The sequence below is a fragment of the Coffea arabica genome, chromosome 10e (assembly GCF_036785885.1).
Source record: "Coffea arabica cultivar ET-39 chromosome 10e, Coffea Arabica ET-39 HiFi, whole genome shotgun sequence".
Taxonomy (NCBI): Eukaryota; Viridiplantae; Streptophyta; class Magnoliopsida; order Gentianales; family Rubiaceae; genus Coffea; species Coffea arabica.
The window spans coordinates 1,711,686-1,772,328 of NC_092328.1; the positions used below are offsets into that span (position 1 = coordinate 1,711,686).

Sequence of the window (60,643 nt, forward strand, 5' to 3'; positions counted from 1 at the left end):
TTAGGGACCATATACTTTAAATGGATAATTAACAATACTTGTCTGTTTAAAGATTCACACTTAATTTTCACTACTTTTTGCCCTCTATCATTGAATTTTAAAAGAAAGGAAAACTTTTGTGGAAAAGAAGACAAACAACTTCATTGTGTCTAATAATATAAATAACTATATGATCATATGATCTCTGGAACTTCTATTATTTTCCTCTAAACAACCTCTTGTAGAGGAAATATGCATTCTAATTATAATTTTGTAATTCAACAAATAGTTTAAAGTTGTTAAGGATTTCATTGCATATGATACGGGTATGCAGTTGAGCATATAAACTGATAAAGATGTAAAGGTAGGACGCATAAATAATTGTCAGACAACGGAAAATGCATCTCTGGGGGGTTGCCCTCTCTGTACCATATCCAAAGTAACAGATTCTGTTTTACCCCTCCCTTCTCCTCCCTGTATATATAATATCATCTTCCCACGTTCTACCACCCTCTTTGACCCTTTTCAGTACAATATCAAAATATAACATTCGGCCCAGACTCACTGAGAGAATCGTTTTACTAGTGAGAAAAAAGAGAGAAAGACGAAAGAATAGAAGATAGAATGAGTGATCCCGTGCTCCAAAGGTACTGGTTAAGGATATCTTGGGCTGCCCATTTCATTTTCTGCGTGGCCTTGTACATCCATTGGTTCAGCAATCGGGCTGGATTCTTCGAAGGTTGCTTGGGATGAAAGCCACTTCTTGCCATGGTCATTTTTCTCGTGCCCCTCACGGCTCTGCAATACGTCATATATTTTCTTCTTGCCGAATTTCTTGAAGTTTTGCATCCGCATGCAGGGTTAATTAAGGCTCTAGCCAAATGGTTAATCCAAGAGACATATGACAGGAAAAGAGAATTTTAATTGATTTTTACACTTTTTATATTCTTCACCCCCATCCTTTGCTTTTATTCTGACAATCTTTACTATATTAGCAATAATACTAATTCACAAAGGCATGATTTTGCGAGCTCCGTTGAACCCACAAGCTTCTTACTAAGGCAAATAATACGATCACCAACCGATTAAACAAGTGACATATAACAGTTTTATAATTTTATTTGTAATTTGTACTAGAATCATATGTGACATAACACTACAGTTTTGGACATTACACTTTAATAATAATAATAATAATATCTCTTTCCACTTTACAGTAACATGTTATTTACCCAAATGTTGCATTTTCTTTTATTGAAAATTTTTTTTCGGGTTTTAGTAGGCTTCCAGAAACATAAAAGGGGACTTATAGGCCCTGTTTGGTGTTTGCGTTGCTTTTGATAAAAAAAAAAAAACACCTTTTGATGCTAAAAGCACTTTTGAGGTGTTTAGTGAATATTATTTCATAAAATTAGAAGTTGAACATTTATTGTTAAGTAACTACTAATACCTTCGAACTTCACACTCTGATCCTAAATTTGTCCTAAACTAAATAACTAATACCTTCTTCCGGGGGAGGATATGGGAACGAGATCATATAATTGGCTCCTAGGCGGCAGTAGGTACTAGGTAGGGATAAAAGAATGAGATTTTACAACGTGGCGACGCTTTATTCCTTTCCTATTTACATTATTTGCCAAGCATTTGATCAATGGACTTAAAACGGCTCCATTTGGATCCATCAAATTTTCAAAAATTAGTTTTTCAAAATACTATAAAAATTTTCAAAAAATATTCTAAATAGTATTCTAAAAAATTGTCTAAATTTTTTCAATATTTTAAAATATATTCTAAAAACTCTACTACTCTTAAATATCCCAAAATATATTCTAAAAATATCTCAAAATATACTCTAAAAACTCTGTTACAATAAAATATTTCAAAAATACCCCGAAACAATTAATCCAAACGGAAATTTTGTTATCAGTATAGTATGTACAAGATTGGTAGAATCAAAAACGCTGTGTATGTATACCGCATTACATGGACGATAAAAGGACCAAGAAAATTGAGCTCACTTTTACGCTGGAATATTGGTAATTATCAGGTAATGGACACTGTCTATCAGCACAATTGTGCCTTAGATTTTGCGTGTGATTCTCTCTTTGGCTACCCTTTTTGCAGTGGTAACTCGTACTACTACTAATTCTTTAGCTAAATCCTCAGGGATGAAGACATGGATCAAACCAATGAATGCACATTTCGAAGTGGTTACTAAAACTTGTTTGCAAGAAATTTTTGGATGTTCCCTTGATTGACTAAAGCTTATACACACAAGGATCATTACTTCTTCCTCTTCCTGAGGGAAACAAGGCTGACTGCTGTAGATGTCTCGACCTACAAAAATGCGACTAAAGCTTAAACCCGTCTGGAGTATTTGACACTATACCGTATTTGATCTTGAAGCAACATGCTCAATTGGTGTTTTAGTGATCACACATTAGCCATGTTTAACCACGCTACTGAAAGTGAAAATTACTTATCTACTTAGAATAATATTTTGAAATGATTTTAGTATTTTCGTAACTATCGTTCAATATTGTTGTGTATGTTTATGTTATGTTTTTCTGTATATGTGCTGAAGGTCTATTAAAATCCACTAGTAGTACCTACCTACGAGATAAATGCCGTAAAAACTTGTTGTTTGGATTGTTGTTTTTAGCAATTTTTGTAGAAAAATGTACTGTAACGACTTTATGTATATAAGATAAGAAGGTGATTATAAAATGTGTTCATGAAAAAGATAAATTTTTTTTACGAGTTTGATATATATAAGATAACAAAGTGATTGAAAAATACTTTCACAAAAAAAGGTAATTTTTTTTTTTAATGGGAAACGACAATCCAAACCACTTTAACTGCCATTAAGAAACGAGGCCAGGCTCATAGCCTTTTCAAGTGCAGCCCAATCCACTGTTTGAATTCAAGATCCGCCCATGGCCTTGTTATGGACGATTGATGCATAAAACATTTTTTTTTAAAATATAAGTAGGAGGTCTTGATTTTGTGACCCCACTTGCACTTTGTCGCTGTGCCACTCAATCCATTCTTCACATTCAAAATCATACAAAGGTATCAAACAACAAATCTGAAAAGTTATAGATTTGAGTAACAAATAAAAAGCTAAGATAAAATAATTGTAGTTTCAAGAACATCTACTAATTAATTGTTTCAAATCCAGATATTAAGATGAAATCTGTTGAATAGACTAAAGAAATTTCAATTCTAATAAACAAACTTGAAAAACTCAAATCAATAATAGAAAAATGAAAAAAATGATCTAAAACTCCTACTAGAAAAAACTTAGATCTAATAATAGAAAAAAAAGTTACCTAAAACTCGCACTGAGAATCTTAGGAGAGAAGAACACTTTGACTATAAAAGTTTAGGAGGAGAGAAAACTTTCACTAAGCAATTCACTAGGAAACCTAATATAGTAGTGACTTTAGAGAGAGGTTCGTCGCATGAGGAAAAGATACGAAAATCTGATTTCGCATAGAAAAGTTGGAAGATATTTTGATTAAAATTTTTTTTAAAGAGAGAAGGAGGAGAGTTTTTTTTTTTTTTTTAATACGAGTTATTAATCACGGGATCTTGAACTCTTCTAAAATTTGTATAGTTATTGAGGCAATATTGAGCCACAAATAAATAGAGTAGGTGCATCTTTAATTGTTTGAATTTTGTTTAATAAGCCAACCGGAAAATATACCTCGGCTTTTGTCGAGCAAGAGCTGAGGAGTACCAGCTACCAGGTACATCCTTTAAAAAGTTTGACCCAAGTCATACACAGTCTGTTATTACAAAAAACATCTCCAAACGCGAAGATAGGGCAAGAAATGAGCCCAATAACAAAAAGGCCAAAAAAAAAAAAAAAAGAATGGGAAAACTCGAATTCCAAAACATAAGAGCTCAGCGCGGGGAGAGTCAACACAGAAAATTCACTTCCCTGACGAGTTTGATGAAACACAAGCCAGAGCCTAGTAAACTTACACCTGTAGCACAATAAGCAGCTCAGAATCAAACGGAAAGGAACCAAGTAAGAAGAAGAGATGGAAGACGACGGTAACGGCAGCAACAGCACCGTCGTGGACACCGCCAAGGCGGAGAGATCGGTGTGGCTGATGAAGTGTCCACTAGTCGTTTCCAAGTCCTGGCAAGCTCAAGCTGCCGCCTCTTCTTCCTCTTCCGTCTCCGATTCACCTCCGGCCTCTAAAGTCGTCGTCTCTCTCGATCCTCTTCGTCCCGACGACTCACTGCAGGTACTCAAGAGTCATTTCTCACGTACTTAATCGTTTTGATATAATTGAAATGTGCCTGTGCGTGTGTATACTCTTATTCTCTTTGGTAATTGAATTAGATTTTTGCAGTTTTCTTCTGATTTGAGCTGTAGATTTGTTTAGTGAATTAAGTTTTTTAAGTGATTTATTTGATTTTTTTTCTTTGCCTCGTAAGATTTTGCTATACCATCCTTTTTTATTTTTATTTTTTTTTTATTTTTAAGTTCAGTAGTTATTGTGTGCTAAATAAAGCCTGAATGGACTATAATTCAGGTTTACGAAGTGAGAAAGCAATTGACCCCTGTCCTGGTACTTGGGAAGAGGTCAGAAGTCTGGATGGCTTTTGATGTAGTAGCACTTTGTCTTCTTTTCGGATAATGCGGAGTGCTTTTGTGATGTATGCCTATGCATGAAGCATGATCATTGTGTTCACTCTTGTGCATTCAAATAATTGATTTTGACTGAATGGCTGCAGGTGATTAGAAGCATATTATTCAAGTTAAGTTTAGTTGTTGTTGAATTCGTGCTGACATGTGGTTGCAAAAATGTTCACATGCTCAAAATTATGTAGTTTGCTACATATGTATATCCATAAATTTGCATCGAGTTTATTTGTTTTTGCAAGTAATTCGTTTCTGCAGAGATTAACTAATTAGAACATGTATATATTAGGATTGGGACCCATTGTATGTTTAATTTTGCATCTGATGCACTGCAGCATATTTTTATCGGTTAGTTACTCCTTTTTTCCTCTGTTTTGGAAATAGGTATCTGCATGTTCCATATGTTTGATGGGATATGTGGAGTTCCATTAACCTTTTTTCTTTTCCTTGTCTTTTTCTACGTATAGGAAGCACCTTGGGTTATGCCTTTATCGCAATGAATTTCAGAATGTGGATAATCTGTTATGTGTTTTATTTGGATAGTTTTCCTTGCAAATCACTATTCTACCATTCTAAACAGCTTTTTAAATTACAATCAGTTTACTATGGAGATGGCTGGAACTGGAAGTGATGCCGGAAACATGCCGAAAAGCTACTCGCTTAATATGTTCAAAGACTTTGTTCCTATGTGTATTTTCTCTGAGACAAATCAAGGTAATCTTTATTAGGCTCCTCAAGTTCAAATTTAATTTACAAGATTCTTTTTGATGCATTGTTGTTCTGGAAGCTATTCTCTTCAAACAATGGGTATAGAACAGGGATATAGCTTTTGCTCCTTAAATTTTTTAGTATGTCCTGCTTTTGTTCAGCTGAGTTGAGATTGGGTCTGATCTGTGAGGCTTTCTCTGTGCTCTGACTCTAGTTTTTGATGTTGCATGCCTGGACAGTTTTGGAGCAAAACTTTGCTGGGAAGAATCTTTTCTTTTGTTATTTATTGTTTAGCACTGATTTTGCAGGAAGAGTTGCTGCAGAAGGGAAAGTCGAACATAAATTTGACCTGAAACCACACAATGAAAACATGGAAGAGTACAGAAAAATGTGTCGTGAGAGGACAAATAAATCGATGGTCAAAAATAGACAAATTCAAGTATGGCGTGATTTATATCACTTGCAAAATATCTTACTTGGCTTTTGTATAATTGGAATGATTTTCATTTTTTTTCTTTTCTATCCCAATTTGGGCTCGTATATTTGTAGGTGATCGACAATGATCGTGGTGTGCACATGAGGCCTATGCCTGGAATGGTAGGCTTGATTGCATCCAATTCTAAGGTACTCAATCATGTCCTCTAGTTATGGGTTAATTTTTTGTGGCTAATGCATTCTGCTTTTTAATCTTGCTGATCTTGAACTTCCTGTAGTTGTAACGAAATTTTTGCAACTTATTTATTCTGTTTTGTGATCTTGTTGGACTTCTGAACAACAAAAAGTGGGAGCTGCTGTAAGAAAGTTTGGAATGTTAGTGATATGGACTCTAAGTTGGTTCTAATTCTTAAAAACATCAGAACAATGTTTGAAAATATTGTACTTAGATTAAAATTGGCCGATTGGCCTTCTGGATCCCATTGGTAGCTATCTTCCTTGAGACCAGTTAATTATGCTCTGCTGGGAAGGAGGCCAAATTCTGGGAGAATTTTTGCCCAACGTTGCAGTTCGTCATCTGATTTGTACAAGTATCGTATATTTAGCTAAGAAATTCATTAACATCATGATGATGCTGTTCTGTACATTGTTGGTTTATTTCTAAATGCATATTTATTGCTTCCCCGCCTATTGCGCATTATTTATTCAGGAGTGGTTATTATCAAGGCAAAGAAGGGTAATACAGTACATTCCAGGAAAGTTCCAATGGTTATAAACATGGAATATTCTTACTCGAATCATGCATCTTTATGGCAGGATAAGAAGAAAGCAGCTCCAGTTAAGGGATCAGATGTCAAGAGAACTAGACGGGATCGTGGAGAACTAGAAGATATCATGTTTAAACTTTTTGAAAGACAACCTAATTGGGCCTTGAAGCAGCTTGTGCAAGAGACTGATCAACCTGCGGTATACTATTATTCTTTTTTATTCTCCCTTCCCTTTCTTTTTTCCCTTAAGGAGACAAATGGTGTTCTTTTTAAAATTGATGCATATTTTGGAGTTGAGATTGGAGAAGAGGGAACCATCAATGGATCCTTGTTCATAAATAATGCTTCCTGTTTGAAGGGAGAGCGTCATTATAGATCAGGGGTTTTTCTTTTTGGCTGCTTTGCCTGAATGTTCACTAGTTTATAGAGCAATTTGAAACAGAGTGTTGACCCATCATTTAGGCCCTGGGTCACATAGCATAGCCATAATGCATGCTCCTGCTCCTTAGCTACCCTTGTAAGACAACCAGGGAACAGAAAAAGAGAAATCACTGCATGCTTGATTTTTTTTCCCTCTCTGGTAATGATTGAGTCTGGAATAACTTTGAATTTCCGTGAACTAATATTCTTGTACTTGCTGCTTTGCCCCATTTTTGCAGCAATTTCTGAAGGAGATACTGAATGAGCTCTGCGTCTACAATAAAAGGGGTACAAACCAAGGAACATATGAGCTGAAGCCAGAGTATAAAAAGTCTGTTGAGGATACAGGTGCTGAGTAAATGTTTTATCTCTGACTGTATATTAGATTTGAAAAAGACAACGAATTGCCTGACATGAGGGGAGACATTTGGAGAAAATACTTCCTTTTTACTAAGCTAAAATGACGCCCTGGTAGCTGTTGTTGTCCATGTTATGGATGCGTAGAATCCGATGTATAAGAGGCGTATAGTCATATAGATAAACTTTTTTTTTTCTTGTTTTGGATCTTTATATATATATCCTAAGCAGAGATTTTCTCAATTTACCCCCTTATAAAGTTGAAATTTGAGACGCTAAATCTTGTTTGGTGAATGTGATCCTGTCTGCCTTATTTGTTTCTTTAGGATGTCACTTTGAAAGCAAAAGGTTAGGAAAGCCAAAAACTAGCTTTAGATCTGAGTACGATCTGCGAATGTTATTATCATGTCCTTTGGGAGATTTAGTTGGAGGACATTTCATTACTTGTAAGCTTATGGTTCCTACTTCTCATCCGCTGCTTGTTTGGAATTTCCCTATTTGTTGGTCTCCATGAAATAGCTGTTGTCTATTTCAAATTTACTTTCAGTTTGGTGACTACTTGTGACTTCATGCTTTAACAAGCTTGTGAGTTGACAAAGTAATCACTTAAAATACTCTTTGTATGTAAAAAGTTTAACCTTAACATGTTGAATGTTTAAAGGAGATCTTCTTTTGGAAATGAAGAGAGAGAGAGATGGTTTGGATTTGCTGGGCGGTTCTTTTTGATTGCGATATTATAGTTATCAAATATATTTTGGTCACCGACCTAGATAAGATGGGTCGACTAGACGATCGGTGCAACCAATAAGTCAATTGTTGGATTTAAAGAAATGACATTTGATAATGAAGAAGTACATCAAAGTAAGTAGTTTTTCGTTCAGATTTTGTTATCCAATTAAGATCTACATCTGTTAAGTGTAATACTTAGAGACTACACCAAGGCAAACGAAAATCTCTCTGTATTTAGGGAATTTGTTATGGCATTGTTCAAGATTTCTAAAAGCAAAAGAAGCAAAGAAGTGTACTTTTCCACTGAAGAAATCCCAGTTGGATTTTGGTCGTTTTGCAAGGTTCAAGCAAAATTTGGACAGTCAACTTGATCTGCTTGGTCTTTTGCTTAAATGATCTATTGAGTGGGTAAACTCCAAGGACCTGGTTGTGTCTTGTTCAACTTCGTTCCAAATCAAACTATGGTCCTTGAAAAGTGAGTAAATGGGGTGATGGAGGTTTCTTTTCAGTCATTATAGGCTCATAAAAGTATGAAACAGTACTGTCAGGAATGGATCAAGGGTGCTGATCCAAAACCTATGCCTTTGCAGAATCAGCTCAATCAAACTTCTGCCAGAAAGATGCAGGAGAATATAGGCCTTTGCAGAAGAGGTGCTGTGTCCAAAAACTAAATTTTTGCAGAAATTACGGAGACTGAAAGAGGATATTAGCTTTTGGTATGCAATATTCACATGGCCCCACTCTAAGAATCCCAGAAGAGAAAACTTGTTTGGCGACTGGATTAAGATAACTATCTAATTACTGCAGTAGGAGTTTTACTGTAATTCTTTATTTCTCATTTGATAACCAGAGTTTTGTTGAGTTGAGGATTATCTCTTGTTAGATACTGGAATTTAGCCAATTCATATGGGCTTCATCCTACATGATTCCTGACAATTCAATGTTCTTTGTGCTGTACCCTATGTTGGAATGCGTGTATGAAGTGACTTTGAGAGCAATATCTGAAATGTCATGAGTTGTTTATTGTTTTAAGCTTTTATAAAGAAATCCAAAATTAATTTTATGTAAAGCCGAAGCAAGGGATGATATGTTCTGACTAACTAAGAAAATTTTCCCTTCCCTGTGCCTGCAAATGGCGTAAGTCTTTCCCCTGCTTGGTTTTTAACATGTGGAGCTTGTGTTTCTTCCTACTGTCTTGGTAATTATAGTTAATTGATTACTTACTAACTCTGGTGTTGTTTGGCAAAGTGTAACTTCTAGATCGCTGTTAGTCTTTTATTTTCTTGTCTTGCTGAACTCAAAGTTGGTCATTTGCTTGAGTTTTTCTTCTATCTCCTGGGCTGAAGGTAGAGTCTTATTTGCTCCACCATCCAAGCTCCATTTATGGATGGGTTGGGGAGGGGTGATAGAGAATTGGGTTTGTTCCCTTAGCTAGGGCCACTGAGTGGGGTGTTTCTGTATTCTGGTAAGCAATTTATAAACATTTGAGTTTTCAAACCGAAGAAAACCTAATTTTGTCTTGGGAAAGCTCGGAGGGTTTCTAACAACAACGTAAATAGCATGAGATGAAAGTGGAACCCGTTGTTACCACTTATTCATTACTAGTGCTCAATATGAAAGACCTGGGCGCCATTTTGACTGCTGTTGGGAAGAGTTTAATATTATAAGATTGGGTTGTTTGGTCAGATTAAGGATTGAAATGTCACCTCTTTGTTAAATCATCTGATCATTTATTTTTTGGCAGTTATTCTTGTTCCGATAAAATGCTACATTGTTGGGGTAAGAAAAAGTTGTGTATCTCATGAACATAAATATCAGATGTGTGAATTATGCATGCATCACATCCTGGTTGTATCTGCTTTCTTGTTCTCTGCTGTTAAGAATCATTTTAGAATGTCTAATTCAGTGGATATATTGCTGGTTTCTCTTATCAACTGAACGTTCTAGCAAGGATATAAATAAATGAATCTGTTGTACCTTAACGTTACATTCTAGACAGATATAACTAAATGCATCCCTCGTACCTTAACTTTCATGACGCATGGAAATTGGCATTTCCGGGGAAAGGATTAGTTTTACTAGTTGATTTCAACATATCACTACACAAGAACCATGTGGCAGTGGGATTTGTCACTTATTTGTGTTAGGAACACTTTTGAGGATGAAGAATTTGGGTAATAGCTTGAAAGAAGTCAGACCTAGTTGGGATCTCTGTCAAAAATTTAAATAATTGAGTTATACACTGAAAAATGGTTCTTTGGTGTTTGAACTGACACGTAGGATTGCTATTCCAAAAGTAATCATGGCATAGCTGTTCTTTTCTCAAATTGCAGCAGTAGGTGCATTTCCACGTTAGTGCGGCATTTGTGTCTATAAAAGAGTTTGATTTTTGCAGATTGGTCTTATCTTGTTTAATGGGAATCTGCACACAATGTTGGGGCAAAAATCATTTTGCTATGGCAGTACATTAGCTTTATGTAGTTGTTGTTGCTGCATTGAGTAGGAAAGGAAAGTAACTGGTAAAATTATTATATCAACTGGGTAGCTGAGGCTAAACATGCAGGAAACAGTAGAACAAGGTCCTTGATAGTGCGTTCTAAACCTTGTGAAGTGGTTATGCAACAGCATATACTTAGAAGGAAAAAATTTTCTCTAGACATAAACAAGCCTTTCCTGGTGTTTTGGGGTTTGGAAATTTTCCTGAGAGATGAATAGAAGTGTCATCAAGATTCTCTGGGTTTTGAAGATTATGTCCTGCGTTTCTTCAAGTAGAAAGTTGAAGAAGCATGGCTGATGTCTTTCTTTCTTTTGATTTTCTGTTTTCTGATCTTGGCTTTTCCTCTTCCAATAGCTTTGTGCTAACTGTCTCTCTTCACATGTCAAACCTGCTTAGTTGTTCATGAAATATTTAGGGCTTACTGTAGGATAGGACATAATTACGTCAATCTTAGCCTGAAGTTGCTTGTATCTTTTACAACCTATTAGGGAAAATCAATCCTTGGTTCATGAATAACTTGTTAGTAGATCTTTAATGTGATATACTTGAACGAGCTCTCTTGAGCACAAAGAGACATATTGTTTTCCACTGTTTCATTGTGTCTGACACAATCAAGTGACAACGAGGCTATTGAAAATGACGAACTAGGAATCTTCTTTGTTGCTTTTTGAAGGTCTTTATAGCATCTTTGGTGAGTAGATACTTGTACCATCTTCTTATTTCTACCATTGGTCATCGTGTCAAGTTGGCTGGAACATTAGTTAGAAATGGTGGGCTTGGCTACCCTGATATGGGACCCTCCTCACCAACTGGTGCAATTTAAAGGGGCTAGCTTAATGGAGACTTTGTCACTCCCATGAACGTGGATGTCAAAAGTGGGTAACCAATCAATGAGGAGAGAGAAAGTTTGTCAAATTTTGTATAATGAAAATAGAAGTGGTCCAACAATTGAAGGGCAACTATGATATTCCTGGGTCAGTCTTTCTACTCAATTAGGCGATAATCATTCATGTGGTATGGTGAATTTCTTAGCCTTCTGTTTTTGTTTCAGTCAAAGGTCATTCCTCTGACGTCCTTGTTTATGAAGTAACTAAAAAGTATATTTGATTGTTTCTTACGATATGGTTCTGCATCATCTACTACTTATGACACTGTTTTGAAGTTATGAGCACTGAAGTTCTAGTTATACTGAATGGCTCGGGTGAGCTTCTGTATCCATTGCCCTCTCCCTGCTAATATTTCTGTGTGAAAATTTTCTCCTCGTCTACCACCCATATCAAAAGGGAGTCAGTCATATGTGACATGAAATATGAGCTTCAGCCGGATTTTCTTGAGTTTACAGAAGTAAATATGCGATTGAATTGCGAAGACATGTTGAAAACTATTTTCACTCTGTCTTTTGAGTTGCTGTTGTTGTTAGCTGGCAATTTGCTATGGCCATGCACATAAAAAATGCATATTTGTCTGTCTTACAGAGTACTTGTAAAATTGATGTTTCAGCATATGTTCAATCTTGTCAGGCACAACATGGAAATGGATTTTATTGTGCTTCCGGGGTGCTTTCCATACTGTGTAAACTTGCTCAAGTTGCAATCAAGTTCATTTAGAAAAGTGGAACATCGTGACTTAGTCAACTTGATTAGCCCTCATGCTGTAATTGTCAAGTTGTTATTTCATATTGAGGGGCATACTAATGCACAATTATAATGGAGTCATTTTTAAGTCATTATGACTGCATGGTGTTGATTGCATGAAATTCTCGTAGTCTGGTCGATTTTGGTGTCTTGATAAAGCACTTGGAGCTGTTTTTGCTAATTATCTAGAGGCTGGGACCTTCGAGTGTCGCTAGCAGTGTGGTGGATGGAATCACCTTGTGCACCAAAAGAGCCAAACAAAAGCAGAGTAGAATCGTGAGTGCTTTCGCCCACTAACAGCTCGAAACTAGGAAGATGCCAAACTAGGTAATGCCAGGAAGGCCTACCCAAAGCTGGGAAGAATAGCTTTTTTTTTTTTTTTAAATCGTAATATTATGTCATTCACTTAAAATTAAGAAATAATGCACATAACTGATTGTAAATTTCGTCAAATGCTTTGCCTGAAAAAAAAAAATCTGTTCTGAGATCTAGGATCAGTGCTTTACTCGATAGAGCAAATTATCCGAACAGTCACTGAATTTTTTGAATAATTAAGAGTTGACCACTCAACTACTAATGGAAGGTTTTTACCTATTGAATTATTAAATGTGTACATTTTGGTTATTCTGTCTAATTTCACCGTTAATCTAACCAGATCTAAGGATTTTTACGATTTATGAGACGTACCTTTAATAGTTAGATCTGGTAGAGTTAACGGTGGAATCAGACAGAATGACTCAAAATTTATGCATTTAATAGTTTAATGGATAAAAACATTCTATTCGTAGTTAAGTAGGCAAAATTTGACGTTTGTTGAAAAAAAAAAAAGTAGTCAAAATTTGACTATTCAAAATATTTAGTCGCTATCCATATAAATTACTCTTATTATTTTCAATTTTTGCCCTTCACGCCGAGTTTTCTGCAAAAAACTATGGAATTTTTAGCGATGCAAGGCAAATGGAGGAATTTGGCTGGCCAATACTCTAAGCAAGTCAGTTAACTTGGGTAGGGTATGGTTTCCTTGCTGATTCATGCAATAACTCGTTACACCGGTGTCTTAATTCACCACCAGCCTTAATTTACTAGCGCCGTGCTCTTTTATCACTAGAACCGAGCAAAGCCCTTAATCTCTTTAACATGTTTTGTTCCATTCAATCAACAACTCATGAACGGCACAGAATTAGAGTTAGCGTTTGTTGATTGATGGATACGTCACAACAATATGTGAGCGTGATAGCAAGAGGCAATGGTCAAACTTGATTTCAAAAGCCTAGTTGATTCGAAAACAGTGACTTGCTGGTATTGCCGCGTGTTGCTAGTATTTTTCTTTCATACCGGGAATCTCCAGCACTGAAGTGACCACTCAACGGGCTGCCATTCTGATTGAAATGGTATCTGTCTCCACAGTCGCGAGGAGAAAAAGAAGCACACATTTTTAATGTTGTCTTAGTACATAACAGCAATTAGATGAGTGTCTCTTACAAGGCTCTTTTTTTTTTTTTTTTTTTCCTGCTTCAGTTTTGTGAACTTAGAAGCCACCATGCATTTGTAAAACGAAAGGGCAAAAAGACTCGTTAAGGGTTAGCATGATGACAGTGGCTTGATATCAAGTTTTGGTGAAACTTGAAAAAGATGGAAAAAGTTGAAGAAACATTTTCCCAGTAGTGGTTGTGAAGGAATAGCGGGGAAATAACTTTTCCTTTTGGCCTTTTTCTCTTCATTATGCTTAAAACCAAAAAAATAATTTGTGTTCCCATCCAAACTATTTAGCAGCACCGATACGGGCTAAAAAATATATATATAGGGTGACAATAAAAACCAAAAGGTAGCAAGCACTACATCCTTTTCTATTTCGGCTTGAATTGAACGTAAATGATGGCATATCATGTGTCTCCACATGTAATGCTGTGTAGACTGCAGGAGAAAAACTCTTTATGATTATTCTCTACCGAAATGTCTTGACAGTAGGATCAATTTGGTGTTATCAACATATTATCGGACAAAGAAAATCTCAACTGAGTTTGTATTTATTGGAAAACGGATGTGGGATATCCTGGTACCATAAAAACCAGGCACTATAATAATATTCTTGGAGAACGGAAAATTAGCTTTAGCCGTTGGGAATCATTTTCAGAGGATAAACATGATCATCTTCTATCGTTTATGCACTTTCCGTTTCCCCTTTTCTCAAGTGTGAAACTATAACCAAGCGTACAAATTGGAAAATTCAGGGCAAACTTTTCCTTCGCGACAGAAAAGAGAAGATAAAGAAACTTTTGCGTTGGGTGCTCATGCCCATCTCTTTTCCTTTGGCGTGACCATAAATAATAAATTGAGGGATCTTTGTGGAAAAGAAATCTATGCACAATTTTTTCCGTTTTCTTTCTTTCCCTCCTCTCCGTATTCTATTTATTACTACCATTAATTAATAAACCCACAAAAGTGAAGAAGACCTTCTTGGTGGTCAGGTCATGCTGCTTCATAATTAACCTGTCTACATAATTAATTAATGTCTCGGTGCTGATCAGCAAACACTCTCAATTGCAGGTGCAAATTCAGTTGGGAAATCAATCGAGAGTTTGTTGAGTCAGAGCCGGGGCCAAATGGTGAGAGAGCAGTCAAGATTCTCCCGTGCAAACCAAATCTAATTTTAGCTGTCAGCCATGTACTACATGGAACCAAAAGAGAACGAAGGTGTACAGAGGGTAATCAAAGTTACAACCTGGACTGGTCAGGGTGGTGTCCGACCGGTTCATGCCGGCCGGGTCATGCCAGACACACCCGGCCAACTCCTCCTCCAGTTCCCCCTTTACAATTTTTTTTTGTAAAATATTCTCACTTTTTACGCAACATGGCTGTCAGATTGAAGCTGCACTTTTCGATTGAAGATCAAGAAAGAGGCTAGTCAGTCATTCTAATAAATTCTTCATGCTCAGGCTTTTCTTTTGAGCTTCTTTCTTTCTATATTTTCTTTTTTTTTTTGGGGTTTTGCGAAATTTTAGAATGATGCTGGTCTCAATTGAGGGGGGACACAATGTCTCTTAAAGTAAAGGAGTAGATATCAGACCATAGCCCACACTTTGAGCAAAGCTTTTCAAGTGGGAATAAGCTTAGTGGAAACACTTCATTACGTTTGCTATGAGGATGATTAATTAACGTCTGTTAGGGGGGAAAAAGATACTCTATTTGAGCAAGTTAAACACTAATTCAGCGACGACTTCTTTTTCTTTTTTTTGTTCCCCTTCATATGATCGGAAAAAAGAGAAGGATTCCTCCTGTTTGCTGCGACTTTCTGTAGTGTGGTTCCGGCCGACGAAAGTGGGAAAGGCCCAAAGTAAGACCTATCATTGATCTATCCCTTTGGATCCATCGTGGACCTCATGGGAGTGGAGTAGGCTCCTCTCACCCAAGGGGGAAATTTTTATTTTTATTTTTTAAAAAAAGAAAAGAATAAACAAACAAATAAATAAAAAACTCGACAACGTCTACATTTCATAGGTTCAAACAAAATTGTTTGGTTGGACGAACCTGCAACATATCAGCCCATGAAAGAACAAATCTCTTTCACAAGCACCATTTAATACCTAACTCATTTTCGTCCCAAAGGGAATCAGTCAGGATGTAGTAGCTAGACATATATTTACCAATCGGTCTGCATGTGCAAATTCAGTTCTTTTTCGCTTTGGAAAATCATGCCAATGGCTCATATATAATTCGCACTTCGTATGCAGAAAGAAAGAAAGAAATACATTAATGCATTTCCTTCATAACTTCAACTGATACATGTAATTAGAGTCGAGTCGCTCTGGTGTAGCATGGAATACGCGAGTCTTCCAGACAAGAGCTTGTGGTACTTGGATGACATGGGAGTCTTGTACGGTCAATGGCGATTGAATTATTTGCAAGAAACTACGGAGCACGAGTCAGATCGTAGTATCTGGTGCCTAGTGTCTACTTGTATTTTCGTGTTTGGTAAACGAAATAATTTGATCGTACCAGCGAGTAGTGTATTGCAAACAAAAGACTGAGGACATATTAGAATAGACAATTGAAAGAAACGATAAATGTAAAAGAGTAGTAGGGTGGTGGTGGGGTTTAAGGCCCTTCATGGGGGCTTAGGACGCATGGGAGTACCCACCTCTCCCCTCGTGCGCGCTATCTATCGATGGCGGCTCACCACCACTGACCACCCTTCTCTTCTCCTCCATTATCATCATCATTAATGGCATGCTTCCAAAACAGAACCCATTAAAATGCAATACATATTCAACAATAATAGCAAATTTTTTTTAAAAAAATTTTGTAATATATATCTACGCACTATCCTTACCTAAAATATATTAAGTTAGGGAATAGTTCAATTGAATCATGAAAAATTAGAGAAAGAAATCCACTTCGATTAAAAGGGTGCGCTTCTGCATCTCTTTTGAATTTGGTAAAAAGTGTAAAAATTTGAATGCCTTACTTGCAACCAAAATTACATTACATTATATGCTTACCCGATTGGTTGAAGGAAATTGGCTCAACAATAATAATGATAATAGTAACCCTTCTTGTAACTCTTCTGAAAGGCCGCAAACGAGACGAGCCGAGTCGAGTTTTGGACTTATCAAACCGAGCTCGACTTAATAACAGGTAGGCTCGAGTTTGAGCTCGAGCTCGACGAGCCAAGAAAATGGAGCTCGAGCTCGACTTGACCAAGGAAAAACCAAGCTCGTGCTCGAATCGATAAGGCTCACGAGCTGTAACTCGATTTCTAGTTCGTGAGCAGCTCGAATTGTCAGCTTGTAATGTAACTCGAATTTCTGGCTCGTGAGCAGCTCGTTAGCTTGAGTTTCTAAAAATTATTCTAATAAAAACAACAAATAATTATTTTTCTAATAAATAATAAAATATTAAGGAAATATATATAATTTTACTATTAAAATAAATAATAATAATAATATATATACTCGAACTCATAAGCTATAAACGAGGTTGATATTTTGAGTTCGAACTAATTCGATTTGATCAATTCAAACTCGATTCGAGTTCCATATTGATCAATCTCAAATCGACCCTTGACTCGAGCCGCTCGTTTGCAGCTCTACAGTCTTCTCTCTTTCTTGCTTTAATCTCTCCTTTCATTTTTTTCCCCCTTCCCCAGTCAGTGCGATTGGGGGCCTGTCTTGTCAGCTAAGAAGGAGAGAGTGTCCAGTGTCTCGTGTGTGTGGATTGGTATGGAGAAGAATGTGGGAGACAACCAGAAACATTTGAAGGCTGTTAACAGTTGACAATACGACTTTTTAGGTCCCTCCTTGTGGGTCATCCTCAAGATTCAATCTTTCCGTCTTCCCCCTTCTCCCAATTCTCATCTTTCTCCAACTATATTTATACTCCCCTAAGTCTGCCCTAACATCCCCACACTTCCACTCATTTTTCTCACTCTCAAAAGTCTCAACCCTCGCTAGCTAGTATAGAATTCACGTTTTACTCATCCCTTTCTTTCCTTTTGATTAAATTCACCTTCCTTCACTGCTAGGCGTCTGCTTCTCCAATGGCAGATACAGCTAGTTCTGTAGCTACTAAGAGAATGTGGTGTTCAATACCCGAAAAGTTTCAACTGCACATAGCCATGTTGGCTTTGCAGTTTGGATATGCTGGTTTCCATGTGGTCTCTAGAGTTGCCCTCAACAGTGGCATTAGCAAGATTGTTTTCCCAGTTTATAGAAACATAATTGCCTTGCTCCTCCTCTTGCCCTTTGCCTACTTCCTTGAGAAGTAAGTAATCATAACTACCTTTTATTTGGCTTTCTTTGGTTCTTGATGGGAACTGGAATTGTAATGCATGGGGCTTATGTAAAGGTCCTATAATATACAACTACACCTCCAATCAGTTCCGCATATGCCAAATACAACTTTCGCTAAGATATGCTAAAAGTTAAGCTTGAGCATATGTGATGGATGATACACAACTTGGCTAGTTAAGCTATTTTTCAAAGTTTAACATGAACTCTTCTTTGTTGATTGAGCAGGAAGGAGCGGCCACCTCTTACTTGGTCCTTCTTGCTTCAGTTCTTCCTCATGGCAATTGTTGGGTATGATCACATTGCACGCCCCCCCGCCCCACCCACCAAAAAAAAAAAAAAGCGCATCATGATATTTATCCTCATATGAACAATTGTGCATACAAGAATTAACAACATGTACTTACTCTCCAATATCTCTGGACAGAATAACTGCAAATCAAGGATTCTATTTGTTGGGATTGGACCACACCTCCCCGACTTTTGCATCTGCCATACAGAATTCTGTCCCAGCCATCACATTTCTCATGGCTGCACTACTCAGGCATGCACTCGTATTCCACTAGTTACATACAGAGTAACAAATTAACAGTAATCTGGTACTAACTTAATTAACGATGTATGTGACAATACTCTTAATACAGGATAGAAAAAGTGAGAATAACTCGAAAAGACGGCATAGCAAAAGTGCTAGGAACCGCGTTCTGTGTTGCCGGAGCATCGGTGATCACTCTCTTCAAAGGTCCCACCATATACAGCCCATCAACAACGTTACAAGAGATCTCACCAAGGATCAGGATGCTTCAGCTGGGAGATGCTGCGGGCAAGAGCTGGAGCCTGGGTTGCGTTTACTTGATCGGGCATTGTTTGTCGTGGTCAGCTTGGCTTGTGCTTCAAAAGCCGGTCCTCAAGAGTTACCCGGCTAGGCTTTCATTCACCTCTTATCAGTGTTTCTTTGGAATCATACAGTTTCTCATTATTGCTGCTTTTATGGAGCGGGACGCTCAGGCTTGGCTCATTCACTCTGGGAGTGAGCTCTTCAGTGTTTTCTATGCGGTAAGTTACATGTCACCACATATCAGCCTTCTATATATCATACATGCACGGTCTCCATAGAAAATTTTATAGGTTTGTTTAGATAGTCAAAATTTTTTTTTTTACATATATCACACATTAATTAAGAAATGTTACAGTATTATTTTAATTTTTTTTAAAAAAATAATCTTCAATCCATATGGATTGAACACGGAGTGGGGATGGGGCATTTGAGGGAAGGATGCGGCGGCGATGGGAGAAGAAATTGCCTGCTAAACTGAATACTAAAAGAAATTAAAAAGCAAGATAAAGCAGAAAAAAGATTCTAAAACGAGGAGGAAAGCCATAATTGTTTAGAATTTCTTGGACTAAAATGAGTGTCTTTTTCAAGGGAGAAAGAGATAATTCCATCATTGCATGTGATATTGTGATGTGAAAGCAAAACGGGGGTGTACGGTTAATGACACAAATGTGGCATGTATTTGTATGTTGTCCTTTGTAGTTATACTCAAATGTGATGGCTTTCATTTTCTAAACCAGTAATCTTAGAACGAATTACAATTTGACAAGATAGGAAGTCAAACATCTTGTCGATAGTACGTACACTTTCTTGCCTTTGGATTTATCGTGCCCGACAAACAGCTTAGTGCAAACATGACAATTCATGAGGTACCTTAAAACTGGAAAAGTAGAAAATGGGTATTGGGGTGAGGGAGAATGAAACCAAAAGAAAAAAAAAAAAAAAAACTACTAGTTTGTAGTAAATAGACTGATTGGCGTTGCAGGGAATGGTAGCATCTGGGATTGCATTCGCTGTACAGATATGGTGCATCGACAGGGGTGGCCCCGTGTTCGTGGCCGTGTATCAACCTGTTCAGACCCTAGTTGTCGCCATCACGGCCTCCATTGCTTTGGGGGAGGAGTTCTACTTGGGAGGGTAATGCACTTCTTCTTCTTCCAATATATTATCCACCTCCATCTTACCCGATCTCTTAATTTCCCCCCTTAGTATTATTTTGCAAACCGCCCCGGCCAGAAGCTTCTTATCAATTATGCATTTCTTATAAGACCCCACATGCACGTCCCACCCGCAACCACAAGTTTGGTATAGATGTTTACCTGTCATCTTTATTTTTAGGTCAAGCTGGTTTCTTGTTCTTTTTACGAGTTTAATCATAAATTGGCTTGCACTATTCAGAACTACACCTCTCATTTCTTGAAAGTCTTTCAATCTCAAAATTGCACTCTTTTATTTAGAGACAATAAAGATAAGGGGAAGCAATAATAAGGCCACCTCAATGAAAAGTAAGGGCTAATTGCAGGTCTCAGCTTCAATGCAAAAACTTCCAAAGGGTTACGTATTATAGGAAATTCTAATCAACTTTTTTTTGGTACAGGATCATTGGAGCTGTACTCATCATAATAGGGCTGTATCTGGTCCTGTGGGGCAAAAATGAAGAACAGAAGTTTGCAAAGCTGGAAGCAGCCGCGATTCAGGCACCTCCTGCGGACCACGGCAGCAACATCAGCAGCAGAGCAACCACCCACATCAAGTCTTCTCTGGCGCAGCCATTGCTCTCTCAGTCAACGGAGAACGTTTGACCGGCCAAAAGGCGACTTTTGACTACAGTATTCGCCGGGATATGGAGCGCCCGGGGGGGGGGGTGGGAGAAAAAAAAAGTTATCCCATATTAAAAGGCTTGCAGTGTGTACTTATCTTTTCCTTTTTTTTTTTTTTTAGGTTTATTTTATTTTTATGAAGAAGCTTTTCTCTCTAGGAGAGTGGCTCAAAAAGAAGAGAGGAAAAAAAAAAAAATTTGAAGCAGAGTTTAAGCCTCTATGTAATCATTAGTATTATCTTTGCTCGTGGGATCTCAGCATGGAAATCCCATATATGTTTTAATATATTAATTTAATGGTTTGAGTTATGAGAAAAAAGTGATGTGCACAACGATGATGAAGGTAGTGCTTATCATCTTTTTTTTTTTTTTCCCCATTAGCCATTGCTAAAGATGGGCAAGCAAGTTGATTATTTTACGTACTTAGTTAGTTATCTTCTTACTAAGCGCAGTTGATATATAGGTGCTTGGCATTATACAAAATTTCCACACATTAGATTTTGCTCATCATGATGTCAACTGGATGCACATACACCCAAAGCATAGTAATTCCTACGTACTGAGGACGACATCATTATCATTATTAGTTGTGAAAAAGCAACGCTAGAAAGATCAACTCTGAGCACGTCAAACGATTGAATGGAACTCTTCAAATAGCGCAAGGACTTAAATTTCAAGAAATGAAGAAGATGTCTTGCCCTTGATACATATTACCCTCTCTCCATAAGCATATCTATCTATATATATATATATATATATATATTATTTTTCTCAATGTAAGACAATAATCTTGTGAAAAATCCACACTTGATAAATCTCTCAATTAAGTCTACCACTAATTAATCATCTATATATATTGAGCAGTTTAAGTTGAAAGAGAAATCTGCGAGCTCATCAAAAAAGTCATATTGCAAATTTAGAACTAGAAGGCCTTATTTGGATAGCCTTTTTCCGTCGGAAAATTGCGTCGTTTTTCGTAATCACATTTTCTTATTATCTTTTTTCCTCACATATATCAAATCGTTACAACAATTTTTCTAAAAAAAATCATAAAAAATGCAATTCAAACACAACAACCGAAGTATCTCGCACTTCCTTCGTCATTCACTTTCATATATTGGTTGTGCTTGTGGAGAAGACACTCAATAAGTAATAATTCTTGTCCTTAGCACTAAGCACCAATATACAGGGCTTTTCCTGTATGTATCAATTACTGTCATTCTTTGAAGATGCCAAAATGTGTTTTTGTGCGTGCCTTTACTTGAATCGAGAGCTCTTCTTTCTCAAGTGCAGGCCACGTGCAGAGACAATAAAATTTGGGATTAAGTTATTTGAACTTTAGCGAACAGATCCCAATGTAACATGATTGATTAAAGACTTCGTATTAATCATTAATATCCTTGAAGCTCACCGCATCTTTTTTTCAAAAGCATCCCGCATTTCAATCGCTGTTCCCAACTCCTTTTCTCTTTTCTCGTATCGTTTTTTTTTTCCCCTTAGGTTCTCAATAATATATAGAATGGCTCCCTCCTCTACTTTCTTTCCTTGATTTGCTTCCACTAATTAAGTATCTTCCTGGTTCCATCATTCATCGGACTACGTAGTTCTGTCTTTTGATGGAAATAATATTTAGTGTGTTTGGATTGTAAGTTATTTGAAATATTTTTACTGTAGCACTTTTTGTGATGTGATGTATGTGAGATAAAAAGATAATTGGGAAGATAAAAAGGTGTATTGGAAATTGTAATAGTGATGTCAGCAAATATATTTGGCCAAATAATTGGCTGTCCAAACACACTAATTAATATAAAAGTATACATTTCACAATTGCGTGGCCCATATGAAAATCAGCTTCTTTTTAGCCTTATGAAAGTGAGCTCTTGTCCTTGCGCATTTTTTTTTACATAATTGATTTCATATATTCCCATTGCGTAGACTTGATTTGTAGTGGTGAATGACCCTCATAAAATAAAAGTTCTTCATTAGCTACATACCATTACAAGGGGTGCCATATTAGAATGTGCTAATATTCATCTTAATTAGCTTCTTTATAAAACCAAAAAAAAAAAAAAACCCTTTTTCTTCCCTTGCTAAATTTATCCAAAAGAAAGACAAAAAGGGTGCATGACAATATAAACAGACCAATTAAGATGACAACGTGTATATATATAAGCAAAAAAAAAAAAAAAAAAAAAAAGGCCTGGGTTGAACTATAGCCGTACGTCTGATATTTAAATTGAATAGTTCAGGTACCTAATTCTCAGCTAGTTTTTATCTATTATTAATGTGTTGTAAATAGAGTGGTGAGAAGCCCAATTTGTTGAAGGCAACCACCTTAAGAAAACATGAGCGGTGTTGAATGAAGTACAAATAAATTTGACTGTAATTCACTAATAATTCAAAATTCGAGGATTTGTTTTGGTTGTAATTAAGATTCTACTCAGACGAGGCTATGCTATTTTGAAAACGGAGAATGAAAGTTCGTATTTGTAATCTGTACTTTTACGCGAAAAATGGGTAATCAGCTTAAATTTATTTACTTCTTGAACTTTTCCCAATCCTCTTACATTAGGTGACGATAAATACGAAAGGGATTTCAATCTTACTTCCTTTTTTCTTGCCGATATGATGAACGGAGCCAACTCAGTTAGAATGCGAATTAAAGTGAATTTCAAGGATCGAAAAGAAAAGGAAAAAAAAAAAAAACCATAACTGCGTGCAGAAATATAGAGTTAGGTAAAGTTTACGAAGTCACAAAAGTGAAATTTATACCCAAGAAATATATAAGAAGTAGCCAACCTGTCACAGTGGCAGAGAATGTAGCAACTTAAGAAATGACATAAATCTCAGTTTCTGGAGCTCTCCTCGTGTTGAAGGCCGGTGAGGATCGAATCCAAAAGTAGTGGTAATTGACAATCTCAGTTTCTCACCAGATTATTATTGAAAGTAGTGGTAATTAAGTTTTCAATGCATAATACTACTTGATTCCCCACTGTCATCTTTACCATTTCTAAGTTCAACACCATTTTCCACTTGAGAAACATCCCTTACGCTAGCCTTGGCACCATCTCTGCCCTTGTAGTTCCATGCAACCACCAAGTAAACCAAGAAATTCAAGCCATTAATGGCCGTTAGTATCCAGTAAAAGTAGTCCAGTCGGCTTTTGTTGAGATTATTTCGAAGCCATCCTTTCTCCACACCACCGGTCGCCGCCTCAATGATCTTGACAAGCGCAGTACTAAGCCAACTTCCAATCCCGATTTCGCTCAAGAAGAATGCGCTACTTATGCTCCTCGTACCATCCGTTGCCTCATCGTAGAAAAACTCCAACTGCCCAACGTACGTGAAAACCTCAGCACTTCCCATGAGAAAGAATTGTGGGAACAACCAAAAAACGCTGAGGCTGGACGGATTGCTATCGGTGCGGCGCTTCTTTTCCACCCGTGCAGCCGAGAGCAAGGCGAATATGGATATAAACAGGCCGACACCCATCCGTTGAAGGGAAGTTAGGCCGCGACGATGACCGGTCTTACTGCGGAGAAATGGGACGATGACTTTTTCGTAGATGGGGACGAGGATGAGGGCATTGCAGGCGGCAAAGACTGGAACGGAGCCTGCTGGGATTTCGAAATGTGGGCCAAGTTTTCTGTGCATAATGTTGGCTTGGCTGAGGAAGAATGTTGACAGTTGAGCGAATGAGATGGAGAGTGCGATGGTGGATGCCCATACGGGTAGGACTCGGATGAAGCATTTCAATTCTTCAACTTGTGTTACTGTGCATAGCCTCCATCGGTTGTTGGCGTTGCTTTCAGCGTCCGTCTTGACTGCCGCCTTATCCAAGAATCTGTTCAAACAAAAAATTCATCTCAAGTTCTTGACTTGTATTAATCACTTTTTTGAGGATAACGATCGACATAATGAATCCTAAGGATGCAATCCAGTTGAGTGGGGCTCCAGATCTCTTGTTAAAATACTTCAATCCAAGGTCGAGCCCGTCGCGGTTTTAATAATTGAGTTTAAAATACAAAATTTGATTAAACTCTATTAAGTTCAACAAGTTTTTAAACCTCACAAATTAGGACTCCGAGCAAGCTCATGAATAAATTAATTAAATTCGACTTATTTGCACCCCTTCTTATCAGTCCCGAAAGATAATTGGATATGACTAAACTATATTTAAAAAAAAAAAAAAACTAAATCAATTGTGGGAGGAACATTGAAAAAAAAAATAAGGGAGCTAATTTAGGTGTTAGAATTTCCATCTGGTCTTGCTTTTGCATCCTATGTTAAATAATTTGGTAATTCCCAGGTAGAAAGGTCTAACATAATGAATGAGAAAGATTATTAGTTACAGACTGAGTACTCCGCCATTGGAGGTTGAAACAGGATCGTTTGCTTTGGAATAGGACATTAAGGTGATCCAAAATGGAAAAGTCAAATTCTGTTTCGCCGGCAATGCCCCGTGGAGTACCAATCAAAGAAAGAATCATTTAAACATCGTCGATATCGAGTGTCCGCGGCAGAGCATGCATGCAGCAATAAAAGCAGACATGCACACAAAAAAGTCAATGACAGGTATCATTCGTCTTAATTGCTCCCATTAAAGAATCATGGGACTTATGTCGTTTCAAAGAAATAAAAGAAAAGGTCATGGACATATTAAAGAAAAAAAAAAAAAGGGTCATGATATATTTATCATAGTGACAGTTACTTGTCGTTAATTACAATATTGGATTGCACGGGTTATAGAACAAAAAAATTTTTGGGCATGTTTATGTGTTATATTTAGTAAGATAACCTCTTAACTGACAACCACAAAGAGTGGATTAGCATGGCTGCAGTTGAAGTTAGTGGTGTGCAGCCATACAATATATATTGCAGTAATATATAGAGTTGCACTTGAGATTTTGAGCAATAAAATTGCAATTAGACGAAGAGCTATACAAAATAATTCTCCAAGAGAGAAAAAGCTTAGTTGAAACCTAACCTGTATTGTTCGGTGTGAAAAAGCTTCCGAGCACCAAATATATCAGAATTTTCAGTCGGGACCTCATAAAGCCGAGCTCCTGGTTCAAATTTGACCCCTTTAAAGTGGTTCCTCACGGAAGCCACAATGACTTGAACAAATCTAGTAAAGGCACTTCCCATTGGCTTTTGATAACGGTATTTTGAGCAGCCCGCGACCAAGGTGACGATGGAGCAAAACATTGCCACTGTTGGAACCGCAAATCCCCAGCTCCAGCCCTTCTTCACTTGCACATAAACTAGAACAGTAATACCCAAGAGTGCACCCATGTTGATGGCAAAGAAAAACCAATTGAAAAATGAATACTTCTTTTGAGCTTCTTTCTCGTCAGCATCATCATATTGGTCGGCCCCGAATGATGAGACGCATGGCTTGATTCCACCAGTTCCTAGGGCTATGAGATACAGAGCAGCATAGAGGAAGGCAATTTGGCCATCGGACGCTGGTGGGCACGGTCTCTTGCTGCAAAATGGTGGTCGTAAGCTGTCTATCGAAGCGGATAGCGTTAATAACACCAATCCCTGTTGCCCAAAAAGCAATAAATGAAATAATAAAAAAAAAAAAGCCAATGTTAGATGCTGGATTAATTTGGGGCTCCGCAATAAAATTATAACGTAACGAGGGATAATTTTCATTGGTGATACCACCAATTGCATTCGTATTTCTCGATGGTTCAAATAAATTAGTAAAAGCCATGCAAACATTCGACTTCTTCTTCTGCTAGGAGCCGAGGATATGCGGTATGATGACATAGAAAGCTCTAGCTTGTCTCTTATTTGCCTTTTTTGCTTTTTTTTCTCCTTTTAAACTTTGGAATTTGAGGCACTGAAGCCTAAGTATTAGTAGCACTTGTCCTTACCACTTCGTAGATGCAAGAGAAGATAATTATGGTTAAAAATCGACCCAAATAAGCATCGGCCAAGAATGCTCCGAGTAGTGTGAGAACATAAGCAGCTCCGATCCAGTCGGTTACATGAGTGGCAGCATCAGGAAGGGATTGATGCATCTCGAACACCAGATATTGCACCATGTTAACCGCAATCGCGAAGAATGCCAACCTCTCCGCCACCTCATTCACTATATATTACACATCAAATTAAAGAAATATTGTCATCTCCAAACTAACATGTAATTAATACTAGTTTATAATAACATAGGGATGAGACAGTAATTTGCAGCATGAATAACCAAGAAATTAGGACCTATTACAAAGGGGGAAGCCTTCCATCCTCCAGTTTTCCGTTTATCAGCAATTCTTCCTTTGTAGTCAACACTACCATTGGTTACCAGAGTTGAATCTACGCCTGCCTCCTATTATTTCCACCCACAAAATTAAAACGAAAAAAATTGAATTGCTTTTTGAGGTAAAACGTCATTAATTCCTGTAGGCCAGAAGTAACTGAGTAAAGTCGAACGAGCTTACCTTTGGAAGTTCACCGTTTCCACCCACAAAACCATTTTTAGATGGCTCCTCAATAAACGACTTATCATGAGGCTGAGAGAAATGAATGCTGCTATTTTCCATGACTAATGAAGCAGTACCGTTCTAATCTGTATGTTTCGTGTTCGTGCTGAAATAAACTCTCAAATCAGGAGTTGTTTGTTGCTGCCGCCCGATTCCCCTTGCAAGCACATAATATTGTCTTGACTCAGAGATTTCAGCTCAGCTTTGTGGGAATTCAAGTACTTTTATTTTGATACATACTTTTCATGTTACTAGCAAAAAATACTACGTAGCAGTAGGGAATTTGTTTTTGGAGTGGTTGATTGGACAATTGACTAGTTACATGGTTGACGGTTTCTGATCTTTTAAGACGCATTCCTCAAATGTATCCTTCACCTTTGCAGGCCGCAAAATTAAGTTAGTAATTTTGGAAGACATGAACTGTTGGCATACTAAACCAAACATAGAACTATTTATTTATTTTCTTGGAATTAAGCTTTTAGTAGCTGTTGGATTTAGGAATTTGTGCTTTATTTTCTTTCCCAACAAATCTAATAGATTATAAATAAGACATTATTTAGGATGTTTTTTAGAGAGAGAATTTAGAAGAGTTTATCAAATTTTTTTGTAGTGATGTGACTTTCTTCATTGTTTGATATTTCAATAATATTGTAAGTTGATTATTTTTTTTTGCTCTCCTACATATATATTTTGAGTGTTTGTTTTACCTCTTCAATTCTGTAGCCTTGTACGCATTGAGTATTATTAAAAACCTAACATTTGGATTCTACATGAACTAAAACTGGCACAGATGTATACCAGTAATAATCTAGTATTTACGACTTTTCCAACTGCCGACCAACAAATTTGGCCGGATTCTCCCATCCGCGGACGGATCATTCGCGTCGCAGCAAGCTTTGGGAGAGACCGCCTCCGGCTGCGCAACTCAATATCATTTTTAATTCTATCTGCCGATCGTCAAGCATTCGTCTCCACGGACGGATGCAACCATGCAGCCAGATATTTTTGTTTTCAGGGCCGCCCGTGTAGAAATGGTCCAGTTGAGTAATTTAACCATTTGCTATTACTGCCATTGCCATGTAGATGTCAAGAAAGAAATAACATCCCTTTATTTTTTGACAAGGTAAGAGAATAAGAATAATGTCTGTTAATGGTAAGGGATTTTCTTTTTCTGGGATAAAAATGATTCTGCTACCTATTGGGATGAACAAGAAATTTTTTTTTTTTTTTTTTTACTGGGATAAAACCTTCTGATACCTAATTGTTGGAAGACCAAGTTTTTTTCTCTGCATGGTATCAACTATCTTCTTGTTTCGGCGTATGAAGCATTTTGCGTTCAAAGTCCCGATTTTTCCTTTGCAGTCCATTACAAACAAATCCTTCCACGACTTGGACCTGAAAGGCTGAAACCCAAGGGATTCCCACTGACACAATTTTCTATGTATTCTGAACAAGTCTGTTCGCTCCATTCTTTTCAGGCCCACAAAACAAACGGATACGAAAATGGAACATCAAATGGGCCCATATATTCCAATCCCAAGTAACATCATCTGACGGTCAAAATTCCACTGATGAAACATACAGCCCAGTACAGGATAGCCCCTCGGCCTTCCCGTAGTCATCAAATCTTCACCCTCCTTTCTACTGAAATCGGTAAACTTAACATTTAAACTAATTCTACAGGAGAATTCAAAAGTCACTAACTTTTGGAGTCTCTTATAAAACTTAAATCCTAAATCCACATACCCCAACCAAAAAAACAAGTCCAAAGTACCAAAAAAAAAAAGTTTTCAAAACATGATTTAAATATTCCTACAAAAAAACTAATTTGAAATTTTCACCTAATGAATAATGGTGATCGCTGATTTGTTAGCATTTAATTTATTTTACATATAAAAAAGGAGTAATATTGAATTTATTTTACTTACGATGTCAATTAATATCAAAATAAACTTTCTAGGAGACGTTTTTATAATTTTTTTTAAAATCTTAGAAGAGGTGATTACGATTATTAGAAACCTTAGGGGAGATTTCTAACATTATGCCTTGAATAAAAGAGAGAGAAAAAAGACGAGAGAACATTAGTGTACAGCACAAAGAAATAGCCAAAAGAAATCTTGGGTGGAGGCATGACCAACCGGTACAGCTGCCACTTGAGTCGACTTTTTTAACGCTCAGTCTTCTTGGCATGCCATCTGACAAGATTTCGATCTTTCACTTAAACTGCCGCTAAGTTCTACCAAGTTGCTGATTTAAATTAGTGCTAAACTCGCAACCTGAATCACTCCGTTAAACTTCTGGAAGTTTGTTTTAGATGAGTGAGCGCGTCAGAGCTTGAGTCGTGGCGTGTCACCAAAATACACCAGTCACCACCCCAGTTTGTGGCATCCAAAAACTGAATATTCCCTTGCACCTTTTTCTTGCACACTCTAGTTTCATTTAAGGCACCCAAGTTAATCATTTAGTCCTGCTGAATATGCTGACTTGAGTGTGGAAATCTTGCGAACTTTGAACCTCAAACCCAGTTCAAGAAATGGGTTTCAAGCTTTATAGTTTTGCTGGATTCTCTTTCTATCTGTTTGTTGGATTGACCTTACATCTTCAGGTTCTTGAGTTCTGCTCTGCTGGAACGACAAGCAGCTATGTAAGAAAGTATAATTATGATATCGATATGCCCTTAGACAGTGATGTCTTCAGAGTTCCCCCCGGTTACAATGCTCCACAGCAGGTAATTTCTGCCATTTTTTTTTCTTTTTGTCCTCTCTTATCTTTTATTCCTGCCAAAGGCTGTTCTTTTCTTGGAAGTTCTGTAATCTTTTTTGGTTTCTCTTTCTAAAAAAATCTGTCCTTTCCCTTTTAATAGCAAGTGTGAATGTCCGTTGTAGCTTCGGAAGTAAAACGGAATATTCTTGAATTAGGCTTTAATGGGTTAATTATCCCGGTCAATGCATTGACACTACTCATTTTTTTCTTTGTGGACATCTGCTGATTGGTAATCTTCTTTTTCTTCTCATGGTAGTTTGGCAGTTTATAAGAAGAGCTAAAAGGGAAGGCATTAAAAGTTGTATTTTGAATTCCACAGTTTGTGTATTCAGTACATCATTGTAGGATGTGTAAAGGGTTTGTACTAGCTGGAATGTGTATTATGGCTTTTGAAGGTACATATAACACAAGGGGATAGTGAGGGAAGAGGTGTGATTGTCTCTTGGATCACAGCTGATGAACCTGGCTCAAATATAGTGCTCTATTGGCCTGAAAATAGCAAGCATATATTTCGTGCTGATGGCATTGTCCTTACCTACAAGTATTACAACTATACATCGGGATTTATTCACCATTGTACCATTGAAGATTTGGAGGTATTTGAGTTTTGCAACTAGCTGCAATGTGGGATTTAATCTTCATTGTTACAGCTTTACCTGCAAATCAGCAAGCGTTTCTTAATGATTAACAGAATTATTTTTTTGCTGCTGCTGCAGTATGATACCAAATACAACTATGAAGTAGGTATTGGGAACACAACCAGACAGTTTTGGTTCGTTACACCTCCCAAAGTTGGTCCTGATGTTCCTTATACGTTTGGTCTCATAGGTACATTTCAAAATTACGGGAACTGAATAGACTGTTTTGACTTTTGAATCTTAATGATCTTATTATTAAAGTATTCTTGGATACAACCATTGAGATTTGAGATGATCAAACCATATAAACAGATAGCTACAGATGTTTATTCTTTTTATTGAGCTAGTAGTTTTGCATCTTAAGTCTTTTCAGCATCTACTTCATTTCATTTCTTGCTAGGCAATACTGACTGCTAGCAAGCACACTCCATATTGATGAGAAGAACTTTATCTGATGCCTCCAATGCTTGCTCAAGTTTCATGCTAACGTCACAAAGATATGCATGTTGTATGTTGACTGTCTTACGAGGAACAAGATCAAAATAAATACAACAAATAGTGCACTTTGCGTTTCCAACTCACTTTATTTAGTTATTTACAGGGGATCTTGGGCAGACTTTTGACTCCAATACAACTGTGGCTCATTATCAGTTGAATCCAGCAAAAGGACAGACAGTACTTTATGTTGGAGACCTCTCTTACGCTGATGATTACCCATATCACAACAACATTAGGTGGGATACTTGGGGAAGGTTTACAGAGAGAAGTGCTGCATATCAACCATGGATTTGGACAGCAGGGAATCATGAAATTGATTTTAGTCCTAATATTGTATGTATAATATCTTCATCTTTTGTTGAAGGAAAATGTTGATTCCTTACTTTCTTATTCCTCTTAGAGGAAAAATCGTACTCTTTTTTTCTTAATCAAGAATCTTAACTGGTACTTGTGTTTAAATAGGAGCGGGATGGTTCTAAAGATTGGGAAACAAAAATTTATTTTCTTTGCACAATTTATTAGCTGTGCAATCAATAATGCATTAAAAAGGGAATGATATTCATTGTGGATTCCAAATGAGCTCTATGATACTTGCTGTGATGTGATTTCTGCCCGTACTTGCTCAATTTCAATATCTATGGGTGCAGGGGGAACCTAAACCTTTCAAGCCCTATACACACCGATATTTTGTGCCATACAGAGCATCAGACAGTACATCTCCCCTTTGGTACTCAATCAAGAGAGCTTCAGCTCACATCATTGTCATGTCTTCGTACTCTGGTTATGGTAAGAATTTGGCCGAGCAGCTTAATACCATTGAATGTCCCCTGGAGGCTACTTTTTACCATGTCTAAATTTGTCTCAGGTGTCTCGGTTAAGAAATCCTAAGGCAACTACTAAAATTGTTTGCATGTGGTGCTGTAGGTAAATACACTCCTCAATACAAATGGTTTACCAGTGAGCTAAGTAGAGTGAACCGGAATGAAACACCCTGGCTCATTGTACTCATGCATTGTCCTATGTATAATAGCTACGAAACTCACTATATGGAAGGGGAAACCATGCGAGTGATGTATGAGAAATGGCTTGTGGAGTACGAGGTTGATGTTGTGTTTGCTGGCCATGTTCACTCCTATGAAAGATCTGTGAGTTGTCCCTGCTCACTTCAATAAATTTTGTGGCTAGATCAACTCTATCCATGGAGTTATATCTTATAGTATTTCTTTTTTAATATTTTACAAAGTAATTTAGTTTGGTGAAATCTTCTTTTAACATGATTGATTTCTCTGTTATTGTTTTTGTGGGCATGATGTTTTTTACTCTCTTGGATATTTCCTTGTTTTCCTTCATTCTGTTTTAGTGCAAAATGTAGAAACTGTCATCAATTGTTACAATTACTTCAGCAAAGCTATGAAATCTTTTGAGCTGCAATAACTAATAATTTATCACAGGAGCGCGTATCAAACATCAGGTACAATATTGTGAACAAGAGATGCACTCCTACGAAGGATGAGTCTGCCCCAGTCTATATTACCATAGGAGACGGAGGAAACCTTGAAGGATTGGCCACAAAGTATGTTTTGCTATAAGATTACTCTTTAATTATCCTTGAAGTCCTAGAAGTTATGAGGAGAATAATGATGTGATCCTACTATGTTTATAGAGATATTCTTCTTAATCTGTAATTTGTAGGATGACAGAGCCACAACCAGAGTACTCTGCATATCGAGAAGCTAGCTTTGGACACGGCATTTTTGATGTTAAGAATAGGACTCATGCCCATTTCAGTTGGCATCGCAATCAAGATGGTGTTGCCATAGAAGCTGATTCTGTATGGCTACATAATCGATACTGGAAAACGATGGCAGAAGCATCCATAGCTGTTTCATGAATGTAAAGTTATATTAATTTGACTTCTTCACGAGGGAAAACCATGTGGCATACGACATTTGTGGCATCTCATGGGTTTTTTTCCCTTTTCTTTTCTATTACACTCTACTACGGATTGATGGATCCATATGCAGTACAAGTTTTTTTTTTTTTTTTTTGTCAAAATATGCAGTACAAGTTTTATGCTCTATATTTATGCCTGATCAGTGTTGACCAGCACTTCAATTGCATCCCAGGTAGCTCGATTCAGCCAAGCCTTTGGTATCTGTCAAAGCCACCTGCATTATGCACTGCTTCCTGAAAAGTCATGGGTGCTTGATCTATGGCCCAAATCAATGTGTAAAAAGCCAAACTATACATTTCAGTTACTCTATGGATGATGCAGGCAGTGGTTGATGTGTAGGCACGATCTTTGCACGTGATAAATAGAACTTCTATACCTTGATTTTGTACTTCTTTTGTTCGTAATATGCAAAGGGTGAATACATTTGTTAAATGAAATTCCATATTTATTTTAAATGTGATTCAAATATTTGAATATCTCTTAAAAAGGAAACCACATTAACAACGAGAGCTTTTCTTTACAAAAAGGGATAATTTCAGAAACCTCCCCTGAGGTTTTTAACAATTTCACTTAGTACCCTTGAAGTTTTAAAAATTACACATACCTCATTTGAATTTACCATTTTGGTAACAAAAACTATTCAATGGTTAAAATTTTGAATGAATAACCCAAATTGCCCTCATGAAATTGTAAAGTTCATTTTACCTTCTTAAAAAATTCTATAAAAAAAAAATGGAATATACACAAAATCTCAAACCTACTTTCAACCATCATCTCTACTTTTTAAAATATTTCATATTCCTACATCTCAAATTAGTACCATTATCATCATGACCATCGCTACCACTAGTCTTTAAATTCTAAAATCTCATTACAAAAGAAAAAAAAAATCAATACTGTTAAACTTAAAAGATTTCACTAGTTGTATTAAGATAATATCCCATCTCTCAAATGTTGGGCTACCATTTCGTGCATGTTATATTTAAATATTCAACTTATATCTTCTTCTATTCATCTTTAGATCTTTCAAGCCAAACTAAAATTAATTTGTAATATGTTAGAATTATGTTTAGGACATAATTAGTTATTCTATAAGTGGCCTTGTTTTTGTTTCCATTAAATATTGAAAATTATTGAATTGTGTGGTGCATTCCGATGCACAAGATTAGGAGCATATTATTTAATTGAATGAAAAATATTAATATATTAAGATTATTATGATCATTTTATAGGGTTAAGGGAGGTAAGTGTAATATTAAAAACCTCAAAGATATTAGATGAAATTGTCTGAAACCTCGAGGGAGGTTTCTGAAATTATCCCTTAAAAAAAATGAAGACTTGGAAAAGATTTACTTTATTATTTCCCCAGCGAGATTCACAAACTTTTCAACCAAGACTTGGGTCGTCTTCTGCTGACCAACTCACGTAACACCTAAGCAACTCGCACAATTTTTTCACTAACTTTATAAGATGTACGCGTGCATGTGAATATTTGGAGCAATAAGCATATGTAGTAATATATGCACTATATTTCTGCCCATTTACTATTCAAAACTATATGAGTTGCAGCATGTATAGTCCATACCATCCAATACGTTTGGTGTATATTGCTGCCACTTGAAAAGACGTGGTTGCTCGAGTTTCAACGTAAATGGAGGACAATTCTATCTCTAGCAAACTTGCGTTTAAGTTACCTCATACCTCCTCAAATACCACCTTCACCTCTATTCAATTACTAGTGTAATATTCCTAGCAGGCTAATTAGGTGCATTTGACTTGGGCTAGAAAGACTTTCCTTCGTTGGCATGCCTTTCACCTTCATGCGCAAGATGAAGATATGCATGTCAGAAGATTCCAAACAAACCGAGCATAACTCTATATTTTGTTTTCCAATTTCAAGAATCCGCTTTATTAAATATCATTATTGAACTCCTGTTCAAGAGTATGAAACTATTCTTGATCTATTTGCATGTTTTTCTTATGTAAATACTTGCCTGGCAAATGAATTTTTGGTCAAGTTTATCTCTTACCAATTTTCTCAACAAATTTCTCAAAATTTTTAAACTACATATTTCAAAATACCCAAAACATGCAAAAAAATTTTCCTTCCTTTTTTTTTATTCTTCCTCCCCCACATCAATCCACCACCATCTCCGGCGCCAGTACCTCTTTCGACGCCGACGCCGGCAGAGGTAAGTTTTTTGTTTTTCTCTTCTCCCCTTCTCTCTCCTCCTCCCTTCCCCGCCATCTCTCTCCCCCTCCCTCCTATGCAATCTGGCCACGCGACCAAATTTGGTAGCGTAATTTGCGTAGGGGGTGGGAAAGGGAAAGGAGAGAGGTGGCGGGAAAGAGAGAAGGAGAGGGAGTGGGGGAGAGAGGATGAGGAGAAAAGAAAGGAAGGGAGAGGAAGAGGGAGGGGGAGAGAGGGAAAAGTGAAAAAAAAATTCTGTTGCTGTCGGCAGGGGGAGGGAGAGGTAGCGTGAGAGGGAAAGAGGGGGAGTGAGAAAATTGCAAAAAAAAAAAAAAAAAAAAAAATTGTTGTTGCTGCTGCAACTTCTGATGTGGGAGGGGGAAGGGAGAAGAAGAAGAAGAGAGGAAAGAAAAGAAAAAATAAAGAAATAAAAGAAAAAGAAAAAAGAAAAGGAAAAAAAGTTTTTCATTTTAAAAAATTTTTCTACAACTTTTAAAATAAAGTTTTAGTCAAACACTCAAAAAAACTTATTTGCTAAATGGGCCTATGGTATTAGAGGAATAACAAACTTTCATCAATGTTCATGTTTTCTATCAACATATATTTGATTTGGAGTAACAATTTCTAACATGATGGATTTTCTTTTGTGCGATATTTCAAATTTCCATCAGCATTCATATTCTTTGGCAATATTTTGGAGTAACAAATTTTAAATAAGATTGCATTTGCCATTAGAGGAGCAATTTGAACTTCCTTCAACTTCATATTTTTTGGGTAAAATTTTTTAGATAACATTGAAATGAAGCTAAATTTACGCTGAAACCAATAGTTTGAGAAATGCATTTACTCTAAATTGAATAATGAGCACGTTTGAAACATTTTGTGCTAACCATTAAGACCTCAAATAATTGCTTCCATTTTATGTGATTTTCACGTAATCGTGCTGCCGTTTGGTAAACAAGTTTTATGAGTGTTTGTTTAAAACTTTACTGTAACTTACTGTAAAAGTTGTAAGAAAAATTTTTAAAGTGCATAAATTTTTAGATATTTTGAAATATTTAGTTTAAAAATTTTGAGAAATTTTTTGAGCTAACTGTAATTGAAGTTGTTAAAAAATTTATAATAGACAAACTTGGCCAAAACTTGTTTGTCAAACAGGCTCGTGATTGATGTTCAAGTTTATCCAAGCATGACATGTATGCATGACATATACACGTGGGACATTTTATCTATTTTCTCTTGCAAATGAAGTGCAATTTGGATAATTTCTTTCAACTTTTCCAAGTGTTTGCTAAGAAGGGTGGAATTGCATTTGCCACAATTAAGGAATTATTTTCAAATTAAAAATTTTTGTTCTCTTTTGTTTTTATTTATGTCTTTAATTTCTTTTCTCTTCAGTCATTCTATTCTCTTTAGAATGGATTGAATAGGAGGGTTAAAATCGGGTATCCATAAATGAGGAAGAGGCTCGTGAAGAACATGAATAAAAATATGGTACCACAGAGATCAATTGATAACGAAAGGAGGTGGTGATATGAGTGTGAGATGGAAGTAAAGAGAGATTTTTGCATTAAGTATCGTTTGGATTTCGATATTTTACATGAAAATTCTCTTAACACATTTTCTGATCATTTTGTTACTTCACATATATCATATTGCTATAATATATTTTTGTAATTAGCACTAAATTTTTAAATAAAGAGTGATGTGGTTAATAAACATATTTTAATACTCCTTTTGTCCCAAAAAATTTGGGAGTTACAATTTTTATGAACAATGCTTTGATTTATTGTCTGATTCACTTGGTTTCCAATTTCACCCTTGTTTATATACCTGTTTAGTGGCTTAGATAGTGCACATGAGTGCTGTAGAGATATACTGACTTTTTATCCACAGTAACCTTCTAAAGTTTTTTCTTTTACAATTTTGTTTTATTTTTTTCTTTTTTTTTCCTCCTTCTCCATCTCAAACTACCACCGCTGGCTAGCACTAAGTAATCGCTGTTAGTTGGTACCTCCGCCAGCGCCATTAGCACTTTCCTTATCCCTTTTTTTCTGCTCTCTCGCTTCCTCTTTCCCCTTCTCTTCCCACCCTCCATCTCTATCTTCCTCTTTCCCCTTTTCCTTCTTCTCCTTTCTCTTGCCACCTCATCTCCTCCTCTTCTTTTCCCTCCCTAATCCTTCTACAACCACCGCTACCCTCTCCTGTGGGACCTATACCAGATTTGGTAGGAAAGGTGAGCACCAAATTTGGTTCAAATTCAACAAGAGAGGGGGCGAGGGTTGCAAACCGATGAGGAAGAGAAGAAGAGGAGGTAGTGATGGAAGAAAGAGGAGAGGCAAATCGGAAGAGAAGAAGGAAAAAATGGAAGAGGAAGGGGGAGGAAAGAAAGAGGAAAAAAGAAAAAAATGCCAGTGGATCTGGTCCAAGAGGTGGAGATGCTGGCGGTCGACTATCTAAGGTTGGAGCGGGGTGGTGCTGGGAAAAAAGAAGAGAAAAGAAGGGAAAAAAGAAGAGAAAAGAAAGGAAAAAAAAAAGGAAAGAAAAGGAAAAGAAAAAATATAATTTTTTTTTCAAGTTTTCCACAAATTCTATAATAAGTTATAGTAAATTTTATACAAACATCTAAAAAAACTCTCCATCTAGACGAACCACAAAGATATTAAAATTTTATGAAACTACTCAAAAACAGTAAAGCACAACAACAAATTGTACTACATTATAATGACACAAAAACTACAAATAAGTTAGTATCTCAATTTTTCTAAATAGGAAAATATATTTATCCATTCTTTTATAAAGTTATAATTAATTTAGTAGTTACAGTAGTTTAGGCATCAAAATTCTACTAAACACCTGAATTGCTTCTCTGCTTGACATGATTTCATAGCTTACCTTGCTTGAGATTGATAGATAAGAATCCAGCTCATCCTGGTGGTGCAAATGCTTTATTGTGGCCAAATTTTAGGAGGTTTTGTGGCTATTGCAACAAAGATAGCTGAAGGTGACTTGATCCAGTAATTGAGCTAGTAAGTGAAAAAAAAAAAAAAAAAAAAATCTCCTTCACTTGCTTCCCAAAAAAGGCGGTTGCACGAAATAGTTGATTATCTTATGCTTTTATCAAGTTTTTACAGAAGAACTTAAGAATTTTTTTTGGAAATTATAATCTTGGTCAAACGTAGACGTGTCAACATATCAAATAATAAACGTCCTCCTATGGAGCAAGGCATCTGAAAATTTGCGCTGATGTTTAATGATATTTTAATATTTTCCCTATAGTAAAACACAAGTAAACGTACAGAAGAGCAAGCAAAACAGAAATAATGCTTTTACGTCGAACCATCAAATCATGAGGCTGTTTTATGGGCTGTGCATGGCTTCGGAGGTGGATAGAGACGAATACTGGTTAAAACTGGTTTTAAGATAACTTTGTCACTGGCGGAATCACACACAGAGCAGCCCCTGTTCGAACCTACTAACGCAGATCAAATTCCCACTGGGAACTCCAACTTATTCACACTTGGAGTAAAGGGAATACAAATGCGGACTATTTAGCCAGGGAGAGCTTGCTTCCTGAACCAGGAGTTAAATGGTTGCCGTCTTCAATACATCAGCTGAGGAAATTTTTTTGAATTACATATGATTTAATCGGGGTGTCGGCTGCCGTTTCTGTGTAACGGGCCTTTAGGTTTTCCAAGGTAACCAAAAGAAAAAAAGAAATAAACCAACATGCAAGACAAGCAATCAAGACAGAAATAAACACACAGCCAAGCGGCAAATATATTAAACAAACATGCAGATACATACATATATGTTCGCTCTCTTTCTCTTAAAACATATGGATAATAATAATATACCTAAATAGCGAGCGGCCATTAATATTTACACATTTATTTATCCTATAATTAATTATGTATATATATATATAGTAGTATTACTAATATGCTATATATTATTATATTAAACCTATTTAGAAGACCATGCACTTCAGTTCCAGGGGTAGTTGCTATCTTCGAAGTTGCCACCGAAGATCCCTGGATCAGTCACAGCAGCCTGAAAAGGGGAAGCAGCTTGGGCTTCAGCCCAAATGGAAGAATCATCAATCGCTGGCAAATTTGCGTTGAGTTTATTCCACATTCCTCTCATAGTCCCTTCCTCGCTTTCGACTGCCTCGTTTCCGTTGTCGTCAACAAAGTTGTTATTGTCGTTCGGAACTGATGTTACACCAGCAGTTGTTGTACCCGCAAGGTAACCAGTCGTAGTTGCATTTGTCTCCGTCTGGAAAAACAGCCTTTCATTTGGCTGACACTGGGGTGGGTAACTGGAGTTGCTACTGGATGCAAAATTGCGGAAGGGACTTTGTTGAAACGGAACTGGTCGCAACACAGTTTGATTCTCGCCGCCGGTGTCGATCGGAGTGGTGGTGTTGAGAGTGGAATAGACAGGAATGTGCTGAGGCCTTCGATATAGATGCGGTAGGTTAAGTTTGGCTGCTGTCCCGTACAGCTTACGTGCTGCAGCATCGTAAGCGATGGCTGCCTCGTGAGAGGTGTCGAAAGTTCCCAACCAGAGGCGCGAACCACGATTTGGTTCGCGTATTTCAGCAACCCACTTGCCCCAAGTGCGCTGCCGGACTCCTTTGTAGGCGCAAGAAGCATTCTCAGGTCCGCCTTTGCCTCTCATGCAGCCTTTTCTTGAACTGGCTTGTGCTGGCTTCTTTCCTGGCCTTCCGTTTCCATTTCCACTACGGTCAGCATCCATCTTTTGATATTGTTTCCTTCGAGAGCTTTCAGAGGAGTAGAGGAGAATGTAGGAATGGAAGTTGCATTTGCATGGAGAAATACACAATTTTATACTAGGCTGGGGAAGAATGAAGACGAGGAGTAGTGAAGGAGGAGGATATGCAAGAAGAGAGTTGTGATGAAGGAAAGGGAAGCACTGTCGGCTACGTGTCCACGTCCATGGAATGAAACTGATACTTGGCAACACCAAACAGTAGGATAATGTCTACCTCCTTTTCTTTTCTTTTTTCTTTGTATACTTTTTCCGTTAGATTAAATGCGAACTCAAACTTTAACTCTCTCACTTTTCTTTCCCTTTCAGACAAAATTAAGCTCAGGTGGCGTAGAAGAAAAGAAGGGATGGTTCATCTCACTTGGATGGTTTTGTGGAGAAATATTGAGGATATATATTTCACATGCATTTAAGTGAATGAGGTTTTAGTTGAGTTTGGATCATAACTCCACAAAATGATGTCAGAACGGCCGAACCAAGGTGGAAAAGTTCTAAACTTGTTAGTAGTTCTCTCAGTACTTGATCCCACTTCAAACAAAAAGAAAAAAAAAGGGGGCCAACTCTCCTGAAACTCATTAGTGAGCTAGCTGAGATATATTGCATTGCAACAAAGGCCCAGGATTGATACGTAGGTAGGCACTTGGCAGCTGTCACTGTGACTGTTGCGTTCTTTTAAATGTTCTTGTTGAGGTGTTGTGTTGAGACCTTGGAATCTAGTAAGCATTCAATACTTGGCTAGGTTGTTTTGTGGAGAACATCTTAGGAATACCACTCTAGAATCCTCAGAAAGAAACAAAAACTGCAGGGACCGAAGCACAGATGTAACTTTCCCCTCTACTCCTCAAAGTCTCAAAGGATTTCGTCAGCACTCACTGCCACTGCATGTACTTGAATATTACCAACAAAAACTGTGGGCTTGCAGTGCTCGAAACCTGAGTTCAACGTTGGCGGTACTTGAGAAATTTGAGCTATCTTTTATTATTGCCTTTCGGGGCTCAACTAGAGAGGATTTGACTCTTTAGCTAAGTATGTTTACTTGCATGCATCTCGGAGGACAATAATCCAAGTCAAGTTTGTGCCAGCTTTCACTTCTCACAATTAACCAATCAACATTGCTTTTTCTAATTTACAAAAAGGCCGAGAAAGGGAGAGTTGATTGATTATGGTTGTAATGACTTTTACTTACTTTGATGGTTTAAGAACAACTCATACCGATTTAAGTAATTCTGGCCTCGTACATCAAATACTCACAAATCACTTTAGTTTAGTTAATTTGTTACATAATTGAAAGAAATGGGTTCATATCAGTGACAATCAAATTCTAAGAAAATGATTTTATAGGCAAAGAAATTAAGATTCGGAGCAATGAGAATTCAATTCTTGGCTATTCTATTTCTTTTGCGATCAGATTCAACATGAGATAAAGTAAAATCATTGCTTTTGGCTTCCTAAGTGTAAAAACTTATAGGCGCGCTCTTTGATTCCCTAAACCTTGAGTTAAAATGTAGAAATTGTTTAATCCAATAAGAGAGCAACCATCATTATTTGGTAATTTACAAAATCGCCCTAGCCAGCTAGATAAACTTCAATTATCAGCAAGTGTTTATAGATAAGCTCACTTTCATATGAACGACTATAAGTTTTAAAGGTATATGACTTCAATTGAAATGCAATCCAATATTTGAAGCTGATAAAGATTCTCTATCACACAAAGGGTTTCTGTAGAAATTTGTCAAGAAAGACAGCATATGTTATTCAGGAGTGATTAAATTCACAGCTCTAAACCTCACAAGAAGTATAAGTTCTAATGATAGTAATTAATATGAGTTATTGATACTAATTGTACAAGTCACCAATACAATGCCCTCATTATTCGACACAATTGGTGCTAGTTGATGTTGTTTATCCTTCTAAGATATAATATAATACTTCTACCGAGTATTAAACGGATACTGGTTGTATACCTAATTTGTGCACTGTTAACCATCTAAATTGCAATATGTTTATATTTATTTCTTGCTTTAGAATTTAGACATAATTCCCAATTTTAATTATTTTTTTTTTAATAATCTAACATCCAAAACCCCTCTTAATCAATGTCTGTTGCACACATGCCCTTCAAACAAAATACCAAGTTAATAATATCAAATACTCCCTCCGTCCCAAATTTAAAGTCGGTTCTTGGGACTGCAACTTTTTATGTACAATGGACTATTATTGGCAACCGATGCTTTACTTCCAAATTTACCTTGCTGTAATTACATTAGTCAACTAAAGTTTGTGTTTTTCAAAGAGTCATAATTCTGTGGGTCCCACCTCAATCAAATGCATCTCTTCATACGTTAAGGACACGCATCAATAGTGGCCTTATAAACTGGGAATTGTCCTGCACACTCTTCGAACTTCTCTAAATGGGAATAAATGGTGAGTCCTATTAAATTTCTTGGGACTTTTTTACATATGCACAACAAGGGTAAGAATGGAACTCTGGAAGGGAAAAATTTTAGCATGACTCTAATTTTGGGACAATGAAAAAGGTGAAACATGACTTTAACAATGGGACGGAGGGAGTAATTGATTTCTCAGTTGGTTCCTATAATTCACAATTAAAGCTGTAAATGAATCAAACTAGCCTACAAGTACTCGCAAATCAACTCGACCAAAACTTGACTCTCAACTCGAACTCAGCAATACCAGGTTCAAACCGACCAAGTGAAGCTGTCAAGCTCAGGCTCGAGTATAGAGATAATTGGTTAGTTAGCTCATCGACTTGGCTTGAATTCATATGCTTTTATTAGTTTCATTTTTAAAAGTAAAATTTTTGATATATGTTAAAATATTTTTATTAATAAATAAGGGAAAATGCCTATTTTGCCTAGTCTAAAAGAATATAATAATCATTTTTATTTTTTTGAGTTCAGGTTTTTATATTGAGAATTTGTCAAGTTCGAGTCAAACTCAACTTGGTTAACCCAAAACTCCCCTTGACTTAATTCATTTGTAGTCCTATTCACAGTGAAAATATATCTTTAGACAACTTAGACCGTGTTTGATAATCTAATTCAATACTTAAATTGAATGGATTCAGATCTTAACATATTCAGATCGTTTGATAACCAAAATTTTGAATATGTGAATCAATTAAGTGGCATTGAATTTTCTAGACAAAACTTACTCCTAAAATTAAATGATAAGTGAATGATTCAAACGTATTAAATTTAATATTTTACAATTTAATAATTTAATGAATTCAATTTTTAAATTTTAATTTTGTCAAACGCACCCTTACTTTGGATGATTTCTTATATTAAAAGAGGGGGGGAAAAATGGTACTCGGATGACAAAGCTCTACAGGCAATTGAAGCCTTCATCAGCCAAAAAAATGCTAAAAGGACTTGAGCGCAAAAGAGGACATGGCAACACGAATTCAGCACGCAAAGAAGTTCGTTGCGTTGCTGCTCTAAAAAAATAATAATGACATAAACAAAAAAAGTTCGTTACCGGCAATGGACGACAAAATGGTCAATCGATGGACGTTACTGCTATAAAAAAAGACAAAAACAAAAGAAAGGTTACCGCCGCCGCACGACAAAATGGTCAACCAACGGACGACACAAAACATTTTTCTTTTTCCTCTTTTTTGACAAAACTTCAGATCTTCAATCGTTATTAATGGGTAAACGACGGAAGCGCTAAACGACGCTCGGCAGTATTTGATATTTATAGAGGCCATCATTCTCTCTTCGTTGAAGGAATCGTTCCTGCCACCTTTCGTCCCTTTGATGTGGTTCCAACTTCCAAGGTGTGAGGTCTAATGCTCGCCCTTCTTTCTTTCTTTTTTTTTTTTTGGATCGTAAACCTTCCAATGTCTATATTATTCGAATCCGACTAATCTGGAATCGAGCGATTTCAATATACTTGGTTAGATGAATGTTTTGTGCAAATTCATACTACGTCTTCACATTTCAGCCAGTTTTTTTTTTATTTCCTAAGATTAGTCATAAGCGCTCCTTAAATTGCATACGCGTTTTAGGTACTCAGATTAGTCGCAGGAGGAATCACTTTGTCTTTACGATTTACAAACTACAGAATAATGTCTGCTTGCATGATTCGTGCGACATCCGTGTTGGCCGCACGACTAGTCGGAAGCAATGAGAAATGTAATCTTGTTCCAATGTAAGGGACAATGGCGATCACTTGGTTAATTATTTGCAGTTCTTTTTTATTTGCTCAAACCTAACAAAGAAATAACGTTCCTCAATGCTGACAAATGATAAGTAATCTGAAATGTGCAAAAATCTTTGAACCATTTAACGAAATGGGTTCCTATGAGTGACAATCAATTTTAAGAAAAGGATTTCAAAGGCAAAGGAAGATTAGTAGCAATAACGAGAGCTGAGATCTTGCTTTAGAACGGTGAATAAAGCCCTCTAGCAGCTTTGTTAATCATCCTATCTCCCAAATTTAACGTGAACTAACTTGATGCATTGCTCTTGAATTCCTATGCATGATAACCTATAGGCCTGCTCTTTGATTTTCAAAACTTGACCTAAAATGCAGATTTTTTTTTTTTTTTTAAATCCACTTAAAGAACGATACAAGCTCGATAAACTGTAATTATCAACCATCTTTTTTAGATAAGCTCCACCAAATTAAAGGAAGCCTATATCCGACCTACACGGAGGATCATTTTCATTTCTGACCGTCATCAGAAACCAAAAGTAGTTTCTAAATATGATATCTCCAGATTCTCTCAAACAAATCAAAATGAAGATATTTCCACCTCTTCACGTAAATTATGTAAGCGATTAATTTAATTTTACCAAGCATATGATTTATTTTGAAGTGTGCACCAATACTTGAAACTAACAAATAATCCCAACTACACAAAGATTTTCGGTAGGAAATTGAGAACAAATAATTGGTGGTACGTGTTTGATGTCTTTTATCTTTATAATAATTAATGTAATACAACATTTGGATACGGGGCAACCAACTTGTATACTACTATTTACCATTTAAATATATGCAATCTTGTTTTTGTTTTGCTTTGAAATGCAAACATGATTCTGTGGAGAATGAATTGACAATCCCCATTGTGGAAATATACAGTGCTCCCCTCCGAATGAAAAAAAACATTTCTGTCTCACCTATTCAACGTTTTTAGTGTATTAGGATCCCGGAAAGACATGGTTCCATATATAGCAGTGGCTCGCGTGCCCCCTTCTCCTGCTGCTCCGCCTCCACCTACTGAAAATTACAACAGAAATGAAATGATTTTGATGTCTAGGTCAATGTAGTTGGATTAAAAGTAGAGCTGTTAAACGAACCGAGCTGTTCGTTAGCTCGGTTCGTTTCGGCTCGTTCGTGTTTGTGAAAGGCTCGTTCGAAATTTTAAACGAACCGAGTTCGAACGAATTTTTTTGTTCGATTAATAATCGAGCGAACACGAACATGTTCGCGAGTTTTAACGAACGTTCGCGAGCATGCTAAACGAACGTTCGCGAACACGAGTATGTTCGCGAGTTTTAACGAACGTTCGTGAACATAGACATAATTATCATTTGACAAATTTTAGGGTTAATTTTATGACTGGACTTTTATATTTGGAGGGCAAGTTTCTTTGTTTTATTTGTTGTTTTTATGTTAATGTTAGTTATATAGTTAATGAATAATAGAATTTAGTCACTTAGTGCTTTAATTATTTTTAAGAATGATTAATAATTTGCATGGCATATTTAAAGCATAAAATAATTTGGATTCGAGCATTTCGAACATGTTCGCGAACGGCTCGTTTATGTTAAACTAGTCGAACACGAACTCGAACTCGAACACGAATTTTACTTAACGAACCGAACACGAACACAAGTTTGGAGTTCGAAAATTAACGAACGAACACGAACGTTGTTCGAACTGCTTAACGAACAGAGCTCAAATATGAGATACTCGATTCGTTTACGGCTCTAATTAAAAGAGAACAGTGGCACGTTCCTGTGATGACACTTGTCCTTCTCGGCCCCGACCAGTGAAGTCAGGGGGCAACATATGGAGCTCTCCCACCTTGACACGTGTAGTATATTGGTCAACTATAAGCAGTAAGTGACGACCAAGAGTTGGCGTCTGCATGCGTAACTTTTCACACCAAATTGGGGTATGAATAAGAGTCAGAGATGTAGGGACAAATGGTCTTCACCATTTCAGGTTCACACTCCAGCTCCAAATTGTTTTTCTACGGTCAACTGATCAAATAAGTACAGCTTCAAAATGGAGAAATTATCAAATAAGTACGGTACAAGTTCCTCGAACCCAAGATGGAAAACTGTTTTCTGTGATGAGGTTGACATTCCCACAGTTTCTCCGCTTAAAGTTGAGCATCTGTCGAGCAACCAACTACTCTAGGTCGGTTCTCCTAGTATTCTTGCTCAGAATTTTCTTAAAATTTTTTCAACGACGGCAAAGGCACTCGTCTGATCCGATGATGATGGTTCAATTTTTTTTCGAATTTTTCATTGACACTCTTGAATCCACTCCTTCCTCTTATTGTAAAATAAAAATAAGTATAAAATAGAATTTATCATGTTCCAAAAAAAAAAAAAAATCTGTCGAGCCAACGATTAAAGGGGCAGCTTAACTCCTGGGGTAGGGCACTAGGAGTCTCAACAATCAAACCCATGAATTGTGATAAAAAGCAATAATGACAAAATGCTAAGGTAAGATGGGATTCAGTGATGAATTAAGGTGAAGACAGGAGTTACAATGAAGAGAAAGAAAGAAAGAAAGAACACAGTGAGAAAAGAGCTCCGCGCAAGTACACAATGTATTGCATAAAATGCCACCCCCACAACAAAATAACCAAATTTTCGACTTGCATGATTCGTGCGAAATGTCGCGTTGGCCGACTCTTGCACGATCGAATCGTCTGTGCAATGAGAAACGAAAATCTTCTTCCAGTGCTGTGAACAATTGCGACTTGGGTGTTTGAGAATCTTTTTATTTGCTCATGTTTACCATGAATGCATGTAACCCCAAATCCTTGATAAGTAATCTGAAATCTAGATAATCTTTGAACCATCTAAAGCTCGAACTACCTTCCTCCAATAGCCAATCAACAAAAATAATAAGAGAAAGCAAATCAAATGGTATCCTCTATAAACTGGATTACTAGTATCTTGACTTGATAATACTCAAAACACCACTGTTTGAAAAAGAGTTGTACGTCAAGTGAATTTTTTTTTTTTTCAGACTTTTGAAGTTAGTTAATTAAACCTAATCGCAGATTTAACCCCAAAAGCCGGCAACTCTTGAGGCAAACCTGGAGATTTAAGTCAGGTGAAGTTTTACAATCTCTCTTTTCTCCCGCAGACAAAACAGGTTAAAATGGCTAAATAGAATCCAAAATAGTGCACTATTCTAACCCTAGCTAATAGAGCAGTTGCATATTCCACAGTCCAAGTTTAAATAGCATTCGCAATTGTCCTGCAACAACAAAGCAGAATCATAAGACATGGTATACGGAAATAGAGCTGCGCAAGAGAAAGAGTTAAAAATCCTTTTATGAACTTTATTGTTTTTCCAGCACTTCCCAGTATCATGTTTTTATAATGGAAAGTTGCCTTTGGATACCGGAACAATTTCCATTATAAACTAAAGAGAAAATGAGCGAAGAAGTAGCACAATCTGTCTATGAGTTATCTTAAACATAATGGAAGAAGCACTAGAAGCACTAATTCCATTCACGTACTCTGCACGTGATTGTATGAATTCAGATATAACATATCTTAGATATAAATTTTTTTTTGTAAAATTTGACTGTTTACTTGGTAATAGAATATTTTCAATTTTCAATTTTTTAAACTAATTGTTGTTACAAAAACTATCTATATACAAACTCTTTGATTTACTGATTTTTGAATTCATTTCGATTTTCTTTTTTTCTAAATTTATTTTGAACTTTTTGATAAATTATGGATTCAAGTTTGGTAAACAATTTTTAATACAATTATGGTTCATCAAAGCTGTTTTATACTTACAATATTTTTGCCATTAATTCATAATATTATTTTTTTAGTATTGTACAAAAGGTGTTGCCGAACAAGAAATGCACGTATGAATATCAAGTGTAAGCTTAGTAAATAGAATTCATAATTATTAGCAAAATAAAGACTTAAACTGTAAAATCAATTTTTGGAGAGGTATTAGAGTAAATAAATTGGTTGTTAGATTTTATCACTCTACCTATTTTCATAGAAATACATGTATTGTATACATATCAAGTGTAAGTTCAGTAAATAGAATTCGCAATTATTACCAAAATAAAGACTTAAACTGTAAAATCAATTTCTGGAGAGATATTAGAGTAAATAAATTGGCTTGGTAGATTTTATCATTCTACTTATTTTTACTACAATCATCTCTCTCTTTACCTCTTGGAAAGCTCTTTTGTTAGCCAAAGTCTAGATGCGCCTTTTTTATTACTTAAAAATTAAAACCATGGTTAAGTTTCTGACGAAATCAACAAATTTTAGTAAATGAAAAAATTTCTATCAATATTTTGATGTACTTTTTTCCTTGCTAAGATAAATGGAATGCAATTGTACAATTAGAATGAATTAATTATTTAAGAATAAAATATATGAATAGTGCTCATATCCAACTTTGCATGAACATTTAATTATTCTACTTTATATTTTTCTAGTTGAACTTTTCAATTTTTTGTGAATTTGAATTGAATAATATGATGTGCATTCTTGAATTTGGATTATTTACATTTTTTTCTAAGTGTTATTGAGGTTAGTAAAGAATGAAAATGATTTATACTATTTAATTATTTTAGATCGACTATTTAGTTGTTAATTAACAGTGAATTGATAGAAATAGTTGGATTCTTTCATTTTTGTTTTTCTTTCAGTGTTTCTTCATAGTGAAAAAAGTACATAATTATACATCTATTTCATGATATTCATATCAAGATTCTCCAAATGAATATGGACTCTTTTCTTCTTATATATTTTTCTTTTGTTCTAAGACCATCCAATTTTTTCATACTAATATTTTTCACAAATTTAAAATTGTGGTTAATGCAATTGGTCACACTATTTCGAGGAAGATATTGGTGTGGGTAAGAATCTTTGACGTATATAAGAATTGGAAACGGGGTATAAGGGTCGCTAAATAGTTTTAATAGGGAGTTTTTTTGTTTTCATTACCATTATTATGGAGATTTAATCATATGGAATGTTTCATATTTTTAATCACTATGACAATTAAAATACAATAACTCTAATTGAAAGATGATGGAATATGTGTACAACAAAAACTTCAAAAATAAAAAGGCTTACAACTTACAATATCAAAACTCTTCATACATAGATAATAGATAGATAAAGTGAGAGTAACCAAGATCTGTGCAAAACCACCATTGTTATCATACATTTTTTACATAGCAATAGATAGCAAAGTGAGAGCAACCACGTGCAAGATCTGTACGAAACCATTGTTGATTGCAAGTGAAACTAATCGAGAAAAAACGTGCAACTTCGCGGAAAAGTCCCAAACACTGCGCAGTTAAACCAAAAAGGAGAAACATAGACAGTAGCTCGTTGCTGGGTGATCGAACACAAAATTTTGGTAGACCTACAATAAGAACCTGGCAAAAAATTTCAGCACAATGGGTTTCTCGATGTCGATTCTTCAAGGAAAAAAAACAATCTGAACTAATTCGTATTTCAATAGCCTCCAGGAAATCATGGCAAACATTTGAAGTTCGTTTCATTTACAAGCCTATAGGTAGGCAAGAGACGGAAGAAAAAAGGAACAAGCAGCAAAGCCGCCCACATCCAATCCACAAGTGCCTAAAACCTCGGACACACTATTTTCAAGTCAAATAATCAGGCGCTGTCAGTACAATTCTCACTTCTTTTTTTTTTTGTGGCTAATTAGGTGAATGAGCACAATTTCATTAAAAGAACCCCGACAACCCAATTGAAGCGTAAAGTGACAGTGGTTGAAAAAGTAGCTCATTTCCCTCGTGCAAAATGCAGCCGATTGACCCAGAAAACAGAGGCGCAGCCAAGCATGCACTTGTAAAATCAGTGCCGTCCTCGTGTTGGCATTTTTACAGCATGAATTGACTGAAGTGTAACTTCGGACATCCCAACATCCTCGAGCTCCGACCGAGTTGGTGCTGTTTCTTCACTGCAGCAATGCACCAAGCGCACATATCGTGGAGTAGCGCAAGCTTCTGAAGCGTTGATGGAGACAAAACGTATCCTAATTTTACCAGTCATCAGAGATGTTATTGCACCACAGATAATTCTGAAGCTGCATTGTTCTTGACTTGGCAATTTCGCAAGGCGGCTCGTATCTCCGTCAATAACTCGTTCACCTTAAAGCCTTTCCTGCAAAGCCAAATATACAACTTTCATACCAAGTAGTCCATGCTTAAAGACTCTCCGCGAACCAGCCTACGTTCTTCATTTCATGAGGCACATTCTGCGGTTTCAAGATTAACCCAGTGCAACAATAAGATAAAAAGTATTTGGCTTCAGCCATTTTCATCTTCACAAGATCTTCAGCCATATTCAAAACTCCAGGAAACAAATTGTACATGTGACAGGCCAATATCTTCACAATTAAACAAATCCACAAGATCTAGATACAAGTTATCCAGTTTTTGGCTCCCAGGGTCATTCAATTTATTCAAATTGACATGAATTTCAGTTGGTTCACATGCTCTACAATTTTTAGAGTATAGAAGCAAGGAGAAAAGCCATCTACAATTGACCGGATAACATCAAAATGTCACCTTTAAACATGATGTAACTGCAATTCAGATTAGACACGAGAAAAGGAATGCAAAGATTGCTGAGTCACCCTACTCAGGAAAATATACCCAAATCAGCCAAACCAATGTTGGTTGAAACAATGACCAACAGATACATTTGCACTTGCATACAGTGCAAACATGATACAGAAACAAAAAAAAAAAAGATTACTTAATATAGCAGTTGGGCATCAAAAAACAAAGAAAAAAAAATCCAAATCTAATTCCTGATTATCATAATCTAAACGGAGTTAATTCTTCCTTCAAATCTCTCTCAATTTTTTACAATTTAATAATTTTTCCCTTTCTTTTTCTGGAGTTTGGAGGTATCCGTAAAATTGTTGAGACATTTAAGATATGTCCCACAATTATATTGAACACAATAAGAACATAAATGTTAACTTCAACACAGTTGCATCAGTCTAGCATCTAGAATTTATTAAAACACAAGGACATGAAATCTAACTCCTAAGTAGAGAAGGAAAAGATTGCAAATACTGAACTTACAGAACACTAACTCCCACCACTGCAAGAGGGGGTGGGTAATCTTCAACTCCTTTGATCTTCTGCTCTTTATCAGGTATCTCCAAAGAGAGACCATCAGCTTTCTCTCCATCATCACAAACAGATTGAACTGCAGTCCCAGTATCACTTCCAATGCTCTTTATTTCTTCAGCTAATGATGGCAACCTCTCCATTGCCTAAAAAGCAGTCAAAATCACTTTCATATTTGTGCTCAAGACTTTGAAAATTCCATAGTTGTATCATGAAAAAACTAACATGAGGACATAAAAAAATGCATGTTCCAGACAGTTACAACTACATACCTCAGGAATATCAATCTTATTTAGAACCACAATATATGGTCGTTCAAGATATTCAGGGTTGTACATCCGCAATTCCTGCAAATTAAGAATCACTAAAAATCATTGCTTAGAAGAATCAATTAGATACGTTATCACAAAATTCATCCTTTTTCCCTAATCTGTTTTACATGAGAATGAATAAAACTGTGAAGTATACATCTACAGTCCACATTTGTGATTCATGCTATAGAATTTTAGAGTTGTATCAGAAAGATTAGCAAAGCAGTTTGCCTCGTGTGCGGATTTAATATGCTTACATTCATTGGAAATTCTAGCTTATTATCAGAATCCTGTATATTTTAAAGAGTATGTCTAGTGACCCCAATAGGTAGCAAGTAGGGCCAGGAGACAACACAAAATTGAGACCACTAACCATCATCAGAAATACATCTTTTACACCAAAGTCCATGAAAGATCCCTTAGAGAAGAAAAACTTTCAGGAGAAACAGTTGCGAACAAAATAATAAAGAAGAAATGGTTGAAGCTAGTGACACATACTTCTTTTACCGTTCTATAATCCGCCACAGGGTCCTCTGAAGCTGCATCAACAACATGGACCAACACCCTAGTTCTCCTCAAATGCCTCAAGAAATTGCGACCAAGACCCTGAAAATTGACAAACCTTTGATAAGTCTAGTGAAATTAATGAAGAATTCAATCATGGCTATAATCCTAATGTAAGGCAATGCCAAACCATTAATGTGTTCACGAGATTGTAATATCCAATTTACCTTCCCTAGATGAGCACCTTCAATAAGTCCAGGCAAGTCTGCCAGAGTTGCTTCGGATGAATATTGCTGCGCACCCAAACTAGGGTCACCATCAAGGCGTCCAAGGTTTGGCTTCAATGTTGTGAAGGGATAATCAGCAATATCAGGCTTAGCTAGTGTAATGGATGCTAATAGTGTGGATTTTCCAGCATTTGGGAGTCCCTGAAAATCAAAAGACGGAACAAATTCTCAGACAGGAGAAACTCAGACCACATGCTGGTCTGCAAAACGGACAATCAGTTAATTCAAAGGAACAATGATGTGGATATATTACTTGATTGTTGAGTGCATCACCCAAGCTATACTCATGGAAACGGAGAAGCTAAGTATAAACCAGGATAAGTAGGGTAAAGAAATACTTACCACAAGACCAACATCTGCTACCACTCTTAATATCAACTGCAAACTAACCTCCTCTCCTGGCTGACCAAAAACTAAAACCTGCAAGGTGCTGTGAATGAGATCAAAAGTTTGTCAATGTATGAAAATGCAGGACTAGGACGCTATTTTAACTAGGCAAAGATTCCCATTTCAAGAGCTTACCTTAATGCTATTTAAGCAGGTTTTCACTTTTCATCATTAAAATGCAAAAAATTCTAAATCATGCTTCTAGACTATAATGTGTCAGTAACCAAGCCATGTCAAAATGGTCTAGGTATTCAATAACTATGCTTAGTCGGTACAGCCAAGAGAATTCATCTCAATGAGATAAATAGCTGAAAGGTACCTGTCTAATCTCATAATGATAATACTAATATGAGGGCTTAAATTAGGAACAATAAAAAGAGATCCCTTCTATTTAAGCTTGATCCACAGAGATCCTGTGCCATCTATACATTTATTAGCAATAAAGAGAAGAGAATTTCAGAATGAATGCTTCTGTATGTATTTGGACAATGATATCTACATGTATGATATTCTAGTAATTTAGTATGTAGATAAGCTTAACCACATTGTCATAACTGTGCTTGCCTTATGAATACATGCCAAGGCGCTCCTCAACCAAAAAAAAATTCTTTTCAGTTTCTGCAACCATTCTTTTTCATATTACATTGGTGAACTCAGTACCAACTAGGTATTTTAGGGAGTTAATAGAATTCCAAGATGTGCCGAATAATAACCATTCTGGAATTCTCCTAAACAAGGGGTTACAGGAATGAGATGACTGGGAAGAGACCAATTTAGAGCACCGTTGGCACCAAGTGGCTACTTCCATAAGTTGCAATTTCACATGTATGGAGCACATGAAGAAGTTAGATCAGAATCAAGAAACATTCCCCTTTCAAATTATTTGTAAATGCAGGGAGCACTACTTGATCATAGAAATGCTGCGCAGCTTGCTTCAAGCAAAAATATTCTTCTTGACATAAATTAATTTTCACACAATCAAATTTGTGCAAAAAATGGTTGTTCAGAAGATGGCCATGAAAAAATTGATATTTACCTTATCACTCTCATCTCTCATTACATTTGTAGTCAAAAACATCATCTTTTTCTTTCTATGCTCAGGCATTTCCAATAGGCTAATCTGCCAGAAGAAAAGGGGACGTCAACATTCAAAAATAACCACAACTAAAAACAGAATCCAGAAACGTTGGTGTTGCTTCCCACTTTTCAGACTCAAATACTATATTTTCATCATCAGACTAAAATTTCTCTTTCGAAGTAATGGAAGAAGACAGAGGCATGGACATCACGCATTCATTGCCATGTTTGAGATCATAAGTTTCTCACCCCTCCTTGTCCACCCCTCGCAACAAGAACTTGATCACCTGGATTAGCTAGATCAGCCAAAAATTTTCCTTTCTTGTGCTTTACTACTGTGCCTGCCATATAAAGAAGAAATACGTCAAATGGATATTGACCATCTTCGTTGTGGTGAGATGAAAAAGTAGGATATTTAGATTCTTTCCTTTTGAGGAACCATAATTTCTACAGTTAGCGATGTAGAGTTACTGTCAAGATACCTGGAGGTACTGGAATACGCAAATCTGGTGCGTTAAGCCCATCATGCAAAAGAGATGTCAAGACACTCATTGCATCAACATTTCCCCCACGCTTTGCTTTAAAACTACTCTTCCTATGAAACTCCAACAATGTATCCTTGCTCTCATCAACGTAAATCACAACATCTCCACCGCGGCCACCAACAGGGAGGATGAGAGAGCCATCAAAATCCCGTTTGTACGAACTTTTCTTCCTGTTCTTGTCTTTATCAAATTTTCCTTTCGACTTAGGAGGAGGTTTCTGATTTGGCATACTGAGGATTGCACCATGACCACCATCTCCAGCACGAACAGTTATTATGACCTGATCAAAGTACTTATGTGGTTCTCTAATTAAAGTTTCTTCGGAAGGCAAAGCAAGCTCCTTTTTTATAGCAACAGCGCATTTCAGACCGCGACCTCTAGCATTTCTAAACCTGCTCCTGTTATAAAGACTGAAAAAATAAACAAATGACAGAGATTCCCACATCAGCTCCAAACAAATGTCAAAATAAAGCAGGTAACAGAGCACTGCGCTGATTATGAGGTAATACAATCAAAAAAATCGGCGCGCATTTTTGCAAAATACAATGCAAACAATATAGTTAAACATACTAGAGCCATTTCTGCAAAATACAATCCGAACATTTAAAGCCCATTTCTGCCGAATATCGGAATTGGTCCATTCCACAATCAGACGATTTCTTGTTTCCGTGGAAGTGAGCTCCAGATACTATTCGTAACATGTTCAGGGTAAGCAAGTACAAGGAAGCATCTACAGAGAATTCTTTAGAGCAACTAATTTCTACATTTAAATGGAACCAAAGACTCCTCAGCTCCACCCAACTGAGGGGAAAAAAATATAGATGCTCAACGCCTTCCGCAGTTGAGCAAAAGTTGGACTAGTAAAATCAGGAAGCAGCGGATAATAGCGAATATTAGTGAAAAAGATAAGAGCTTTAGCTTACCAATATGGAAGAGGACGTTGGGAAAAGAAAGCCGAAATTGAGAGCCACGCTTCATTGCTACGAGAATTTAGATTCAGGGACCGTTGCGGAGGAGAAACCAAACACTGCATCTTCAACTCCCTCTGCTCTGCTGTGTTTGTTTGTGTACTTTTGGATTAGAGAGGACGAAGTACCTGCGCCGGCAGGATATGTCATCATTATATACGTCGCCCACCCGACCCGCTTCAACTGATTCGGGCTGTAATCTTGACCGAAGGAAGAAAACTTGGGCACTCAGTTTTTTGTTCAACCAATTGTTAGCTTTGGTGTTGGTCCAAGATTGTAGCCCAATTATCTGTTTCTGACAATCTTATATGCTCTACCAGTCTTTGTAGGTAGGGGGACGACACCAGAAAACTGAGCAGCTTTGGGTATTGGGTTCAGTTCAAAATTGAAAGCCCAAACGATTCATTTTGCCTGCTGTGTCTGTCGTCTAGACTAGACTACTAGAGTACATCAGCAAATTATTTGATCAGGACGTCAAATCAAATGAATAGTAGTAGTATTTTCCTTTAGGAAAATAACCTAAAGGCATGCTTGGATTGTCTGTTTTCATCGAAAAATATTGTCGTTTTTCGTGATCACATTTTCCTATCATCTTTTCTCCTCACATATATCAAATCGCTACAGTAATTTTTCATAATGACGAAAAATACAATCCAAACACAACCTAAGATTTCAACGTCTCGGTCCGTAAAGGGAAATAGGCCACCGGCTTGTCCGATAAATATTTTTAGGCCAACAGGAATGGACCAATCGCTGTGGGATTGTCTTTTTCTTTTTCTTTTTTTTTTAACTTTTGGTCTTAACTCAAATTGTTTCTGGTAGACATTTATCAAAATTAACACTTCAAATGAAACTTTGGATGAATCAGACTTGTTGTTGAGTGCATTCTGCAATTAAAAGGACTACAAAATAATCAACAGCCTATAGGCACACGACGTGCTACCCATCAGGGTTCCGGAGAAGATTAGGGGAAGCAGGAGGCGAAGGAAATGCGCCGGTTGAATTTGTGGTGAAGAGAGAAATTGGTGGATTGGGGATAAATAGTGGTGGTAGTCCAAGAGATTCATAAAGGAGCCCTTTGCAATACTAAAGAAACCTATTCTAGCGGGCTGCTACAGGGTCTGTTATCCTGCTAGGACTCATTGTCCTTTTTTTTTTTAAATCAATTTTCATCATTTATACGTGCTCCATGTTCTAATCTAACTCATTTTAAAGGTAACCCAACTAAGTCACGGAAATCCATATGAATTTAAGAAAAATCACATTAAGCAACAATTTTTATAAAAGACAAGATTTCAACCCTTAACGTTCCACCTCACGAAACATATGATAGCCAACTACTCTAGAGGTAGTTGGTTTACTAGGGCTCGTTGTTGTTCCTTATTTTTTTCCTATCTAAAGGTGAGCCCACGTAAACTGGTAAAGGCGTTCCTTCTGCAGAGATTTCATTGGTGGCCAACTACTCTAGAGGTAATTGGTTTACTAGGGCTCGTTGTTGCTCCTTATTTTTTCTCTATCTAAAAGTGAGCCCACGTAAACTGGTAAATGCGTTCCTTCTGCAGAGATTTCAACCCTTAACATCCCACCTCACGAGACATATGGTGGTCAACTACTCTAAAAATAGTTGGTTTACTGGGACTCGTTGTCGCTCTTTATTTTTTCCCTATCTAATGGTGAGGCCGCATAAGCTGGTAAACGCGTTCCTTCTGCAGAGATTCATCGAGTTCAAAAGAGAGTGAAAATGCAGAAAAAATCATCACCAGAGATAAACACTAGTCACCTATTGAACAGAATATACAACAAAATGATTTAACAAAAACAAATATTCCTCTATAGCAGAATTTGCTCGATTAAAAATAGCAATACCTCCGCCCATTTTTTACAGAACTTCTCGTTGGTAACCTGGGACAGCACCTAAATCGTTCAAGCAAAGAGGAGATAAGACAACTAAAATCTGATTGAATCTGTTATACCAGCAATCCTTAGGCAAAACCAGATCCCACAGCTCTACACCGCTATATAGTCAGGAACAAGTAAAAGCCACCGATCCCTGGGGCCTTGCCTTCATCAATCCAGATGAAGGTAGCCATGTTTCAGAAGAGGGAAAAGAAAATTGGTTTCAGAGGCTGGAAGGAGAAGGTTACTGCATTGTAAACTTCTTTTTACTGAAGAACCCTCACATTCGAACAACAAAACTACGGAAGCCATGCAATTGCCATATAACTGCAAATCTGCAAGATGCCCATTAACTCGAGATCAACAAGAACCATATGCATGGCAACTTTATCCTGACTCATACTGCATCTTCCACTGCAAAGCAAACTGTTCAACTAGCTTTTTACGAAGTCCTTGAGAGAAAATGGCGGATGCCCTTCCTAGGAATTCAGAGAAAAATTAGTCATACAGAATTTGAGCCCAGGATGAATAACTAAACGTGCAAAAACTACAAAGCAAGGAATAGAGGGTACTCCATTATTGTATGTTCCTTACACACTGAGCAACCAAAATATTCAACCTTCACCTAAATCCTACATCAAATCACGTTTCTACTAGCCTCAATTGCCACTCTACCATTATGCAGTTTCCTCTCAATGAGACTTGGGCAACAATCTACATTTATGAATATTACAATTTAAGATGATGAGACATGTGAACCATGCAAATCCTTCTAATAGAATGCCCTTGCTTCCTTTCTCTCCTTTTTGCTCTTTCTAAATTCGTTTTGCATCATCAAACTGTCATTTGTTAGAAAATGAAACAAGTAAACCTTAAGCATAACTTCACAAATTAATCAACAAAAAGAAAGAGGAAACCATGTGTAACATCAAACCTTTCCACACTCTTCACCCAAGCATTGTCTAACAACTGTCATCTGCTGTACTAGCCTTTCTAATGCAGAATAGCTGGGCAGGTTGGCGTGTGCTGGCATTAAAATAAGTCAAGCAGTGGAAAACAAACATAAGAATTAAAAGCATTATAAATTTGAAGCTATACGAATTAGGTATATAGACATGTTTAAGCAAAAATAATTTCCAGGAGAAAAACACAGAAAAGTTTTGCCACGAATGCACTAGTAAGAGGCAAACAGTATTTAAAAGAAACACACCAAGAATTGCTCGATTTAGACTATCTGCAACATGCTGCCGGTACTCCGAGCTTAGAAGATGAAACATTGGGGATTTCTCTGGCTCTTCATATGCCAGTAGAGCAATAAAATCCTGAATCAACAATCAGTTTGTAACCTGAAAGCAAGCTGGCAATTGAAAGGCAAATTTGAAGATAACTCAGCTAGCTTATGAACATACCTCAAGTTTTTTCAGGTGTTTCTGCACCTTCCCAAAAGGAGTCAACTCTGATTGAGCAAATCCAAGCGCTTCTGTGCTGCCATAGAAATAGAAGTTTAGCCAAGAAGATGATCAGACACAACGCAAGTCAGAAAAGACCATGCAACTTTGCTCACCATTTCCTTGAGCACACAAGTTCAACAAAATGAAGGCTTAAAAGATCAAAATGTAAGTCCTTATTTTTCTCCAATAAGTCAGGTGCAATCTGTCCAGTCAACTCAATGGCCTCCAAAGCATTCCCCTCTAATGCAGAATGAAATATTTCTGAGCAAAAAATTTGCAACATCGTCACTTAACTATGCCATATAAAGATGTGGGAAACTGCAATAAATATGATACAGCAAAATCATAATCAAGACTCAATGCACTCAAGAAAACTGCACAAAAGCTGGCTTGTAGAACTCTAATCTAACTTCTTACACCATTCAAAGAACTACAATCCACCATGTATCCTCCAACATCAGCTTCTGACCACCAGTTCTTCAAAGGGAAAGCAAGTCACCAACAAATATTAACTTTGACAGTAGGTCCAGAACTGATTACTATTTGATACCTCAAACTTATTAGCCACCTCATACATTATTAGAGAAGATGACACACGAAAAATATTATCATGCCAAATAAAAACTATTAGAGAAGATGACACATGAAAAATATTATCAGGATACATATCCAAAATATGCCAATTCAGAACATCAGGTTTAACAGATTTACCACAAGCTTTCAAATTTGAGACGATTAAGAATCATAGATCTCATTTCACAAATATTACTCTATATATCGGTAATTAAAGATAAACACCTACTTTTTCTTTTCTCCATGTCCTCGAGATGATCAACTGACTGCCTCATTGTAGTTGAGGAAGTAAAAGATTCCACAGTGTCTTTGAAGCAATTGTGGACAAGATATGACAGGACAATGTTGTGGATATCACTGTCATTAATAACCTGTCAAAAAGGCATGCAAAATTGAAGTTGAAGAGCGTCATAGAGTTTTTTCAATAAACGAGCAACAGGACTCTATTTTGATCTTTATTGTGTACGGGATTAACATCTATGGGATCAACACTGCTCAGAAGACTTTGGGACGATTAAGGCCAACAGGTCAAACTGAAGAGTGCCTCCAGAGGTATGTTTCATCCAAGATAAACATGAAGTCATGGATAGTTAAGATGTTAATGCAAAAGACTAAAATTACAGACAGATAACAAGAACATAGGCAAAAATAAATTCCAAAAAGTAATGCATCACAAGAAGGCCATTTAACTATTAGCAGTTTGAGCAAGTTTCAAGCCTGAAGTGCATAAATTAGTAGTTAACTGAGTTTAATTCCTACCGCATTCCCTTTTTTTTTTTTTTTGGTAGATTTTCCTATCAACATTGAAATGTATCACAATTGAGAAAGTACATGCCTTTGAACTTCTCTATCTTCTGTCCAAGTGTATGTCAAAAGCATCACTTTACTATAACAATATCCAAAACTCCACAACGAGACAGGTATAATGAAGAGTTACAACTGATCATGTCAAACAAAGACGATATCAGTATATTCCTCACCTGACCATGGGAGCAAAAGCTAAAAGCCAAAATGGTCCAATTTCCCTTTGCACAATTTATCCTTTTTTTCTTTTACTTCAATCAATGATTAAACAGTTTAAATACTAAAAAAACAATCAGTTTACCAAAAATCCAATTCAACAATGTACAGTGATTCTTATTCCAGACTGAACTTCCAGTAACTAACCACGTCTACTCCCTCCGGTCTCCCTCGATTAATACGATAGAAAACAAGAAGAAGAAGAAGAAGAGAAGAAAACCATCTTTTTTAAAAAATTCAACTTGCTGCTGAACATTGCATGACACAAATTTTCCCAAAGACAAACATGTAG

At 36.7% G+C, this 60,643-nt stretch overlaps 7 protein-coding genes across 12 annotated transcripts in view; 3 read left to right on the forward strand and 4 right to left on the reverse strand.

Moving 5' to 3' along the window:
• The first annotated feature begins 3,803 nt into the window (after positions 1-3,803).
• LOC113710930 (transcription initiation factor IIF subunit beta) lies at positions 3,804-12,278 on the forward strand. Of its 3 annotated transcripts, none has more exons than XM_027234004.2 (7): positions 3,804-4,238; positions 5,239-5,353; positions 5,656-5,786; positions 5,897-5,971; positions 6,599-6,748; positions 7,209-7,317; positions 8,646-9,087. In XM_027234004.2, exons 1-7 carry the CDS (start codon positions 4,029-4,031, stop codon positions 8,750-8,752), a joined length of 897 nt encoding a protein of 298 aa, XP_027089805.1. In that variant the 5' UTR covers positions 3,804-4,028; the 3' UTR covers positions 8,753-9,087. The 3 variants fall into 3 exon arrangements, with proteins under 3 accessions (XP_027089805.1, XP_027089807.2, XP_027089808.1); XM_027234006.2 differs by lacking the exon at positions 8,646-9,087 and adding an exon at positions 12,073-12,278 and having other exon boundaries at positions 3,805-4,238; XM_027234007.2 differs by lacking the exon at positions 8,646-9,087 and having other exon boundaries at positions 3,809-4,238; positions 7,209-7,569.
• Positions 12,279-17,578: 5,300 nt separating this feature from the next.
• Positions 17,579-20,958, forward strand: LOC113712120 (protein WALLS ARE THIN 1-like). The gene is made up of 6 exons (XM_027235410.2): positions 17,579-17,946; positions 18,201-18,263; positions 18,400-18,516; positions 18,617-19,028; positions 19,793-19,944; positions 20,405-20,958. Exons 1-6 carry the CDS (start codon positions 17,723-17,725, stop codon positions 20,607-20,609), a joined length of 1,173 nt encoding a protein of 390 aa, XP_027091211.1. The 5' UTR covers positions 17,579-17,722; the 3' UTR covers positions 20,610-20,958.
• A 2,419-nt stretch (positions 20,959-23,377) lies between these two features.
• Positions 23,378-27,319, reverse strand: LOC113712548 (protein NRT1/ PTR FAMILY 8.2-like). The gene is made up of 5 exons (XM_027236029.2): positions 27,076-27,319; positions 26,855-26,963; positions 26,512-26,729; positions 25,614-26,173; positions 23,378-24,470 (listed from the first exon to the last, which is right to left on the reverse strand). The coding sequence occupies exons 1-5, from the start codon at positions 27,175-27,177 to the stop codon at positions 23,591-23,593; spliced, it is 1,869 nt and encodes a 622-aa protein (XP_027091830.1). The 5' UTR covers positions 27,178-27,319; the 3' UTR covers positions 23,378-23,590.
• Positions 27,320-29,229: 1,910 nt separating this feature from the next.
• LOC113712118 (purple acid phosphatase) lies at positions 29,230-33,425 on the forward strand. Of its 2 annotated transcripts, XM_027235409.2 has the most exons (9): positions 29,230-29,845; positions 30,276-30,476; positions 30,597-30,708; positions 31,120-31,349; positions 31,664-31,802; positions 31,941-32,161; positions 32,468-32,589; positions 32,709-32,909; positions 33,143-33,425. In XM_027235409.2, exons 1-8 carry the CDS (start codon positions 29,651-29,653, stop codon positions 32,905-32,907), a joined length of 1,419 nt encoding a protein of 472 aa, XP_027091210.1. In that variant the 5' UTR covers positions 29,230-29,650; the 3' UTR covers positions 32,908-32,909; positions 33,143-33,425. The 2 variants fall into 2 exon arrangements, with proteins under 2 accessions (XP_027091210.1, XP_027091209.1); XM_027235408.2 differs by lacking the exon at positions 33,143-33,425 and having other exon boundaries at positions 29,231-29,845; positions 32,709-33,056.
• A 5,723-nt stretch (positions 33,426-39,148) lies between these two features.
• On the reverse strand, positions 39,149-39,922 carry LOC113712550 (uncharacterized). The gene has a single exon (XM_027236031.1). It carries the CDS (start codon positions 39,920-39,922, stop codon positions 39,149-39,151), a length of 774 nt encoding a protein of 257 aa, XP_027091832.1.
• A 9,742-nt stretch (positions 39,923-49,664) lies between these two features.
• On the reverse strand, positions 49,665-55,549 carry LOC113713042 (probable GTP-binding protein OBGC2). Its single transcript, XM_027236742.2, has 10 exons — positions 55,367-55,549; positions 54,381-54,853; positions 54,148-54,239; positions 53,858-53,941; positions 52,777-52,854; positions 52,375-52,575; positions 52,142-52,249; positions 51,605-51,679; positions 51,285-51,478; positions 49,665-50,352 (listed from the first exon to the last, which is right to left on the reverse strand). The coding sequence occupies exons 1-10, from the start codon at positions 55,474-55,476 to the stop codon at positions 50,250-50,252; spliced, it is 1,518 nt and encodes a 505-aa protein (XP_027092543.1). The 5' UTR covers positions 55,477-55,549; the 3' UTR covers positions 49,665-50,249.
• Positions 55,550-57,173: 1,624 nt separating this feature from the next.
• LOC113711639 (uncharacterized) overlaps positions 57,174-60,643 on the reverse strand; it is a 3,871-nt gene continuing 401 nt past the window's right edge. The window contains exons 2-7 of one of the 3 annotated variants that reach the window (XM_027234798.2): positions 59,561-59,702; positions 58,872-59,019; positions 58,717-58,792; positions 58,518-58,629; positions 58,242-58,333; positions 57,174-57,786 (exon numbers count right to left, since the gene is read on the reverse strand). In XM_027234798.2, the coding sequence (XP_027090599.1) occupies positions 57,742-57,786; positions 58,242-58,333; positions 58,518-58,629; positions 58,717-58,792; positions 58,872-59,019; positions 59,561-59,702 (615 nt within the window). In that variant the 3' untranslated portion in view covers positions 57,174-57,741. Of the gene's footprint in view, positions 57,787-57,855; positions 58,147-58,241; positions 58,334-58,517; positions 58,630-58,716; positions 58,793-58,871; positions 59,020-59,560; positions 59,703-60,643 lie in introns of those variants that run through there. The other 2 variants (XM_072066839.1, XM_027234800.2) reach the window with 2 other exon arrangements.

What these genes read in the sequence shown, in the direction of transcription:
- LOC113710930 (XM_027234004.2), top strand. Translation starts at nt 4,029, where the DNA reads ATGGAAGACGACGGTAACGGCAGCAACAGCACCGTCGTGGACACCGCC. An exon ending in TGATTGCATCCAATTCTAAG is followed by an intron (nt 5,972 to 6,598) that starts GTACTCAATCAT and finishes TCTTTATGGCAG; the next exon opens with GATAAGAAGAAAGCAGCTCC. An exon ending in AAAGTCTGTTGAGGATACAG is followed by an intron (nt 7,318 to 8,645) that starts GTGCTGAGTAAA and finishes ATGCCTTTGCAG; the next exon opens with AATCAGCTCAATCAAACTTC.
- LOC113712120 (XM_027235410.2), top strand. Translation starts at nt 17,723, where the DNA reads ATGGCAGATACAGCTAGTTCTGTAGCTACTAAGAGAATGTGGTGTTCA. An exon ending in TTCCTCATGGCAATTGTTGG is followed by an intron (nt 18,264 to 18,399) that starts GTATGATCACAT and finishes ATCTCTGGACAG; the next exon opens with AATAACTGCAAATCAAGGAT. An exon ending in GAGGAGTTCTACTTGGGAGG is followed by an intron (nt 19,945 to 20,404) that starts GTAATGCACTTC and finishes TTTTTGGTACAG; the next exon opens with GATCATTGGAGCTGTACTCA.
- LOC113712548 (XM_027236029.2), bottom strand. Translation starts at nt 27,177, where the DNA reads ATGGAAAATAGCAGCATTCATTTCTCTCAGCCTCATGATAAGTCGTTT. An exon ending in GAAACGGTGAACTTCCAAAG is followed by an intron (nt 26,964 to 27,075) that starts GTAAGCTCGTTC and finishes TGGAAATAATAG; the next exon opens with GAGGCAGGCGTAGATTCAAC. An exon ending in GGCTTCCCCCTTTGTAATAG is followed by an intron (nt 26,730 to 26,854) that starts GTCCTAATTTCT and finishes TGTAATATATAG; the next exon opens with TGAATGAGGTGGCGGAGAGG.
- LOC113712118 (XM_027235409.2), top strand. Translation starts at nt 29,651, where the DNA reads ATGGGTTTCAAGCTTTATAGTTTTGCTGGATTCTCTTTCTATCTGTTT. An exon ending in GTACCATTGAAGATTTGGAG is followed by an intron (nt 30,477 to 30,596) that starts GTATTTGAGTTT and finishes CTGCTGCTGCAG; the next exon opens with TATGATACCAAATACAACTA. An exon ending in TTCACTCCTATGAAAGATCT is followed by an intron (nt 32,162 to 32,467) that starts GTGAGTTGTCCC and finishes AATTTATCACAG; the next exon opens with GAGCGCGTATCAAACATCAG.
- LOC113712550 (XM_027236031.1), bottom strand. Translation starts at nt 39,922, where the DNA reads ATGGATGCTGACCGTAGTGGAAATGGAAACGGAAGGCCAGGAAAGAAG.
- LOC113713042 (XM_027236742.2), bottom strand. Translation starts at nt 55,476, where the DNA reads ATGCAGTGTTTGGTTTCTCCTCCGCAACGGTCCCTGAATCTAAATTCT. An exon ending in CAACGTCCTCTTCCATATTG is followed by an intron (nt 54,854 to 55,366) that starts GTAAGCTAAAGC and finishes TTATTTTTTCAG; the next exon opens with TCTTTATAACAGGAGCAGGT. An exon ending in TAGCAGATGTTGGTCTTGTG is followed by an intron (nt 52,576 to 52,776) that starts GTAAGTATTTCT and finishes TTTGATTTTCAG; the next exon opens with GGACTCCCAAATGCTGGAAA.